Raw genomic sequence first — 72,089 nt, 5'->3', positions numbered from 1 at the left:
GAATATATCTTGTCAGCCCAATTCATGGACATAATGTCAGAGGCTGATTTCTCTTTTCAACTCTCTAAATTATAGAAGCTTAAGTAAGACTTCTAGGTAGTCTTGGCTAATTCAGTTGCTGATATGTGAAGGAGATTACCTGGAAACTCTAGAGAAATTGGCTACATTTCAGTTTCATAAAAAAATCAAAAGATCCACCACCTAAGCCAATCCTTGTGCTCTTTACTGAATTACTTAGAAGAGTTTTAGAAAAACTTAGTCATACCACATTTTACGAACTAGAAGAAAAAAGCAAATGCAAGCAAAAAAAAAAAAAAAAAAAATGAACGGTAAAAAATAAGTTCCCTCTCATGTGAGTAAATCCTATTCCTGCGTCTGCTACAACTCAACCTCACTGCAAGGTGAAACAATCAGAAAAATATAGAGGAAAATAGGAAAAAAACAAGAAATCCTGAAAGTAGCTAAAGAGGAAAATCCCATTAGACTGGTGCATAAGAAACCACTAGCCCTTGTTTTCCTATCAAAATAAAATGCAGAATTTTTAGGGGGTCTTATTTCAATACCCTCCAGAAAAATATCTACCAAGAAAGATGGGTTTGAATTTATTTGCAATTCAAACCAAGCAACATAATATATTTTTGCAACAAGTTCAATCTTTTCCCTAGTATTTTTCCTTTTGAACAAACATGACATCAGCAAGCACTTGAAGAAGGCACCTGAAAGTGATGACAGAGACATTATGACAGCACGGACCACATTTTGTCATTTTCACTTTCCCTTCACACGTCAGGTGGAGGAGGGAAGAAGTGATTACTCTTTGATGACAGTGTAAGCAGCAGGATATCCCTAGTGCCACAGTCTAATTGGATACGATCAACTTAATCAAGAGGACCTCAAATCTTCTGCATAGATAACTGTGGCTAAAAGGATCACATCCCCTTTGTTTGTCGTCTTAGGGATTGAAAGGCAACTAGCAGCATTATCATCCGAACTAAATGGTTGAGAAGTGAAGCAAAAATGTAAGAAAGAATAGTTCACCGTTTAAGTGGTTGCTTGCAGTGTGAGGCTCGCAATCAATGTCAAATAATCCGAGGATGTTCTTTTGACAAACCAAAAGTCAATGCAACGAGCATAACCCTCATGTTTAGTTGCCATTGTTGAGTTTGGAACCTAAATAAGAGCGCCAACGATAAGCCAGAGGAAGTTGACGTTGATGTCAAGTCTAAAAGACCTTTAACACTAATAATCTAGCAAAGTCACATTCCTTATATCTAAAATTTTCGTACATTGTACTCATAAGCCATAACTGAGTTAATCTCAGAATCAGATCCAGCATTGATTTGATCGCGCAACTAGCATTGAGAACCTGTTTTTAGCAAGTAAACCAGCTAACAAACACAATTTCTAGTTTTTTACCAAAATTATATAGCTCAACAGTATGGGACCAAAACATTCCTATAGCAATGTCACACAGAAATATGTTAATGCACGACACAAATAATTGAGCAAGCAGCAAGATGGTTATGGAAATGAGTGATAATTGATCTTTTACGCTACTACTACACTGGTAGGTTAAACTTGGTAGTGATATGACAAATAGCAACATGCAGAAACTCTCACCTTTCAGATTTATGGGTAGCTCAACTTTTTGCCAGATTCATAAGGAAATAATGTAGCCTGAATTCAGCATAAGACATTAACACTAAATGCATTATAACGTGGTTATGATAGTCTCCCAGAATATTCAGCATACCAGAAGAATATTCAGTGTCCATCAAGTTTTTAACAAGATAATATAAATCTATCATCACAAATGTTCCACTTAAACTGGTGGGTTTATGGTACTCTGAACTAATGTTGAGTTCCTCGCCAGAGAGGCACTACACTAATTATGCTAACAAGGAGATATATATGACACCCCTAGCACTCACATTAGAGCTACGAATTCACAGGAAAATATAACAAATACATACCATCTTTAGGAGCAGCTATTTAGGACAACCTGACACAGACTGGATATTCTTCAACTAGGTGAACGACAAGCATGCAGGATGAGAAAACAAGCCTGAAGTTACAGAGACACAAGCGTTGGTTAGAATGAGATTAAGATATGTTGATATATAAAAAAATAGCTTCTTTTCAAGGATAGTTGGTAATTCAATATAGTGTCATAACCTGGACAAAATGGAGTTTTGGGATCAACTACCCAACCATCAATAAATGAAAATGAATCTGCGTATTTTACTTCAACAAGAAAATGCAGTTTGCCCGTCAAGGACATGTTCATGAATACAGAATGGAGAAACACCTCTCAATGTCACTGGTAAAGAAATACACTCCAATGTCCCTTTCATTTGGGATAAACTCCTGGAAAAAATTGATCAATTTTTTGTGGGGAAGCGATTGAAAATGAAATACTTTAGGCATTTGCTTTGAAAATTCATAGATCCTTTGATGAACTCGGACAGGAGTATGAGCTTGAATTTGATATTTAGCAGACCATGTCTATCATCACCCTGGATGCTGAAGCTTTCCCTAACAAGTGGAAAGGAAAAAGTCATTATGCATGGAAAGTTTCTCTGTACCATAAGATTGTAAAGAATGCAAAGCATAACAATTTCTTTGCAAACTTCAAACATGACCGGACAATGTGGGGGATGTCTCTATGTGACTCATCTCTCACATTTTTTCCTGCTAGCACAAGTTCTAAAGATGACTTAAACTTAAATGATGTTCACATGCATGCATAAAATGAATCTAAAATTTTGCAACCAACTGAATACGAAATACTTAATAGAACCAAATAAAACTGAGTACAACTAAAAAGCAAAATCGAACTGAATACTGAATTTATATAAAAGTTAAAAGTGAAACCAAATGTTTTCACTCAGTTTCAATACATACCAAATTTGGTATGGCTCTTTGATTTGTTACATTGTGAACTAATTATAAGGTCAAGCAGCATTTTTTGGGTAGACTTATCTGAGAATGTGGAGCATCCCTCATTATATTTTCATTAGTATCTTTTTAAGATGCAGACTGTAAGTTCTCCAATCTCAAACTTGGAAAACATTTACTCATCCATAAACCCATGAGAAGAATTATAGTTCCCTCAGATCCATTGTTTAGAAAACTCAATCACAATTTCTCATATAGTGATTATCTACAAATCTGCAAGAAAATATAGCCTATGCAGCTCTTTCACTTTCTACATTATATAAATTACAAGAACTCTCTATTTAGCAGGGGCTAATTGCATTTTACCCCAAAATGAAAACATTAATAGGCACAAAACCTTTTTAAACAAAACAAAAAAATGGCACCACAACCCCTAAACTTTTGAAAAGAAAGCTCACTATTACCCACACACAGAGTTGTGTTGCCCTTTATTTTCTTTAAAAGGCGTTTCTTGCCTGTTAGTATTTTCACAAGGATGCCTGTTGCTCTGAACCCAAATAGCAGAAACAAAAATAGGGAAAATTTTGCCACACAGGCTTTAGCACACTTCTGCATTATCCAAGAAAAATGAGAACTTACATGCTGAGTGGCTTGCTTCTTTAGCAACATAAGAGTGCATCCGGCTCAAATAATGTTACCAATAATCCCCACAAGAACAATATCCATCTCTAAAGTGGTGGAATCGGTTGATATCTCTAATAATGATTTCTCTTGATTCGATCTTGCAAATGTACTTGAATGCTGAATGGCAATCCAAACAAATACGAAGGTTCTTTTTCACCCTAATAGGAGCTCCTGGTGGAGTAGCAATCAGTCCAAAAGCCACTGCAAGTTTTTCACTGTGATATGAGAGAAGCAGCTCCTTTTCTTGCTTTCCAACATCATGCAGGTCAACCTCTAATTTAGGGACATACCCAGCCTTGGCCATTTGTTCACCTAACTCCTTGAGTTTTGCATATATCTCTTCACTTCTAGAATGGCTTCTGTCTCCGACTGTGAATGTGTATATGCTATCTTTTACCTCCATCCAGCTCATCCCTGGTTCCTTTTTCACTTTACTGTCTTTCATCAATCTTCGCACCTTTGCGACATTTTCCCATAATCCTGCTGAAGCATAAATATTTGCCAGAAGAACATGGGTACCAGATTTTTCTGGTTCAAGAGTATATAGCATCTCAGCAGCAAGTTGGCCTAGTTCTACATCCTTGTGAATTTTGGCGGCTCCAAGAAGTGCCCCCCAAACTGTGGAATTAGCTTGAAATGGCATATTATTTACTAGATGCATTGCCTTATCCAATTTCCCAGCTCGACCAAGGACATCAATCATGCAAGCATAGTGCTCCTGCGTCGGTTCAATGTCAAACTGCTCTTTCATTGTCTCAAAATACCATTCAGCTTCATTAACAAGACCAGCATGATTGCATGCACTAAGGACACTGACTAATGTTACATGATTGGGAGAAATACCATCTTTCAACATCTGATCGAACAAATGGAGGGCCTGTTTACCATGACCATGCTGTGCAAGTCCACCAATCATAGCAGACCATGAGACAACAGTTTTGTCATAAACCTCAGAGAAAGCACGACTAGTGTCCTCTATGCTTCCACATTTGGCATACATGTTGACAAGTGAATTCCCAGCAAAAACATCTGACATGAACCCTAGTTTCAAGACATGAACATGGATTTGCTTCCCCTGTTCATAAGCTGATAAATTTGCACAAGCATTAAGAAGAGAACTGCAAACAAAAGAATCTGGATTAAGATCCATGTCTAGTAGCTTCAGATAGAGCTTCAATGCTTCTTCACCTTGTCCGTATTGAGCATAAGCTGTCATTATTGATGTATAAGTTGGTAAGTCATCAATTGGGCATTCTTCAAATACTTGAGCTGCTTCGTGAACCTGCCTACATTTTCCATATGAATCAACAAGACTGTTTAAAATGAAATTATCAGCTTGGTAACCTGACTTCACGATAAGTGCATGAATCTGTTTGCAGATAGTAATAGCGGCCAAATCAGCAATTGCATTAAGGACTGCTAGTAAAGTTGTCTGGTCAAATTCCATTCTTTTCTTGTACATCTCCACAAATAGGGTTATGGCTTCTCTATCCTCACCATTCTGTGTGTGGCCAGAAATCATGGCATTCAAAGCAACCAAGTCCTTTTCTGGCATCAAACGATAAACTGTTACGGCATCTTTCAACAAACGACATTTGCAATACATGTCAATGAGGCCAACACTGACAAAGGGGTCCTTCATTATCTCCATCTTTATCAATTTGGCATGCAACTGCTTACCCAATTCTTGGACACATAATGCAGCACAAGCTTTAAGAGCACTTGATAAGGTGAACATATTAGGACAAATCCCAGATCTCTTCATATGATCTAACAATTTCAAGGCCATCTGATGATAATCATGAGATACGCAACCAGCAATGACAGCATTCCAAGAAACAATATCAGGTTCTGGAATATTATCAAAAACAGTTAGAGAATCTCCAAGATCTCCCACTTTTGCATACATGTCAACTAGTGCATTCAATGAGAATGGGTCACCCTCATATCCAAGCTTTATCAGATAGCCATGGACCTTCTTTCCCTGACCAATATCTCCTAGGCCTGTCGCAGCATTCAAAATAGTCGACAAACTAAACTCATCAGGACTAATTCCACTAGAAATCATTTCCTGAAATAACCCCAATGCTTCCCCGAAATAATCACTTTGCGTATAACATGATAATAAAGCATTCCAAGAAACCACATTCCTTTCTGGGATATCCTCAAACAACCTCCTCGAGTCTACAAAATAACCACATTTTGCATACATAACCACCAATGTATTTGCAACAAAAACATCAGACTCAAATCCAGTTACCACTATAATCCCATGAACTTGTGCCCCTAGCATAAAATTCTTTGTACTCGAGCAGGCCTTGAGCACACTAGGGAAGGTAAACTCATTACACTTAACACCCAATACATGCATCTCCCGAAAAGACAAAAGAGCCTCCTCCCCAAGTCCATTCTGAGCATACCCAGATATCAAAGAGGACCAAGAAACCAAATCCGGTTCATGACTTTCTTCAAGCAGCTTGCGGGCATCAGAAAAAACTTTACACTTGGAATAGAAATTTATCAAATGGTTCCTATGCTTCGGGTCATGGGACAATCGAAGTTTGATTAGATGGGCATGGATTTGTAGGCCTTGGTTTATGGATTTGGTTTGGGATAGCTGTGACAAGAGCTTTGAGTAGGAAATATAAGTTGAGGCAAACTTCGAGACTGCCGGAAAAAGCATATACTCCAGCTGAGGAAAAGAATAGAAACATAAAGGCGACCAGTGTCTTTCACATTAAAGTTCCCAATATCAAATAAAAAACCAAAACCATTCAGTACATAATTGAGTGCATCACTAGAAATAGACATTAAGACTCTGTACTCTATACTGTTAGTAGACCTTAGGCAAACTTAGTGGGTGCAATTCATGTTAAGTCAAGCTTCTTCAATTCACGAGATATAGGTTGCCTTTTTGGCTCCTTCATATCAAGTTCAAGAATGAGAAGTATTCAACTGCATTTCCAGCACAATTTTGCAACTTGATATGCCCAAAACACATGTCAACATCCATTTACACAAACAGAAGTATGAAAAAAAAAGAAAAGGAAGAGGATGCATATGTAATAAAATGAACCCAAAAATTAAAAGAGAGAGAGAGAGAGAAATGAACTTCCCACCTACTTAAGGGTCATAGTGCAGAATGAGTTCACAAAAACAACAAAATTTAGGGGCATAAACCAGAAATGAATACATGTAAACAACAAACTCAGGAGTGAGAAAGTCCAACAGGGAAAAAAAGAAAACAAAAACAAAAACAAAAAGCAGAGATTGCAAAGAGTTAGATGTATCTCTTGACATAGATACTAAAACATCAATAAAAGTGCATCTAATCAGAAACCCATTAAAGAAATTGAAACTTGAATACAAAAAAAGAAAAAGTCAAGAAGCAAAAAGCAGGAAGATTACGGATGAGGCGGCGGCGACCGAGCAGTCGGGTTTTGCGGAGATGGGAGAGACAGTTGAGGACATTTGAAGATTAGTTCCAAAGTTTCACTATCCTGAGGTACCTACCTATATAAATATTAAAATAGTATGAAATTTTTTGAGATGAACAAGGACTTTGTGGAGCTATTAAGTAAAACTATGAATCGTTTGGTCAAATTTTTCTAATATGGTGACTCTAGCAATTTTTCATTTTATTTGGGAATGAATGCATAAACCCTCCAGTATTTATGCAATATTGCAAAAAAAAAAAAAAAAAAAGAAATAGCATAAAATTCTCCTTGTATTATTTTTAACTCAACTTAGAAATTCCTACCCTGAATTCTACGAAGTTATTGCACGTAGCATTGTGCGAAAATGATTAATTTTCAATTGTTTTCCACAACTATTTGATTTGCTAAGATGGCTATTTTGACCTTTTTTTATAATATTTTGAACTTTTAAAAGATAAATCTATTTTGTTTTTTCCTTCCTCCTTTTTCTATTTTCTACTTTCTTTTTCCCTCCCCTTCCCCTCTTCTCCTCCAGTGACCGCTACCTCCAAAAATAGGGTCATCATCGACCCCTGCTGCAGGCAACAACCATTGCCCCTGAAAGAAGGCAACACCTGTCGCCAGGAGGAAGAGATCATTGCCCGACAAATAGAAAAAAAGGGTGACGGTCGGTTTGCCACCCCCAAAAAATAGAGCTCAGGTCTTCGCCCAAAAAAAGGGACGGTCCCCAATAGACACAGAAAAAAGATAAGAGATATAATGATATATATATATATGTGTGTTTGGAGTGTTTTAAATATTTGGTTTTTTGTTTTGTATCACTATAAGGTAAATAAGACACACTTAATAGTATTTTTTGGAAAAATATAGACAAATACTCAAAATATCTTTTGTTGTCTTTCAAATAATTTAAAAAAATGAAAACAAACAAAGCCATTTGGTCAAACAGAAATCAGTTCTGAGCTGAGTGCCTCTGCACTTCTATCAGTAGAAGAATTCATACTGCTTTTAACCAATTTCATTTCCTGCATGGCTAAATATGGATGTCATCAGATCAAAAAACATGAGAGACAACTATAAACTAGAAAGAGATGATCTCACAATAACATTTAACTACGAAAGTTAAAAGCACACTCACAAAAATAAATAAATAAATAAAATAGGAGCTTTTTAAAACACATTTTAAATGGACTTAAGATACAGAAGTCTTCTGAAAAATATTGAATGTTTGGCGATTAACGTTAAATTAACTTTACAATAAAGTACATCTATAAAAAGTCCATTTTCAGGAAATGAAAATTAATAACTTTTTCATACGTTTATCTTATTAATGTCAAAGGACTTCTAAAATACATATAGGAAGAATGCATCTTTTAGACAGACTTTATTTTAAAAGTGTTCCAAGGCAACACTTGGTATCTATCATATGTCAATATCTCAATTCTCAGTTGTGCAACTCAGTATACTAAAAGGCAAAATTTTAAAAACAAAAATAATGAAAGCAAATGTCTTTACTAGTAATCTTGCTCCATCCAAATATCATCCCAACACGCATTTAACAACAATGAACATCCAAACCACTGAACATGTAAATACTGTCAAAAACCATCTTTCAGTTATTGAATGCTGTTCAAGAAAACTAAAATGAACAAGAAAACCAATTGAATATCTTATCCACTGGAAATTAATTACTGATATTAAGTACAAAGTGTAGATGCATTTAGGACACATAGTTTGTGCATGTAATAATGGTGTCTAGGCCGCATATGATGGTAGGACCAGGATAAGTGTAATTACATTACTAGAAGAGATAATCGGCCGTATTTCAGTTAATCCAGTCAGAAAAAGAACAATAAATTCTACAAATCTATCAGAGTGAATCCATGAGTGACAACAATTTTACATAAAAGAAAGAAGGTAACATCAAGCAAGAAAGCAACAAATACTCAGGGTTCTGTTTCACCATCAGGAGAAATCCACATCGCAGAAAGGAAAAATATGTACAAATTGACAAAGAGCGGGTACAACCAGAAACTCCAACACCATGAAGAAAAATAAGAATTCACAAGATCCCCGAACACTAATATAAACAAACATAAACTTCAAATTTCTCCAAAAGGAAATAATCAAAAAGCCACAAGAAATAACTCAATCTTGACGCACATAAAGTACAACTTCACATACCCAATGACCAAACGTGCACACTTTGAAATCACTTGCACAACTATCACAAGACCCAGTCGAAATGCTTATACACTTATTGAAAAGAGAAATAAGAATGGTTGTTGTGTGAGAAGAATGAGTTAAAAGTACCTAAATAAGGATGATAGCTCCGATGGCAGCGACAACTGAGCTTAGAAGTGTGCCGGAGGCGACAATAGAGCTCTGAGCTCGACGGAGCTTGGAGAGGCGCCGACGAGGGGTCAAGTTTCGGATAGTTAGGGCGAATATTTTAAAAATGCAAAAATAATTTTTTAAAATGAAAAGTATATATATCAGCACCAATTTTTACCGGCAAAATTTTATTTAAAAAAAAATTAATGACAAATATCATTTTTGAAAAATTATATTTTTGGTCCCTATATAAAGGATCTCTTTTGATCATAGATTTGAATAGGGTAAAACCCTATCCTGATAGCCTTATGATTTATTGTATTATATTGGACAACAAATTAAAGTAAGATCAGACAAAAGAATATAGCAATATCAAGGAAAACATGTTAATATTTTCTTGTTTTTTGGGCAAAAATTCAAATATTACTATGTTAAAAATTTATCAATTTCTTCATGTCACGATTCATAGATTAATTTGACCGAACCCGATTCCAAATTTATAAATTAACACTAATGAAAAAATCAGGAAATGAGAACGTCTTTATAATGGGTTGAAAAGGATTGAATTCAAATGTATTGGTCATATACAGATTGAGTTGGAAACAAGTTGTTTGAGTGGGTTCAACATAATAAGATATTCTTTTTTGTGATAGAATTTTGAACCATCTTCAAATCTCGTCTACTAATTTTTAGCAAGTAGTGTTGTTACGACATCAAATATAATAATGAATTTCTATCCTTTTTATAATTATTTCTCTCAATATTGCACCGATTTCTTTTTTAATTTATTGAAATCTCGATTAGATGCCGTCAATTTGATTTTATAGAATGATCACTCTTAAAAAGCAATAAGTTACAAGTTACCATAATTACAGGTCTATCACACTCTTTATTTATTTATTTATTTAAGTAGAATGAAAATATATTATCTAGAATATTATATTTATATAGTTTTTAAAAAAATAAAAAACATATTCAAGAGCGATACACAGATATCAAAGTCAATTATGAGAATGATTTAGAATTTCGAGCCATAGACTTCAACTGGGAGATAGTTTGATAGAAAGCCTATACAATTGAAGGTTCATATCGTTTTCACCTATTAATTAATATCGTAGACCCGTTGCTAGACGACCATCTATGGTGATGAGTACCCTTGAATTGATGAGTCAATCAAATAGTGATTAATTGAATATAATTTGATTAACTTAGAGCAAATTAGTTGTGGAATTAAATAGTATATAAGCAAGTCCAACACTAGTTGAAGGTGAACCAATCAAACCCAAAAACATAATACGAACAATATTGAAAAATTAATTGGAAAATTAATTTTTAAATTAATTCTAGAAGAGAGAGGGGATTAGTTTAAAGGAGTTTAACATAATCACTTAAATAATTGATTTATTATTGTGATCCTATTTAATCAAAAACGAAAGATGTTAATTAATTGAATTAATAAATATTCAAATTTTAGATTAATTAACATTAGAACCACAAATTGATGTGGACTTAAAATTGATTGATTGAATTAATTAATTACTCATTTAAAATTAAAATGTATTTAATTCAAATTATTATAAAAATCAAGGAACCACAAGGTCCTATCACATAATGAAGTATTTGAGTAGAGCTTGTCTAAGGCATGATGAATGTTTAGCCAGCCAAGATTCATTCTATAGAGAGAATGGTTGGCAATTAACAAGCCTTTGGCAAGATGCGTGTCGTCGTTTCTCTCCCCCATTCTCTTATTTCTCTTTTCCTTTTCAAGAATATTTTTCTTTTTGCATTCTACTTAAAAATTTGAAATAGATTCAAAAATTTACTAAAGAACACTTTCCACTCCAAAAGTGTTTTTCTAGTTCCACTCTTTTGAATTTCTAATAAGACTTAAAGCAACATAAACTGGTGTTATGTATAAAAGTGCTATAAAGAATATTTGTTTTACTCTTGTGTGGATATAACACCCAAGTATATTTGGAGGTGAGCTTTGTGAAACCATTCCAAAGAAGCATTTCACTATTTGACGTACATCAATTAATTTATTGTGCAAATACACGAATATCCCAGTTAACTTAAAATTTCATCCCTTTTATATTTTGTTTTATCACCTCCTTTACTTATTTATATCCCGAAACTATTTCAATTCCTTCACAATAGTCAACACTTGCTACTTCGAACGCTCGACTTGCAAAACGAACACAATGAAATTCTTGGTACACAAAATTATTCATATGCTTCTTGTGTTTTTCTTTCCTTCCTATCCTGTTCCAGTATTCTTCAATCCAGCGCAAGACTCCACCCCATGCAAAGGTGTAAAACATTCGTTTTGCAAACTATAACTAAACACCACAACCAAATCTTCAGCCGTTATCAACTCTTTGTGACCAATATGGAAAACTACATGCTCTAACAGGATTCCTACCGAACAAATTTTACAACATGATGAAGCTTATGGCACACATATATATACACATTAAACATAATGTTAGCAAACATGCTCAGAACAATGCACATCATGAGCAGGAGCTTAATCGGTAACTTCTGTAACTTGGAGTGTACGTGCAGCTTTCAGCATACTTAACCAAGTAAGCAGGTTGAGGCAGCCGTGTTGTCAGACCTAACGATACAAACACCTTGTCAGAAAGAAAATAAACGTCTTGAGTCGATAAATATATAGTACAAGGGTGGGCTACAAACCGAGTTCATATGCTTTAGCAGCTACATTTGCAGCAATATGAGCAGAGATCTTTCTTGTATTGAACAAAGGAGGATAAATCATTCCCTTATGACAGAGTTCGTCTATTAATTGACCAGTCAAAGCTTCCACTGTTGTGCAGAAAACAGTCATTATTAGTACTAAAATGAGGGTATGTCAATCTAGGGAAAACAGGTCGTGTTTTTCCACATATTTATTTATTAGATTTTCGTTTTCCCAAGTTGGTTGGAACTTATTATGGATTTTCGGTCTTAGAGTGGATATTACAAGAAATAAGGAGATAGGAAGGAGAGTTCAATCTTCATCTTTCTGAGAAGCAAACTTATTTAGTCATTAGTGCCTCATTTGCCTAAGATATTCATCAGATCATCAACAGGTTAGCCCGCTCTATGTCATGTTGATTATTCCTCCTTCCATAGCCGCTAGAAGTTAGAGGACGAAAAAGAGAAAATCAGGAGTAGAGATGTACTTCTCCAGCACCAAAGAACAAGAAGCTGTGGTCAGCCAAGGTACCGCCAAGCAGCGTAAGCGATGCAACAAGCCCAGCAAGCACGATAGATGCTGTCCCCTGCATAAGAAGGATCGATAGTTACAGCATAGGCAGAATCATGAAACAATATCAGCGTCAACTTACACATTACCTGTATATCATCGTTAAAGACCAAATGGGTAGTGCCATATCTGGCCGGCAGCTCAAACACATTATGGTTAGCGAAATCCTCAAACTGAAATCTCAGCATTTATCTATCACGAAAGATGGGTTTGGATTTATTTGCAATTCAAACCAAGGAACATAATATATTTTTTCAGCAAGTTCAATCTTTTCCCTAGTATTTTTCCTTTTGAACAAACAGGACATTGGCAAGCACTTGAAGAAGGCACCTGGAAGAGAGGACGGAAACATATAACAGCACGGACCACATTTTGTCATTTTCACTTTCACTTCACTCGTCAGGTGGAGGAGGGAAGAAGTGATTACTCTTTGATGACAGTTTAAGCAGAAGGATATCCCTAGTGCCACAGTCTAATAGGATACAACCAACTTAATTAGGAGGATCTCAAAAGCTTCTGCACAGATAACCGTGGCTAGAAGGATCATATCCCCTTTGTTTGTCGTCTAAGGGATTGAAAGGTTATCATCCGAACTAAATGGTTGAGAAGTGAAGCAAAAATGTAAGGAAGAATAGTTCATCATTTAAGTGGTAGCTTGAAGTGTGAGGCCCCCAATCAATGTCAAATAATGCGAGGATGTTCTTTTGACAAACCAAAAGTCACTGCAACGAGCATAACCCTCATGTTTAGTTGCCATTGTTGAGTTTGGAACCTAAATAAGAGCGCCAACGATAAGCCAGAGGAAGTTGACGGTGATGTCAAGTCTCAAGGACCTTTAACACTAATAATCTAGCAAAGTCACATTCCTTATATCTAAAAGTTTGTACATTGTACTCATAAGCCATAACTGAGTTATCTGAGAATCAGATCCAGCATTGATTTGATCGCATAACTAGCATTTAACCCACTTTTAGCAAGTGAACTAACAACAATTTCTAGTTTTTTACCAAAATTGTATAGCTCAACAGTAGAGGACCAAAACATTCCTATAGCAACACACAGAAATATGTTAATGCACCACACAAATAATTGAGCAAGCAGCAAGATTGTTATGGAAATGAGTGATAATTCTCCTAAGCTTCTATACCAGTAGATTAAACTTAATAGTGATACGGAAAATAGTAACATGCAGAAACTGTCACCTTACAGTTTTATTGGTAGCTCAACTTTTTGCCTGGTTCATAAGGAAATAATATATTATTCATAATTAGTTATAAAAATATAGCCTTTGCAGCTCCGTCACTTTCTACATTATAGAAATTACAAGAACTCTCTAATTAGCAGGGGCTAATTGCATTTTACCCCACACTGAAAACATTAATAGACATCAAAACCTTTTTAACCAAAACAAAACAAAAAAATGGTACCACAACCCCTAAGCTTTTGGAGAAAGCTCACTATCACCCACATGAGAGAGTCGGTTGCCCTTTCTTTTCTTTAAAAGGCGTTTCTTGTCTGTTAGAATTTTCACAAGGACGCCTGTTGCACTGAACACAAATAGAAGAAAAAGAAATAGAGAAAATTTTGTCACACAGGCCTTTAGCACACTACCACATTATCCAAGAAAATTCTATCACACAGGCCTTTAGCACTTACATTCTGAGTGGCTTGCTTCTTTAGCAACATAAGAATGTATCAGGCTCAAATAATGTTACCAATAATCCCCACAAGAGCAAGATCCATCTCTAAAGTGGTCGAATCTGTTGATATCTCTTGATTAGATCTTGCAAATGTACTTGAATGCTGAATGGCAATCCAAACAAATATGAAGGTTCTTTTTCACCCTAATAGGAGCTCCTGGTGGAGTAGCAATCAGTCCAAAAGCCACTGCGAGTTTTTCACTGTGATATGAAAGAAGCAGCTCCTTTTCTTGCTTTTCAACATCATGATAATCATGAGATACACAACCAGCAATGGCAGCATTCCAAGAAGCAATATCAGGTTCTGGAATATTATCAAAAACAGTTAGAGAATCTCCAAGATCTCCCACTTTTGCATACATGTCAACTAGTGCATTCAATGAGAACGGATCATGCTCATAAGGCGACCAGTGTCTTTCACATTAAAGTTCCCAATATCAAATAAAAAACCAAAATCATTCACTAGATAATTGAGTGCATCACTAGAAATAGACATTAAGACTCTGTACTCTATGACCTTCGGCAAACTTAGTGGGTGCAATTCATGTTAAGTCAAGCTTCTTCAATTCACGAGATATAGGTTGCCTTTTTGGCTCCTTCATATCAAGTTCAAGAATGAGAAGTATTCAACTACATTTCCAGCACAACTTTGCAACTCGATATGCCCAAAACACATGTCAACATCCATTTACACAAACAGAAGTATGAAAAAAAAGAAAAGGAAGAGGATGCATATGTAATAAAATGGACCCAAAAATTAAAAGAGAGAGCGAGAGAAATGAACTTCCCACTGACTTAAGGGTCATAGTGCAGAATGAGTTCACAAAAACAACAAAATTTAGGGGCATAAACCAAATGAATACATGTAAACAACAAACTCAGGAGTGAGAAAGTCCAACAGGGAAAAAAAGAAAACAAAAACAAAAACAAAAAGCAGAGATTGCAAAGAGTTAGATGTATCTCTTGATATAGATACTAAAACATCAATAAAAGTGCATCTAATCAGAAACCCATTAAAGAAATTGAAACTTGAATACAAAAAAAGAAAAAGTCAAGAAGCAAAAAGCAGGAAGATTACAGATGAGGCGGCAGCGACCGAGGCGGCGATGCTGGTGGGCAGTCGGGTTTTGCGGAGATGGGAGAGACAGTTGAGGACATTTGAAGATTAGTTCCAAAGTTTCACTATCGTGAGGTAGCTACCTATATAAATATTAAAATAGTATGAATTTTTTTGAGATGAACAAGGACTTTGTTCCTATGCAGGTCATGGGAAAATCATTCTACGGTTTGACTTCTTCCACAACATCTCCAAGCAACGCGATCGGCCTCGACTGCCGACACGACACTGCCGTTATCGGCAAATCACAGCTCAAGATCGTCGAAAGCCGTCGTCTTTGAAAATTGGAGACTGCGACGACCAAGAAGGTGAGGAGGCTGATGCCGCGTATAAATGAAGTGGCCGGAGACTCTTCAAATGCCTTTGACGTGGTTAGTGACTCACGAAATCTGGCCGGAGATTCTTCAAAATGACTCAGCCAATATTTCGGAAGATTCGGTTTACATCCGGCAGCCATTGTAAGCGATGACTCAGGGAACAACGTGCCCTGTGACTCATAGGGAGTTGTCACGTAGTAAATGAATGGTTCTAATGACGTCGGTGTCGCTGACGAGGTTAACGACTCAGCACGCAGCAATGACGTGTTCGATGACTAAGCAAATATGGATGGCGTGTAAGAAGAAACCACCAATGAGCAACAGGTGACATGTGCGATAACTCAATAATCAGGATGACGTGCCCGGGCGACTCAGCATGCGGGATGACATGCCCGGATGACTCAGCAATTGGGATGACGTGCCAGGGTGACTCAGCTAGACCAATGACGTGTACGTGTGGCTCAGCAAGCTGGATGAAGTGTCACGGTGACTCAGCAATGAGGATGACGTGTCACGGTGACTCAGCAATGAGGATGACGTGGTGAGTCAGCTTCTTCAATGACGTGTCAAGACGACTCCGCAACAAGGGATGACATGTCCTGACAACTCAGCGACCTGGATGACGTGCGACGATGACTCAGCAGCGGCAGATGACGTGGTACGATGACTCTGCAGCGGGAAATGACATGGTACGATGAGTCAGCTGAAAGGGTGACGTGTCATGGTAACTCAGTATCCTGGATGACGTGTGATGATGACTCAGCAACGAATCAGATGAGTGTGCGGATGACTCAGCGAATCAGATGACGTGTGCTGATGACTCAGCATAGTCGATGATGTGTCGTGATGAGTCAGCTACGGATGACGTGTCGTTATGAGTCAGCCTTTGGATGACGTGTGCTGATGAGTCAGCATGACAGATGACGTGTGCTGATGAGTCAGCATAATCGATGATGTGTCGTGATGAGTCAGATTACGGATGACGTGTCGTTATGAGTCAGCCTTTGGATGACGTGTGCTGATGAGTCAGCATAATCGATGATGTGTCGTGATGAGTCAGCATACGGATGACGTGTCGTGATGAGTCAGCGTATGGATGACGTGATGATGAGTCAGCATGACAGATGTCGTGTGCTGATGAGTCAGCATGACTGATGATGTGTCGTGATGAGTCAGCGTGTGGATGACGTGTGCTGATGAGTCAGCATGACTGATGACGTGTCGTGATTCGTCAGCGTGCGGATGACGTGGCTTGATGAGTCAGCATGACAGATGACGTGTGCTGATGAGTCAGCACCACGGATGACGTGTCGTGATGAGTCAGCGTGACTGATGGTGTGTCGTGATGAGTCAGCATAACAGATGATGTGTCATGATGACTCAGCTTATGGATGACGTGTGCTGATGAGTCAGCAGGACAGATGTCGTGTCGTGATGACTCAGCCTATTGATGACGTGTGCTGAGAGGCATCACGACTGATGATGTGTGCTGATGACTCAGCACAGCGGATGACGTGTCGTGACGAGTCAGCATGACAGATGACGTGTCTTGATGTGTCAGCATGGCAGATGACGTGTCTTGGTTAGTCAGCATCCTGGATGACGTGCACTAATGACTCAGCAACACAGATGCCGTGTGGTGATGAGTCAGCAGAAAAAGATGACGTGTCGTGATGCGTGAGCATCGTGGGTCACGTGCAATGATGACTCAACACGGAGGGTGACGTGTCTTGGTGAGTCAGCATAGCAGAATGACGTGTTATGGTGCAATTGTTAATGACGTGGCGTGGTGACATTGGGTATAGAATACGTGTCTTGTTGAGTCAGCAACTGATAATAACGTGTCGTGGTGAGTCAGCAACAGATGCTAACGTGTCGTGGTGAGCCAGCAAGTGAAGATGAAGTGTACCAGTGAGTCCACAGGAGGATGACGTTTGCCGGTGAGTCAGCAAAGGTGGATGACGTGCCAGGGGAGTCAGCAAAGTGGGATAACGTGTACCGGTGAGTAAGCAAAGGGGGATGACGTGTCACTGTCTGTCAGTAAAACGTGGCGGATGACTTATCACCGTGGGGAGAGGTGCCTAATGCCTCATCAGATTGGAGTTATGTGTCGCCTGACTCATCAACAGTAGGTGACGTGTATGCTGAATCATCAATTGCTGGCTCAACAGTTCCTGATGACATGTGCGCTGACTCAGTTAGCTGGGATGACGTGTAGGGCAAAGTCAGCATATTGCGTTGTCCTTTGTGTTGACTCAGAATATTATGATGACGTGCCGCAATGACTCATAATACGACGTTTACGTGTGGGGCTGACTCAACACTATGACGTGTTAGGTGATTCAGTAGAAACGACGGCGTGCAAGGTGACTCAACACGTTCCACCGGGAGAAATCAACTGGTTACCGACTCCGCTCCTCTCCGCCGGCGCAAAGAATCCATTTCTTCTTCATCTGCTGTATTTCAATCACTTTACTTTTACATCGGTTGCTCCACCCAATAATTGCAGCCCAATTTCCCCAACTTCCAAACCCTAATTCTCAATTCTCTGTCTCTCAAACAATCGTTAAAGAATAATCATAATCATGTTGTTCCTCCCATCCAAACTCTAGAGTTCCACAGCCTCACCGTTATAGACGAGGGTGGCTGCGTCGGCGAAATCATGGAGCTGCGTCGGCGCCATCCAGAAATCATGGAGCTGCGCGATCGCCTCGACTGGTTGCAAGTTGTTCCTGGCCACGATCCCATGCTTATTCGAGACACAACAAAGCTCAAGATCTACGAACCCCGCCGGCAACAAAAGTTGGAGACTCCGAATGTTGTCCTCTATCCATTTGATCGTCTTTTCATGAGATTTGTATATTGAAGGTACTATGTACTCTTGCTTCATATTCGAATAGAAGAAAAGCCCATTAATCTGAAAAAGAAAAAAAGGGGCTCTTGGCGAGGTGTGTCTTCATTTCTCTCTCCACTTACTCATCTTATTTTTCAACAGTATTTTTCCTCTTGCAACCTTGTTGAGAAATGCAAGGTTCACTGAAGAACACTTTCTACTTCAGCTTTTTTATATTTCTAACAAAGCCTAAAGCGACACAAATTGAAATTTTGTATAGAATTACTACAAAGAACATCTGTTATGCTCCTGTGTGGACATAATGAGGAGCCTACTTGGAAGAGAGCGTTGTGAAGCTACTCACCAAAGAAGCACTACACTATTTAACTTGCGTCAATTAGCTTATCGTGCAAATGCACAAATAACCCGATGAACGTTAGATCTCACCCCTTTTGTATTTTATTTTGTCACTTTCATCACTTATTCATGTCACGATGTTGTACCGGTTCCTTCATAATGATCAACACTTGCTACTCAGAACGCTTGAATGGCATGTCAAATGAACACAATGGAATTTTTAGTACACAAAATTATTCATATGTTTCTTTTGTTTTTCTGTCCTTCCTATCCTCTTCCAGTATTCTTCAATCCAGCACAAGCCTCCACTCTGTCCTAAAGTGTGAAACACATTAGTTTAGCGAACGATAACTAAACACCACAACCAAATTCTTCACCTATTATCAACTATCTGCAACCACTATGGAAAACTACATGCTCTAACAGTACATCGTGTCCTGCCGATCAAATTTTATAACATGGCGAAGCTTATGGTACATATAGACGCATGAAACTTAATGTTAGCAAACATGCTCAAAACAACACACATCGTAAGCCAGAGCTTCATCGGTAACTTCTGTAACTTGGAGTGTACATGCAGCTTTCAGCATACTTAACCAAGTCAGCAGGTCGAGGCAGCCGTGTTGCCAGACCTAACGATACAAACACCTAGTCAAAAAGAAAATATACGTCCTGAGTCAATTAATATGCAGTAAAAGAGTGGGCTACAAACCGAGTTCATATGCTTTAGCAGCTACATTTGCAGCAATGTGAGCTGAGATCTTTCTTATATTGGAAAAAGGAGGATAAATCATTCCCTTATCACAGTGTTCGTCTCTTACTTGACCAGCCAAAGCTTCCGCTGTTGTGCAGAAAATAGTGATGGTTAGTACTAAAATGGGGGTATGCAATCAAAAGAACTATTAAAGCAGCTTTGATATAGGGTTTAATGCATCATGGTTCCCTGCAAAAGAAAGACTAACACAAGCTCTCAACTTTCAGAAAAAAAGGCAACACGACCTGTTCCCTGCTTGGGTGGTAGGAAGCTTCTTGTTCAAAAGTTCAAGGGTCTGCTATTTCTCTTAATTTTTCGGTTGAGGAGGTTTGTGCCTATTATTATTTGCATAGAAGGATAAAATGCAATTTACCCTAGGAGAAAACTAACGATGAGGAATGTCTTTAGCTAAATGGTGGCCTTTATTAGATACATTATTTTCTGTTGTATACTTACAAGCTGCTAGAAGCATATCATCATGCACACGAATAGCACCGGAAATGACCAGCCCGAAACCTAGCCCTGGGAATATGTATGCATTGTTGGCCTGATTCCACACATTCAGGAGAAGCTTAATGAATACAGTTTGATGATTTAACAAGGTGTCGCATGGGGAAAAAATCAAGTGGAAAGTAGGAACCTGGCCTGGTACAAAGCGCTTTCCGTTGAATTCCACAGGATTGAATGGACTTCCACTTGCAAAAATAGCACGGCCCTTCAGCAAAACAAGGATAACGGTCGAGTTGATTTAACTAAAATATGCAAGGGTAATAGATTTACCTAAAAACTAAAAGACATCAGCATAACATATGTAATTTAACATTCTTTCTGCTCATCTGACCTCAGTCCAAGTATAAGCTTCTTCAGCAGTGCACTCAGATTGTGAGGTTGGATTGGAGAGAGCCATAATAAGAGGTTTCTGCAGCATTAACTCTTGATGAGACTTGTTTTATGTTCAGTTATTGGGTGGGGAGAGAACAGAGAGAATACCTGATTGAAGGAGGCTATTGCCTCAACCACCTCCTTTGTGAATGTTTTTCCAACACCAGATGTTCCAATCAGAGCTGTTGGCTTGATAGCCTAGTAAAGTTTGAAATAATTAAGATAAGTATATTAGAACTAAGTTTCTGCAGTGAAAAAACCAGGCTAAATTCATCTGACCTTGACCGCATCTAAAAGATTGTGAACAGGCACATGCTCATGAGCCCAAGGTTTCTTGAAGTGTTGAAGAGATTCCTTACGGGAATTTACGATCAAACCCTGCAAATCATACAGACATGTCATTGAATTGGAAGACACCAACTAGATTCCTGCTCTACACACACGATCACACTGATATACACGTGTGTGTGCATATATAAGCGCTTACCTTTGAGTCCACCAGCCAAATCATTTTACGTGTTTCTTCCAGAGGAATTTTACTCTATGCAATAGAAAGACATCATGGTCAGAGAATTGTGTATGCAAAGAATGCAATTTCTCATTCATCAAGCATATCTCACCTGCTTTGACATTTCAATTGCTATTAGCTCGGCTATACCAGTCCCCGCCTGCAATTACAAGAGTACTCCAAGTAAGAAGGCGAAACACAGAGTCTAGCAGAGACAACAAACGATTGGAAGGGACAAGGTGAAGGTAACAGAGAGAAGCTAAATGTCAAATAATTAGCCCCTTTCAACATTGTTCTAGTTTGTTTGTAATATCTATCTTTGCTGTCTTCATTTTTCTCCCTCATATAGGGGAAATAGGTCATGTTTTTTCGCACATATTTATGTTTTAGATTTTCGTCCCAAGTTGGTTGGGACATATGATGGATTCTTGGTCTAAGAGTAGATATTACAAGAAATAAGGAGACAGGAGGTAGTGTTTGATCTTCATCTTTCTGAGAAGCAAATGGCACTTATTAGTGCATCATTTGCCTAAGACATTAGATCATCAACAGGTTAGCCTGGTCTCTGTCATGCTGATTATTCCTCCTTCCGTAGAGGCTAAAAGTTAGAGGACAAACAAGAGAAAATCAGCAGTAGAGATGTACTTCTCCAGCACCAAAGAACAAGAATCTGTGATCAGCCAAGGTACCGCCAAGCAGCTTAAGTGATGCAACAAGCCCAGCAAGCACGACAGATGCTGTCCCCTGCATAAGAAGGATCCAGAGTTGCAGCATAGGCAGAATTCATGAAACAGAATCAATGACGACTTACACATTACCTGTATATCATCGTTAAAGACCAAATGGGTAGTGCCATATCTGGCCAGCAGCTCAAAAGCATTATGGTTAGCGAAATCCTCAAACTGCAGTCTCAGTTTAATTTCACTAACTGTTAGAATACTATGCGTCTGAATAGTTAGAGCAGTAGGTAATAGGAATCACTAACCTGTATGAGAACTTTCTCACCGTAATTTTGCTTCACAGCAGTCATGAACTCATGTAAGAAGTCATAATATTCCTGAAACACAATATAAAATCAGCTTGTCGTTTTAATAAAAATTAGGAGGAAGTTGCATATGATGGATCAGATGCGAGCACACAGAGGCGACATATAACCTTTCCAGTCACCCGTTTTTGTTTAAGCCCGATGTAAAACTCATCATTCAGTAGCTGCTCATTGTTTGTTCCCACATCTATTGTTATCGGCAAACACTACAAAGGTAAGTCAAAAACTCGTTTTAGAAGGATAATGCACCAATAATGGTTTCCAAGTGGTTTTTAGACATCTTATGTCTGTTATCATAAGTATATGCTTACCCCCGAAGGCCTCACTCCTCCTAAGGCAGTGTACAAAGCCAATTTCCCGACCGGTATCCCCATGCCCTGAAACATTATACCACAGTGATAGCCAAGAGTAGAAATTTAAACTCTAGTTAGTACAGTGATGCACTTAGTTAGAACAGCTTCTAAAGAAATAGGAGCGAAACACAAGTGCAAGGACGGCACCTGGCAGCCAAGATCCCCAAGTCCCAATATCCGCTCACCATCGGTCACAACAATGACTTGAATTGTCCTCTGAGGCCAGTTCCTCAAAACCTCGAGAATTTTTCCCCTGCGTGAATAGAACGCAAACTGCCAGTTTAAACTTGTTCACGTGGTAGGCTCAGAGTATAGTGCAGCTAAACAAAACAAAAAACGTACTTTTCTTTTAAACTTATATATAAACCCTGAGGACGTCGAAAGATGCTTCCATATTTTTGGCAAGCTTCACCGACAGTCGGAGTGTAGACAACCGGGAGGAGCTCCTCCACATTATCAATAAGAAGCTTGTAAAACAACCTTTCATTTCTCTCCTGTAAACCAAGAAAGACAGAAATCTGAAATGACAAACAAAAAGAATACACAAAATGAATCCACTTATTATGCATTATCTACTATCCAATAAAAGTCTCCAACTTCTCCCCAGCTATCTTAAGCAAACAAACATTGAACAACGGAGGGACGCAGAAAACACAACAGTTGGGAATCACAAGCAGCTGTCATTCAGCATCAACGCGAAGGAAAATTCTGCAAGTTTTAGAGGTACCTCGAGTTCCATAATAGCCATGTATTTGTGCAGAGGAAGGTCATATTGCCGAAGACTGTGCATTAACTTTTTCTCCTGATATAGTCGGATCATGATCAAAATAAGCTGCCGGATAGGTGAACTGAATAAAAGTAGAGGACATTCGAACCATTGATATAATGAGTCAAGTACCTGAAGCTCCTGGGATATAATAGCTGGAGGAAGAAGGCCACGCAAGTAATGAGCATCTCTCTCTTTCTCATTAAAAGCAAGTCCTTTGTTGTGATGAGGATCTCTCAGCAAACTATACCCGCTATTTCACACAATGGGCGAAATATAAATATCCTACCTCACAAAACACTTTAAAAATCTACTATTTTTAAAGAAGTGGCAACTCTTGATAAATGGGAGAAACCAAAATGACATCATAAACCTTGCGATCTTGAGGCGCAAATGGAAGAACAACAGAAACTAAACACAAAAATTTGTTCGTATAAACAAAAGAAACCAGCAAACATTTCTCATATGCAATTCATCTCAAGATCACATTCATAGAACTTAACTCAGAAACAGTGCATTAGCAATTCAACAATCAGAAATTTAAATCAAAGCTTCACTTTTTGCTCAATTGGTATGAAAATAAACCAAAACAACTGTGCAATCCAGAGACAGAGCCAAGGGGACTAGCCAGGCCTGCCCCACAAGTCATATATTCTTAAATATTTTTATGTAAATTAAACTAAATTCAGATTTTTCACTCCTTCAAGTTAGGTAATTACTCAGAAGTACAAGTTAAAATGATCTATTTAGCTAGCCAGATTAGGAATCAAGCTCTTTTCTCTACACTGCACCATCAACATCATAATCAAACCACCACAAATGATGAAAAAACATTCATTTATGTTGAGAATTTCCCACAAAGCAGAAAGAGAACCAGCAAAATTGCCAGAAAAGAAAGAGAAGCAGCAGGCAATTTCCACGAAAACGACGTTCTGAGGGGAAAACAAATTCAGGGGAGCGCAAGATATGATACCTAGCAACGGAGACAGTCCAGGGAGTGACGAGCTGATCCTCCGTTGCACAATCCTCGCCATAGACATCTTCAACTCCTCCCCCTACCGTCCATCTTGGGCTCAGGTCCAGCACTGACTCCCCTCCCCTGTGCGCCTTCAATACACTCTCCATTCTTTCTCCCTCTCACATGCATGCACTTTACTAGGTGTCTGCTTCTGGGGTTGGTGATCTGCAGTACAAGTAGCTATTCTTGCATATATAGTTGTACAAGTTTTTGAGGTTAAGGCACAGAAAAGGTGAGGAGTCATGATATACACATGGCGGGCTCTCCTTACATGCTTAGACAGTGAACATGCGAGTACAGTACACGCTCACACTCACCACATCGTTATCTCAATTACATCTACTTCGCTTTCTTTCTAACTTATTTTTCTTTCTTTCATTTTTGTTTTTTCTTTTACAGTTAATATCACCACAGTAAGTCCGAGTCAAACCGCCCACACGCGAACTAAATCTTTAATCAGAAAATTGTCACCATTTAAGCAAAAAAATGCGCTTTTAGAATCTGGCCGTTTGATGGGGGTGAAATCAATTTAAAAGGGCAAAACGATGTCGTCGCGAATCAATTAGAGCAGGCGGTAAATTGGGGAAGAAAACGACGTCAGCTTTGAGGCCGACAAAGGGGACACGTGGCTGAAGGAGAATTTTTTACAGAAGGCGGCGCCTGCAGCTGAAGGCTTTCCTTTTTTGGAAGAACCAATTTGCAAGCTCGATGAAGCCCAAGATTTAAGTTTTATTTTGATAGGGAATTGTGATTCTCTTTTCAGATTTTTGTCCAAATTTTCAAACAATTGTATTTATGGGTTCTGTAAGACAATTTTGCGCTCAATGAAGAATGATCTAATTTTCTGAAATTTCCTCTCAACCCCCCTTCTCTTTGTTTCTCCCACCTTCCAATCATTGCTCGAATCAAATTTGAGAAACTTTAAACAATTGTTTTTCCAATTTAAGGAATCGAGTTTTTCCATTTAATGAACATTAGATAAGGAGTCGAGTTTTTCCATTTAATGAACAAATTGTGCAGAAAACCAACATATAAGAATTCTAAGTATCTGAACAAAGAAACTTCATACCTCCCGAGCTCGAGATCACGCCAGAAATACAGAACTCCCTTGAACATTGCTGCTTACCAACAAGGAGGAACCGTTTAAGAGCTTCCATCCGAACAAGGATGTAGTCGATGTCAAGACATGACACTACACCTCGGCAAGCAAGCAGTGCTCTGGCCCCATATGTCGGCCGTGTCTCCGCGCTGATTTCATACTAAAATCACTGTCCTTGCGCAGTGTCATCATATATTCTGCCGAATTGAAATTTAAGGACATCGTTCACTACGTCAGCAGCAGACAGCAGTATGGCAAGCTACCACAAAGATTAGTTTCCTCGAAAGCTTCAGTAAAGTTTCACTGCGAACACCTTAGCAGTGTCAACCAATGTTATGTGTTGGTTTATAAATTTTATTCTTTTGTATAATATATCTAACGTAAATAATTATTTATTATATGTACCAAAGAACAAAGTACCATAATTACTAATAATAACAAATATATATATATATTTCAAATTGAACTTTTAAGGCTATTTTCATCTCTAACACCTATTTTGCTTTGTTGGAGTTGATTAGATTCGGATAAATTAACTTGTGATTAAAATTAGAATTAGTAGGAAGTAAGGCGAATACCACCACCACCTTGGCTTGGATAGGAATCATGCCACAATCGGATGCTATGACGGGCTGCATCTTATCACGCGCTCCATCAAAATGAAATAACCAAAATATTGTACTTGATTGATAGGGACATCGGACAGACCAATACTCCCAAGTAAAGGATGCCAAAATACATGTTTCTAAACATGTAAAGCTCGAATCAGTTCATAGTTAATGTAACTATAAATACTCAAGTCACCCGAAGTGATAGCTAGGCAACAGAGAATGACATATGATACACAGAGAACACATAGGCATGCATACAGACTGTACAACAAAGATGAGGATAAGGCTGCATTTCAGTACAAGCACAGCCATGCTTGCCACTATTTCAACAGCTCGCGAAGAACAGACGGTAAAATTGCAATCGGCTCCTCCTTTGGACCAGCTAATTTCCAGGCACACAGATCACACAGTGCAGACCCTGCTACTTTCCATGCAAAACTGCATCTCGTCACACCATGACGCATTGCATAGTCGTACACCACATGATATATAGCGACAGATTCCTCATAGATCTCTTCAGTATTCTTTGCACTTTCTTCCATACAAGGAGCTTCATACAACAACTGCATTTTCACAGGTCGTTAACATGACAGCTCCATTTTTTCATGAAAACTACACTCAAGGAGCAAAGTTTAATACCTGCTTGTACTTGTGGATAACATCACGTGCAGCCAGATCCTTAGATTCGTCGCTGGATTTCATGGCACTTGTCATTTCTTCTCGGTAATCTTTATACCTAGCCTTCCACTTGAGGTATAGCTCAGGGATCGGATCGTCAAGGAACGGCAATTTCCAGATTTCTGGAGAAGGTGCAGAGTAGTCAAGTTAGCACTGTCATCAGCTAGAATTATTGACTTGAAGTTGCACCAGTATTGATGAATGACTTGCATAAATTGTTGATTGCAATTCAAGTTACCTTTTCCGGGCACAGCATCGTTTTTAAACGCCTGTACTTTATCATATATTCGGCCCAATATAGAGGATGAGTTGTAGCTAAACTCAGCCCCCCTTTCCATGTGATGCGGATACATCTCCGCTCGCAACTCGTTAGGAACTTTAACCTGAATTGTGAGTACCAGAACATGTAAGTAGTATGCTGGTAATATCTTCCATATTACCAGCATATGAATGTGATTATTTTATTTATAATAGCAATTCTAGCCATAAAACATGACAATCGGGCAAGTAACTAAACTGGTCGTGTATAATATTCGACTGCAAAATGAATATATGTTCATCAAAATTCTATCATATTCAAAGGATTGATGATGAAATGAATTTTTAAACAAAATATAAGTTAAAACTACTTACAATCAATAATAATTTTCTAATGATACATGGTTGTAGAATGTATATAATAAGGTAACTGCGTATGTGGATTTTAGTAAGAAGGAACAAATTTTCTTTAAACCTTCTAACTTTTGTTTAAGTCAAGACACATTTTGCCAGCCCAAATTAGTTAATACATGCCCTTACTTAATTTTAATAGTATAGTATAGATGGTGAACGGCAGAAATGGGTCATTTTAAAAGATCAGAGCTCACATAAAAATATTGAAAACAAGCAAAAGTAACCTTTTTCCCACTTTTTGGGGCATCTAGTGCGTCATAGTAGATGTCAATCAACTGAATGATCTTTTTCTTCAAAGAAAGCTTCTCAGAGGCACAATCATCACCTAACGTCAAGAGCCGATCCATAAATGTGAGCCAGCTATCTGCTGCTGTCGCCATGCTGAAGCTGCCAGAGTGATAAAATGCGAGCAAAAACAACTTAAGGAAAACAAAAAGAGGAAAGAAAAGAGAGCCAGAATTAGGCACATCATGTACCATTGAACTTTGACTAGTCTGCATGAAAACTGATAAATCCAACCAAATCATGGAATCATTGCAGAAAAAGCTCTAAACAAACCTATTGAATCTATGTTTTGATACAGATCAAAGGTTGCAGAAGTTTTCATAGCTATTTCTGGAAAAGCAACAACTTGCATTTGACAGTGTAATAGACATGAATATAATAAAAAAGGCACTTGCTGAAGACTCCAAAGGAGACAGTCTCATTACATGTTTGCAAGGACAAATCCCCATGTTTTACTCCTCTTGAGCGGTCACTAGTCCTAACAGTATTGTTCCCTAGAAGAAAAGTTGCCTCTTTTGTAATAAAATTCATAAATAAATGGGAAAGTAACATCACGAGAAGTTCGAGAATAACGTAGCAAATAAAATACACAAGGTATTTAATACAGATGAAAAGAATTAAGGTGAATTTTACTTTTATCTGAAGGATGATTTTGTTAAAGTTAAACACACGAAATAGTCGTTTGTTGCCATTTAGATTCAGAAAGCAGATTATATTGTAGAATGCTTCAGCAAATGATATATGCTCCGATCAGAATTTAGACCAGTTTATGGATCATTTTATTAGAAGCACAAGTTGTCCAAGAGTGCACACGGAGTACCTATCATATAGAATTTATTTACCAAACATACATCATCCAAGATACTTTAGTTCATAACCAAAAGTGAATACCTTGGTTCCCGAGCTTCTTGGAATAATTGAAAAAGTTCATGTTCCAACTCCATATCTGAAAACTCACGTGGATTTCTTATCTTCGAATCAGCAGGTGTTGAGTAGAAGCGTTTCCATGGTTCACTTGCTTTAAAATATTTTAATAGCTGAAATGTATGAGAAGCATTCGACCTTTAAACAAAAGATGTATATATATACATATATATATATATATATATAAGGAAGCATTAGAATGCAATTCCTGAGCAATCATCTCTTTGTTGAATCGAGTTCAGCAATTTCTTCCCGTAATCATTTCTTACATGTTCAAAAATTCACACGGGATATGAATGACCACTGAAATTGTAAATCAAACAAGAAATGAAGCTGTTTTACCAGGTACTGTACACAGCTCTATACCAAATGGACAAACAACATGATTTCTTGCATTCTTCCTCTTCAATTTTTTCATCCTATTGGTCTTAGTCCATGGTGTGGCGTGTACTTGTCCATCTTGATTAGACGACTTGGCTTAGGTATTGTCCACTTTATTTGGATAATCAAGGAAAAGAAGCCTTGCTAGGAAAAAGAGAACTTTGAGATTTATCTCCATGTGATGTGGGATGATAGTACACATTGAATGACATAAACCCCTAGACGAGCGACTTGGAAAGCACAATAAGATAGAGAGATTTGATGAAAACGTAACAAGTAGCAATTATCTGCAAGCTAAATAAATTTTCTCAATCATCTTGACTACTCTAACTGAAGATGTTTATTAGGAACTAGAAATGAACCAAATGTGACAAAGATTCTATGTTTTTTTCAGAAGTATAGTTCTCCATTAAATCATAAAAACAAAGAACAAAAGAAAAAAGTAAACCAAGGGATGCCACATAGAAATCACGTAGAGAAACTCAGTGTGCCAGGGAACTTAAACATTAGATCAAAATAGATGCGATGGTTCTGTCACTACTGAAGATACACTTCAAGTCTCTCAATATTTAGAAAACATATAGATAGACCCCACATCAGCCAACTCGTACACAATCAAGTTTTTCCCCCACTTTTTTTCTTTTTATAAATAAAAGAAGATCAGAATAAATTTGCATTTGGATTTACTCCCATCTGAAGCTCTTTGGAAACAAGGGACAGTTAGGATTTTACCCTGAATTTCTCCAGTAGATGAAATTTAAGGTGTGAGAAAATACGGCCCAAAAGCAACATAATGGAGCACAAAACACTTACACAACTACATAAGTATATAAACAAACAGTTTCCACAGTTAATCTCTGATCCGAGAGATGCTAACCTCAGGGTTTCTTGAAACCCAATACATGTCTCCATCAAAATCACCAGTTGCCATTTCGTAAGCTGCAGACCTTTTCCCTTTGGTTGAAAAGAAAATGCCATATTTGGCATTGCCAACCACCTCTTCCAACTCCTCCTTGTATACAGCCTCCATAACATGAACATCCCCAAAATGCATGCCAGGATTCCGATACACTAATACCTTCCCTGAAATTTGACCATTGTCACTGCATATTCAGCAAGATATCGTCAGCAAGACACATGTTTCTTATTTCGAAGAGAACTCATTAAATATTTTGATGGCAGTTGAGGATTGGAAAAAATGAAATCATAAACAAGGAAGTTTAATATGTTGATATTTTGAAGTGTTTGCAGTGGAAATACAAATACACAATAGTTCATGTACATTGCAAAGGATTTGATATACAGGTGACAGACAGAAGTACTCTACATTCTCAAAGATCTTTTATGAAAAGAAAATAAAAAATCCCAGGGAAGAAGTGAAATTGCTCAAGCCTGCCAGTTTTGCCTATATTTGGGCCATCTAAATTACACTTTTAGCTCCATAAGATAGGAGGTTAAACACTATTAGTCCTCTGCTTTATGAGATTTTCAAAATTGTTCCAAAATCAGAAAAACTCGACATGAATGTGGAAGAAGTAATTTGATGCATGACTAAATCATAACACCATAACTTTGTTACAAAAAATTTTAACATGTAACGCCATGCACTATGATAAGTAGACCATCCTTGGATAGAAGCTGAGATGCCAAAGTAACAAGAGAAGGACTTTCACATACAGGATAACACAGACTTCATGGTTCTTTAATACACCAGTAGGGTCTGCTGTCCCCATCAGGTAAAAGCTTTCACTGACTGGTATCTTCCCTTGTTTAAGTTTGATTTTCTCGCCACTTTCCAGACTTGACAGACAATGCTGGAGATATGGTTCACTAAGTGGTATTCCAGAAGAAATCATTCTTCGTGCCACAACTCCAACTTCTAGTCCATCATAATTGGAAGCAACTGCAAGAAGAATATGTTTCCAAGAAAAGATAAAATCAAACTTATGCTGAGATAAAAATCAAGTGGGAGTAGGCCGATATTCCTGGCCGGAAAGTTTCTAGGAACCAGTTAAGGAAACATTAACTTTTTCTGAAAATTCAATGCCCCGAGAGGAGGGAGACTGATATTACCATAAGAACTTGTACTAGGAAAAAGAAAGGAACCTCTTGGAGTACACATGTACTGGAAACCAGAAATCAGTAGAAAATAAAATAAAAAGGATAAATTGCATTTTTTCATCCGAACTATGTGTGTTTTTATACTTAGACATCTAAACTTTTTTTACGTCAATTTACCATCTTTAGTTTGAGAAATTTTTGCTAAATAAGGCTATAATCCAACGGATTTTTCTGTCGGAAAAACATCACATGCACTGCACATGACATATTTAAGGGCAATGTATGGGTAAAATATCACATGTACTGCACATGTGATGCTTCTCCAACAAAAACATCATCCGGAAAACGGTTACATATTTTAAAGTGTAAATTTAGCAAATTTGATATAGTAACTTGACACACAAAAAAGCTTAGATAGCAAAGTGTAAATACGGGCATAGTTCAGATGGTAAAATGCAATTTTTTTTAAAAAAAAAGCCACATACTATGAAGAGTTGCTCTTAGAAATACCTCTTAGTGCTGCACGTGTATCAGAGTACACATTTCGAGTCTCTTCCAAAGCATTTGTAAGCAAGTTGCAAAAGAATTCTTGAGGAACACCCCCATAGCTCAAAAGAGCAATTAAGTATTTTGAAAGAGCATTTCTGCCTGGCCTACGACTGAAAGATGAAACCATATTGCACTAATTGATATGTGATTCTTGTCATATCATAAAATGGAACTCTTGCCTTCCAGTTTTCATATTTTGGCATGGCAAGTATTACTACGAGATAGACTTTATTGGCGGTGTTAACTGAATCATATCCTTACAAAGCAGTAATGGAAGGAATAAGAAGAAGAGCTTCCTGGTTAATCATTAAAGTAAATCTGAGATGGTTATTGGCTAGTAGACTTGCAAAACAAACTCAGATCAGCAAAGTGAACAGCATGATTGGATGCATATCTTCGAGAGATGATAAAAATAGAGAGAAAAAAAAAAAGTCAGTATGTGTTCCAAGACCTTGCCCAGATATGCTAATTTAGTGCATTTCACCTCTAGAGGTTTGTCGTATATTCAAGTAAAGACTACCTTCTCTATCCATACAGTCAAATGCGAAAGGTTGAGACTCCAAAGCATTACCAAAAATGCCGCTATGTAACTCTTGAAACTCTTCACTTAGGCAACTTAAACACTCACAAAGCAAACTACTGTTGCTCAATCCAGCATAGAAGCAAAATAAAGGGTTGTGGCTCACACAACCAATGAGATGATGTGCTCAAATATTTATTTGGAGAATTCAAATTCTCACATGATGAGCTGTTACAGTGATTATTGATAATCAGATAGTTATTCATATTGCAAGCAATCTAATTTTTCATGAAAGGACTAAACATAGTGAAATTGATTCTCATTTCATCCATGAAGTCGTTGAGCGGAAAATTTGTACTCCATTTACCTATAATATCGGTTTTAAATATTCATTAACTTTAGGCCTTTTAAATACTTTATTCAAATATTATTTTTATTCGTCATATTATAATATCTTAAAAGCTTATCAAATCATTTTTCTTTTTTTTTTCCCAAGGGGACAGGGTTGGGGGGGCGATACACTATTCACCCCTAAACTATAGCCCATGTAACGACTACCCCACTGAACTCATCACCTATACACTGACCACACCACCTCTCGAGATTCCATCAAAGAATTGCTCACATGAACACCTTTAAGGTCTCAAATATGTCTTCTAGCCAATCACTCTTAAAAATTTGCATGTACGAGGAACCAAAAGAATTCACACAACATGGACAGTTTCAAATCGTCCAGGAACATAACTTTTTTGTTGTCAAAATATGAATTCGTTAATTTACTTTTCGTGTACACGAGTGCACTTGAAACTTTTTTTTATGTACTCTTTATCTTTAGTTTCTGTAGAAACAAAGGAGATCCAAATTCTTTCAAACAGCATAAACATGCCAAATCATTTGAAATTGGACAATAATAACGGAGATTCTTGATAGAAAGAATGAAAAGATAAACAGTTTGAAGGCTATCAATCAGTGCCAACAGTGACCAAGAATGTAAATGAATTTCATAAATTGGAAAGGACAAAGTAGGTCAAATAACATGTTTCAGATTAGCAACGCCATCATTTGGTTTACATCATTTTCATTACAAAATGTCACGATTTTAGTTGGAGAAAAACATATTGCAAATTAATGTAAACAATAGCAATAGCAGAGTAACCTTCTAGATTACAATTTTAAGGGAATAAAATGATGTAAAATAATGTTAAAACTGCCAATAATCAGCTAAAAAATTACCACAAAAATAAACAGGGAAACGGTATATTTGGAATTCAAAATTAGATGACTTGTGCTGGTGGTTACAAAAATTGTTATCATGCAAAAATCACCAACAGCAATATGTCTCCCACTTTGAATTATTTTCTTAAAGAAAATGTTTTACCATTTGTTTTACGTATGCTAAATCATAAACTATAGTAGGATTTAATTAATAAGTCTATCAATTTACATTTTTATCCTTAACAACAATGATATTATAAGAATAATTTAGTTAAGTCAAAAAAGAAAAAACTTTTACATGGATTCATACTTTTATATAGTATTAGATTAGATATCAGGTTAGATTAGACAATATATTTTGATAGTCATACTTTTGTAATAAATTAATAGTAATAAAGGACATTATTTGGAGTATGAGATTTTTGTTAGAGAAAACAGAAGCTAAAATCAAAACATAATAATAACTTAAGTCATGTTCGAAAAGGATGTAATATATTTTTATTATTTTTATTGTAAGTAATACTTTTTACAAACACACATACTCTTTGTGAATAATGATCCTGTTATATTTAGGGCGCAAGTGGGGAATCCATTGAATTTGTTTTATTATTAAACCCTAATTCATTTTGCCACATCTCAATCACACATTTCGAATGAGTATGATAACAATATAATTTATATTGCAAATTTACCTTTTCATCTCGGATTTTGCATTACACAAAGACAAGATACTTTTCGATAAAAAACCAGAAAACAACAAACGCATTGGCATATGAATGTCAATGATAAAAAAGACAGCATTGCGATATTATCTTGCAGCATCTATAATAATAGCAACCAAGAAATGCATTCTAAATGGACCAAAATGATTTATCATGGAACATACCTAGTGGCGACAATCTCCAGTGATTTAAAAGTTTCTCCCAATGGCAACTTCTGGTCCCTCTCAACCTTAATCATGGAAGGTCTAATCTGGATTGTTCCTGGCTCAAGCTACAACAGTTTGCAATTAAGAAAGTAATGAAACACAAGAGCAAGAAACAAAAACTGAAGTTCTCACCACTAAGAACTTCAGCCTTTTAACTGAAACTACTGGATGATCATCCTAGGACAAATACTACTTATATGACTTTCACATGAATAAAGAATGACGGAGAAACAAAAATAAAGTATACATGAACAAGTTGGTAGTTGAACACTTGAAAGTAATTTTTCTTTTGTAATTAAAACTTTTTGGTCAAGCTAATAAAAATTTATCAAGAAACTGATGCATATATGTCTATATATATTTGTTAGTGAAAATGTTATTTACCTAGGACTACCACAAAATAATTGTCAGATATTATGATAAAGAAACAGTTAAAACGTAGATATGACTGCATTCCTTGACATAAAAGTTTATATTACATGTTGGCAACAATAAACAAAAGAAGAAAAAAAGAGTAATTTACTTCTTCAACCAAGGGCGTATAATATATAAAAGGGATAGTTACAATGCTCTCCTCTGAGGTTTGGTGTAATTTTACATAGGCCCCCTGTGGTTTGAGAAAAGTACCCCTGATATTTGTTTTCGTCCAACAAATAAATCCAAATGTCAGTAAAATTCACAAAATTTGCTTATATTAACAAAAAAGTTGAGCAAAATCAACAAATTTCGTAAATTTTAACTAATAGATGTATGTTTTGAACGAAAACAAACATTTTGATCACGAGCTCTAATTTCCTAAATCACAGAGGGTTTACGTGTAAATATACCAAATCTTAGGACAGGGAGGTCTAACTTCCCTATATAAAGAAAAAAAAAAGTAGGACATAGAGCAGAGAATTTGTTAGATGCGAGAATTGCCTCCAAACCTATCGGCCGAAACTTTACCTTGGGCTATGGCAACTTTCCAAATGGCAAGATGTTTGGTGGTTGCATATGAATTTTCTACCCAAAACTTATTAGACATCCACTATTTATAATGTTATTCCAAGGATGGACTATCAAAATGTGTCGACAACGTAAAATCTTCAGCATTTACCCAAATAATCATTATCTTCAAGGTAGTTTCACTTAACTAAGAAGAGCCAACAATAAAGATTATGTAATGGCTAAAAGAGTGTATTGATACATCATTATCCACCTTAGGGGAAGCATAGATATTTCCCTTGTTAAGGGCATTACTAATGCACAATGAAGCCAAGATTTTAAAGTTGGAATAAGATTACATTGATTTTCACTAGGGCAGATTTGAGATATCCACACATTGATGGGGACCGATGGGTGCTCCAGTAGCCAATTAAATAAATGTGCTTCTACTACCCATTTTGATTTATTTGCATGGAGATTAGCTCAGTTCGAAGTACATTTACAAGAGTCCTGACTGAGGGCATGAGTAATGCACACAAACCAGTAATGTCGAAAAATGGCACATAAACTCAACCAATATTGAGCAAGGTCCTGATACAAGGAGAATCTTCTGGGCAATAAACTCGAGAATAATTCAATTTTGGATCTCTATGCCAGATGTATTATTCTTGTGAACCAATACATTAGATTCATAAACTTGGCATACAAAATACACGCAATAAATCTTGGCCATACCTTTCGATTAATGAGAAGAGTTCCCTTGACAGCACAACCATCATAGAACAAACGGCACTGGATTAGCAAAGGCTGAAAGAGTGGAACAAAGAAGAAGATTCTTGGGTAAGAATTTAAGAATCGTGAAGTTAAGAATTTGTACTGTCAAGCAGAGAAAAGAAATTACCGGCTCCTTATTCCTAGCTTCTGCTCCTCTTTTTTGACAGGCTGTGTCTTCAATGTTGACAATCTCTTCGTATTTCTAAAGATAGAAAAGCAAATGAGTTAACAATAGACAAACCCTTAGATAGTGGAATCTTTTGATAATTTTCACGAAAAACAGCAAAAATTGCACTCTTATATGAGCCAAACTCTTCAAGATATAATCTAAAAGGTCAAAGAAGATGGCAGCATTTATTTGTAAACCGATAACATGAGTAAGGCAAACAAGCTTATATGTAATCCATGCAAAGTTGTATTACATTCTTATGGTCTTAGCTTTCGAGATAAAGTTGGAAAAAAAATTGGTACTATTTGCAAAGAAATAAAAATGCCTCAGTGTTGAACAAGTTTCTCTATCATTCGAAATAGAAACAACCTTTATGTGTCCTTAATGTACTATAGATTACCCACAATACATATGATCTAAGGCCATTAAACATACTACATATTATGAGTAGCTTTTGAAGAGAAATAACCTACCAGCACTCTAAGAACCTATGTACTCTTTCAGATTCAGTACAAAATCTCCAAATAATTTGAAGAGGTGAAACAGACACATAAACCTTTAAGATGGGCGTCGATGGAAGTTTCTAGAAGCGGCCAGGAATCCAAGAGCTATTCTACTTCTGGTTGTAGGAGGGAGTGCCAGTGATTATGATGCTTGTCAGTGTAGGTGATCAAAGCAAATATATGAAATTAAGAGACATGAAGACCTTTTCCCAGAACTTCCTATAACATGTTCAAAGATTAACAAGCAACATTCTTATAGCATACCATTCGACTTGAGGGGTGAAACATCAAAACATCCTGTACTTTATTAAACGTCTAAATAATGTATCATAATAATGAAAACTGAAGACTTTATCAAGCACCTCTTCACTAATCTAATTATTTGTTTGAGCATCTCAAACCAAGTACGTAATTAGAGTGGGGTTAGAAGTAATACTTTGCCTAATTTTTTCCGATAACTCCTTTCAACAAGTGAGAAATTGAAATTGCAAATGTACAACTTTTTCAACTTGAATAAAGAAAAGAGAATTGGGACACCCTGGGAGCAAAGTGGCTTGGCCTGAATTTCAACCATCATAGTAACTTGTTTGACGCCTGCAAGTCATTTGAGTCTAAGGATGGCCATCTATCATTCTCAGCCTTATCATGATCTGTAGCACACTTGACACAGAACTTAAGAGTGAATGCATCAAAGTGTGCACCGCCACGGCACTATAAGATACACACTTTGTGGTTATCAATGTACAAGAGCCAAGCTGCACCAGGTGTCTCGATGAGGCAACTTACCTCCATGCCCAAGGTCAATGTTGAAACCATCAATGCATGTCTAGTGGCAAGTAGACTCTTATGCTTTCATCTATCGAGGATCATTTGCATGCATATGAAGCATTCCGCTGCCTGGCCAGTCACAATAATCACTTCCGGCTCATCAGCCATCATGGTGCCCTTTGTTCTATCCACATGGTGCATTCTTCTTGCACCAAAATATTCTTAGAGGTTCTGGTCAGTGAAGAAATGGATGAAACTATACCATGTCACAAACTCCACATCTGTGCTTCTTACGTGCTTTCTGCCCACAGGATTTTCTGTAGGATCTACATGCTCGGATGCTCAGATTTTTTGTCTCAACCTTAAAATCTTGAGCAAATACCAAAGAGAAGAGTCGCCTTTTGCTTAATGTGCACAAACGCCAAGATCTTAGAATTTACAGAGAAGTGACTGTTTTATATATTTTTTATCTTTTATCTATTCATTGACAAATGTTGCCCACACTTTGTATATGTGATTAGTACCTAATATACTCTTTATGATGTATTGTTAGAGAAGGCTCTTTATAGAGAGGTCCAATGTAATTGTCACAACCGAGTCTGAGAATCATGATAAGTTACTCTGTGTTCACCATTACATTATACATTACAAGTAAATAATAATTACCATGAATTTGTCCATCTTTAGCTCATTCAACATGATTCTCCTTTAGACATTCATCATCACTATCAACTAATATGATACTAGTATAATTTCATGTTCATATAATTCTTTGGGGTTTTGCAAATAGGGAGTAAGGAAACTCCATCAAATTCAGGTGAAAAGCGAAAAAACTAGCTCATATTAGCTCGATGTAAGCAAGGTATCACCATGAGCACATCTGAGTGTAAATCAAGTTAGATAGGCAAAGACCATGAAAAATCGGAAGTGAAATGTAACAAGCACACAAAGTTCCACACATCGCAAGTAAAAGACAAATTGGAAGTAAACATAACTTACAAAGGCAAATTATAAGAAAACTAAATTCCAGACCTCGAAACTATTATCTGTGATATCATTTGCCAAAGAAAAACTTCTTGGACACTTCATTGCCAAGTCCACGGAGATATATCCTGTTCCATCCGTATGTAAAATAGGTTTCCCATCTTCATCATGTATAATTGAGTCATTCTCATCCTAAAGCACAAAACAAGACAAATAGAAATTAACCACTGTGCATCCCCTGAATATCAAAAGAAAAATCAACTAGCATGGGAGAGCTCAAGATAGGGATACTTAAATGAAGTATACTATACTCGGAACGGGATATCTTCAATTCTTTGAATTGTAACAGCTTTAAAGTCAATATCAAGCTTTCTTGTCTTTGAAAGAATCAAGGAAAACCTGAGTGACATCAAAATGATTAAAAGACTAAAATTTTTTTCACAAAATGACCTTCCACGGACATCAACATCAAAGAGGAAAGCTATGCTGATACCAACCTGGCCATGTATTTTTCTATGGTTGAGACAGTATGTATATGCATGAAGAGGCGCCTTGCTTCACTAATTGTTTTTCTTGACAAAATATAACCTTCCTCATAACCGTGAGGGCATACAGAGTCAACACGTACATAATAGCCTTTAACAGCACTGTAAGTGGACTTTTTCTCCACCATTTGGATCTTCTTCACCTTTTTGCGCTCATCTTTGAACACTGTTCAATAGCCAAAATCAAGACTAACTGTTGCAATTTTAAGAATAAATGAACAAGCTAAACGTGCAAAAGGCATTTAGAATTACTGCAATTCCTAGTCCTTGAAGCCTCTAGGATAAAGATACATATGACACAATAAAATCGTATATTACTTCAGCCATTTCTAGTCTACGAGTACATCAGCAGTTTAAAAAGGGGTCTAAGTTTTTATCAATATGACCAGATTGCTTATATCAATGGACTTGTTTATGAACATGCTTAGAAAAATAGTCAAACTCGCCAAGCATTCGAGCTTAGAGCATGGACGTGTTTAAAGTCCAAGAAAAAGATGCATGCTCTAAAATAAAACAAATAAATTTCTTCATAAATGATGAAACTGATGTGTACAAAAAGAGAATACAAAAGAAATGGACAAACAAAGAGTTGAAAACATATGTCTTGTCAATGAATTTGCATATTGCTTAGGAAAGTGGATCAATTTCAGAAGAAACCTCCTTAGGAAAATCAATTCACTGAAACATCATTCAGGTACCTTTCAAAAGAAAACACTTTTTAAGTGCATGTGTATAAATACCAAATGTTTGGCATATAGATTCTCAGCTCAAATTAATGTTTCTTATTAGGTACTGAGTGCTATGTGACCAAACATGGTTAGAGAACTTAGAGTCACAGTTCGACTCTAACAATATATCTCACAAATATAATTAATAATCAATAGAATGTTAACAAACACATTTTAAGATATATTTCATCTATAAAATATTTCCAGTACAGATGAGCATTAAATGGTTAAATGAAATAAAATAATGATTATTTGTTCCGATATAAAATGTTCAAGTGCATTCATATAAAATGCAAATCTTATTTATACAGAATATTGATGACAGTTGCATAGAAACTTACTTTAGAAAGATTTGAAAGGAGCTTTCTTCCATTCTTCATAAAAAATTAATGAATTATGTCCATTATTCACTATACTATTCATTACAAAACCAAATTTCTTTACAATTAAGAGAAAATGAGGCATGGTATTTTTCGATCATAAAAGTAGTGGCACTATGATCTAATCCTTCTACATAATATTCTAGAACATAAGAGATTCATCAAGATTAAATTGTGCAAAATCATATTTCTCTATATTAATTATTTGGTACAATTTAACCACCCTGAAAAAACCAAAAAACAAACAGAACCCCTAAAGAAGATGATGCAACATTTATCTTTCAAAGCAATTGATATTAGAATTTATCCCCTCCAATATAATGTGCACACCCATCAATACCCTTAACATAAATTCTATTTTATTCATTTTTTTGTTTTTTCTTCCTCTATCATTGTTTTGTACTTCTTCTTCATTCTTCATCAACTTTTTCCCTAAATAATGCTTAGGTGGAGGTGAGTTTTTGTGACTGCATCATTTTCTATTTGATTATGTATTTAGATCTACAAAAGATGTATAAATAATTCAATATCTTCACAAGATCATGTTGGTGAGGAGCATTAGCAATGAAGATCAATTTTTTACATAAACAAAGGTAAGTTTTAAAAATCTTACGCGTTTTGGTTTTGAAATTTATTTCATTCGCCTTTCGAATAGTATGCAAGTCGTGAATTATCAGACATCTCACTCTAAACTTCCAAAACCAATTACACTTTTGTTTTTAGGCAATTAGGATACAATAACACAAATTGTCGTACTACAAATTCTAACAAGATTAAAGATAGATAAGGCAAGCACATCGTCAGATTAAAGACACTCAAACATTAGGGTCACTTGGGATTTAAAGATTGGTAGCAAATTAACTCTACGAACTAAAAGCTTGCAAATAGGCAAAATCACATCCATAGACAATATCACAACCTAAATCACATAAAGTGGAGTGGGAGTGTGAGCCAAAAAAATAAAGTTTTAAAAACATACATTTAAAAATTATTTATCTTAATGAGAGCTTGGCACTGAGTGGATTGTTTATGTATTCCCCTAAGAAAGTTTTGCTCATTTAAGCTATAAGGAAATGAAAGTATAAAGAAATCCACACTAAAGGAAAATAAACAGAATAATCACCAAAAAATCGATAGCGCCTCAGACCAACAAGAATTCCTTCTTCAACAACACTACTGCCCATGGTATTTGAGTCATCCTCTAAAAACTTGACTATCAATATGCTATCATCCCCCAATGACCTCTGTAAGTGAGTTCTGAAACTATTCAAATAGGGACCCTGTATTATCCAAAAGATACATTATGGTAATAAGGATAACGAACAATATACAAAGTGAAATACAACAAAACCAAGAACGGCTGAAATAATTACTATTTCTATATTTTCTTGTGTTCTTTTCCTTTGACCTAACTAACCTTATAATATATTAGTTTTAAGTGCAGGAATGTAACATAGTGTACCTACTAACGCCTATTAATTAGTTTTTATATTAATACTTGCTATAATTACTTATCATATTTATATTTATTGTTCATATTAATTACTCTTCATATTTATTAATTCCTAGTATTACATTTTATATTATATTCGCAAGGTAATATACTCAAGGAAAAACCTTTATAGTAGAATATGAAATAATTTGAAAAAATCAAATAAATTAAAAAGACACACCAATATCGTTCTTCTCTATATTTGTTACATGCATATGTCTATCATTACTATTATAAATGCACAAACATGTCATTGAACTTTTAATATCCCAATAATAATATTATTTTAAATGGTTTTATGTAAGTCACTATTATCATTCTTTCTAAATTTTAATTTTTATTATATATTATGCTATTTGTATTACTTCTGTTAATTACTTTTTATATTTATTACTTCTTGCTAAATACTTTTTACATTATATTCGCCATACAATATACTTAAAAGTACTCTTTTAGAAGATAGAAGAATATGAAATAATTAAACATGTTAGAGAAACTGAAAGGCTGCACAGATTTTTTGATCTTTATCTTTATTATATTTCTATCTCCATCTTATTCCCACAATAAAGCATAAATATATCCTTGAATTTTCACTGACCCTACAATAATGTTATTCTAAATGGTTTTATGTAAGTCAATATTGTTATTGTTTTTAAATTTAACGTTGATTGTATTATGTTATTTGTATTATTTTAAATAATTTGTCTTGTGATAAGAATTTACAAGTTTATTAGATTATATAATTTTCTTATAAAATGACAAAATACCTAACACATTTTTTACATATATGCATATGTTCTAAACTGTATATACTGAATCAATATATATTATGAATATTATATATGTTATACATACATATAATTTGTAGTATCTACATCCATTCTATGTAAATAAAATATATAAATATATATATGTATATACATAGTCATAGAATAATGAGTGTGTTTAAAATACTTTATGTTTCTTAACTTCTTCACAAGGTAAAAAAGAAAATTAGATTATGCGATATGAGCATTAACTTCATATCAATTGATCTTGTTTTGGACTCTAAAATGGTTTTTAAAAAGGATATTATTTTTAAATTTAAGTAAGACTTGCTGAAAAACTTATTTTAAGAAAACTTACTTTAGTGAAAAACTTTAAGTTAGATGTATACTTACAAGGTGGAAAAACCAATATACTTTTATGTTCACTTTTTCATTTTGTTTTGTACCATGCACTACTTAAATGACTCACTGAATATAACCATGATAATATTAAACTTTCAATAGGATAAATACCAAAATAACAATTTAATTTGTTAACAAAAAAATAACATTAAAATTTTATTTTGTTGTGTTCTATGTTCTACTTAAATGACTGATTAAATATATACGTAATAACATCAAACTTTTAGAAGGATAAATTTCAAAATAATAATATAATTTGTTAACCAAAAAGTGAGATTAAAATCGAAATATGAAAATTAACAAAAGTTCCACAAATTTTAACAAGATCTTAACTTATATTCTAAGATGTTGAATAGTGTAATATTATAAACTTGAAAAAGTAATTTGACATTACATTGAAAAAATAACTCTGAATAGTGTAATATTATAAACTTGAAAAAATAATTTGACATTATTATATTGGAAAAATAACTCTATATGTTTTATGATGAGTATTTTAAACAATAATACATATTTTTGTAGAAGATTTGCCCCATCATAAAAAACTCAAATAAAGGCGTGCTTTCAATTTGATATTTTTTATTAGTGTATCTCATTTTACTTGATGAATAAAAAACTAAATATTATCTTTAAAAAACTCAAAAACACAATAACATGTTTACATGCATTATTCTTCTCAAATTGTCAATGATAAATTTAAAACTATAAATAATTTCCTTTAGGCAATTATAAATACATATTTATAGCTAAAAGACTATATAAAAATTATTAGTTAAAAAATTAACTACTAAAGGACAATTGACAAGTTAGGTCAAGTAACTATTTTGACAAAACTAGTTGAAATGTCACATGAATTTATATGTCGGGTTAATTATATTTTGCTATTCAAACTATAATCGTTTTTATATTATGCTATTTAAACCTTTTTCGTGTCAATTTACCATCTCAACTTTACAAAATTTTGCACTTTGTCATTCATAATTATTTTTTAACCAAGTTTTTTATCGAAAAAACATCACATGCAATGCACATATGAAATTTAAAGGTTATATGATGTGATATTTTTCGCTTATGTGCAGCATGTGATATATGACAAAGTGCAAATTTCACAAACTTTCAAAAGAAATTCGATGCCAAAGTATAAAAACCAGTACAGTTCGAATGGAAAAATGTAATTTACCCTTTATATGTCAATGGTACTTTATGTACCTATATATGTAATAAGATTTTGCATATAAATATATGAACTAAAGTTGTAAAACCAAAAGTACAACATTTGATATCGAATAAGTATATTTCAGTACATAAATTTTTAAATCATAATTATACTTCTAAAAAAGTTATATAATTAACTTATGTATCACAAGAATAAATATTCTAATAGAATATCTATGAAGTATGCATTAGAAGAATAAATAATCCTACAGAATATCTATAAAAAATGCATTAACCTAAGTAACTAGGTATTAGTGAGATTTTATTGTCATTCATATTTACAATAATTAAGATACTTTTTAAATTCTTGAATTATATTCAAGATTAATTTTTATGAACTTAATCTTTTCCACAAATTATTTGCAACATGCGTACATTTTAAAAGTTAATACAAGATATAGTCATGCAGAGTTGTTAATCACTTTGAGAAGAAGTAAGTGAACACATAAAATACACAAAAAGTGAGAATAACCTTGAAATAATAACTTCCATCTCGGCATACATGGCAGTAATAGTGATGGGTTTTTTGTGAATCCCAATCAAGATACTGCAAGAAGAAAGCACAAAAAGGTCATGTAAACTGGATACTCAACAAGAGCTTCTACAACACAGTGATCAAGGCTGCAAATATTGAGAGCTCACACATTGAATTGTAGTTCAGTTTTATATTCTTTCATTTCAAGAATAAAATCTAGCCCTTCAGTCAACATATGAGTAATGATGCTCCTTATTGAACAGTCAATATGAAATAGATCTCTTTCCTGAAGTACAAGTCTTTTGGAAACATTAACTGTAGACAACTTTCTATGGCACAATGTAACGAGTGCACAAGATTATCATCTTTGAACTATCTCCTAAAACTCAGAAACAAATTCAAAGGCTGAAGCATTCAAATGAGCGCATAAAGATTGTACCTTATATGGGCTCAACAAAAGAGTATGACTGTAACAAGTACAATAGAAAGAGCATTTATTAGATGTATAACTAACCTGGCTACGGTCCGATTCCTCACAGAATTTCTTCCCATATGAGTTCCAAATTTTGGCCTCAAAATCGTTCATAGGAAGATCCTTCATACTATATATTTCATTGGCACCGTCTAGGTTTACCACAGCTTCCAGTTTTTGCCTATGCGTTGAATTGCTTTTAATTGGATATCAGATCAATTTTTTTATTATCAGAAAAATACATGGAACAACAGTCGAACAATAAGTAAACTTAACCTCCCAATATAGCTTAGAACCAAAAATAATTTCCTGAACTGGAGCTGGCTCAGGATCATCAACTGCTGACTGATTGTGACAGAATCTGTCATCTCCCTAAGTTCATCAGGGAGTGGTGATTGACATCTAGCACCAGGACAACTCTTCTCTAGAGTTTCATTTTCAAAAGATAGATTGCACCTGATATTTTGAGGGCCTGTCTTATTCAAATTTGATGGGATAGAGTCCACTGAGAAACTTGATACAGGTGACCGCAACCTTTCATAGTCTGACCACAATACAAATGACTATATAAACAACGCAACAAGGAAGTTAGAAGAAAAACAACAGGTGCCAGAGGAGTAAATTCAGCAGTTTGTATCTCACAATAGCAAGAAAAACAAGAAATTTAAAACTGCAGCTAAAAGTATTTGACCAGTGACCAACAAACAAAAACTTGCACTGGTAGAGATGACCTCCATATGCCGTCCTTAGGTAAAGTACACCTTACTCTCTTTCCCATCCAAAATGTGCAAGAAATCATAAATCATCCCTTTCAGAATTTAATCAAATGTTAAAAGGCGTTGAGAAGAATAATGTTCAGTTTCAACATAAAGCTAGATCCACACAGCTTACCAATATCTTTTTTGTTAGTTTTGACTTCAAGCTGTAATTTGAAATTTATACTTCTCACATTTCGGACAACTGAATGTATAACGAACTCATGTAGAATAAGAACATCAGTATAGGTAACATCTCTTACAACCAAACCACAGTATTGTTCCGGTACTCACATGTTTATCAAGGACAATATCAGTTGCTAGTTGCTAGTATGTGTCAGGGTGGTGTACTTGCAAAGTGAATTTTAGAATTGACGTGGCTGAAACTGTCCAAAAATGGACATGCAACATTTTTTCCACTTTATGTGCAAGTAGAGGTACTTACATATTTTTATATAAAGCATGTATACACATGTGTATGACTAATGAGCACGAATTGGGAGGGCAAGAAGAGCAAGCAGAGTTATGTGGTGCTTTGCCGGGATAACAAGGAGATTGAGGTGTTGGGTTGCTAGTGTTGCGGTGGCAGCAGAAAGGGCAAAATAAATGTAAAAAAAGAGGAAAATAAAAGAATTGTGAAAGTAAAAGATAAAACAAAACTAATTTTTAAATGTTAGAAGAGAAAAAAAAATTACATGTCTTCAATATGTACATTAACATCCATTATAATATCACATATACTCCCTATATGGTTAGGGTAGAATAGTCATTTCAATATTTGAGTTTACTTTTATCTCTGTTCCTTAAAAGACCAAAAGGGTAATAATGACATTTCCACATCACCGTCTAAGAAACTACCCCATCCAAACAACCCACTCCTAGAAAAAATATCAAATCCTGTAGCTAATAAAATCAAAAAATTATGAAAAACTTTAAATGTTAATTTGTTAAACAATTTAAATTATCGAAAAGAATCCAATGTCAACTTTAGATATGCAAATCCAAAAAATAAATTGAAGAAGGGTAAATTTGGAATAAATTACTACAATAAAGTCCTTCAAAATTGAATTGAATTTATACACAAAAAATAAGAGCAGCTAAAAAATCCTTTAAGTTGCTTGGCGCGCTATTTAAAGCTTTTTTGGAAAAAATCAAGAGTTGATACTTCTTTAAGCTTGTAAAAACACTCGTATACATTATTTTGAAAATAATTTTTACAAGCTGGCACTAGCATGAAAATGTATTGACATCACTACATTTGCCAATTTACCAAGAAAATAGGGTTAATTGCAATTTACCGACAATCCAGCCCACTTCACATCTTGAAATCCAGCACTTTTTGTGATATTTTAAAATTTGTAGACTTATATTGGCAGCTCATGACAACAGCTAAATCAGATTATATAATGATTAGATTTAAATAATAAGAAAATTTATTTTTTAATGTCATCCATCCATTTTTCATCAAATTTTCGTCAATGTTTCTCTTTTTCCTTGGCCACTTATTAAGGAATTAAGATTTTACTGAAAGAAAAAGGAAAATGAATAGAGGTTAGATTAATTGGGGTTTAAGGCGGGCTTTAACGGCCTTGGTGGGTTCCAAGCGGACCTTGTCCAGCAAAGGAAATACTATATATTGCTGAATTGACAGAGAAACCCAGCAATATCCAGGCTAGTTTGGCAAAGTAAACAACCTTTACATCTAGTTTGGCAAAGTAAACATCACATTCACACCCAGAAATTTCAAAATACAGTGCAAATGCTAGAATCTTCCCCGAGGACAAAGTTAAAAGCTTACTTCATTTTTTTGCTATTTTGTCCAAGATCATAACAAAGTTTGATAGCTAACCAATAATTTTCAAGAGAATTTAGCAGTAATTTCTACAGTTCATAGTCACCACCTTGGCACCAACCCAAACGACAGTATCTGAAAGAAAACCAAATACAATATACAGAACAGAGAGCGGAAAAAAGAAATGCAAAGAAGAAGAAAGATAAGAAATTTACTTACACGGTGTGTGGGGAGATTTGTTGGGAGAAGTAGAGCACTGATGAGGAGAACCATAAGCACTGAGCACAGCGGCAGCCTGATTTGGGAAGTCTTTCTTGACCAAAAAGGCGACGTATCCGCCGAAGCTCCGAATGGTTTTAGAGGATAAAACGGTTGTGAGCACCTCCAGTGCCGCTTGCTCTCCGATCTCCGCCAGCATATTTCTGGCATACTTCTTCAGCGGTGGCTGGTTTTTTTCCAGGCAAATTCTTTGAATGATCATTTCCACCGGTTCTGGTAGACGAACTTCTTGATCAGGCGAGGAAGCGTCCATCTTCGTTTTCTTCTTGTTGATTTGAAACTTTTTCTTGTGGGAGTTTGAAAGCGTTAGTGAGAGAGATGGAGAGAGAGAGTGATGTGAAAAGGCGAAGCAGGTTTTAATTGGTGACAAAAATCAAGTGGGGTACATCGTACGGGATTTCCCGCTTTTCTGCTTGTGATGGAATGTTACGAAAATTGGCTTACAGCTTTTACTGTTGCCTACACTGCTTACTGCTATTTGGACAGAGATGATGAAAATTTATAAATTAATGTTGTTCGAACCATTTGTTATGAAATAAATTTTAATTTTTACTTAAACTAAGATTGGATTTTATTTTGTCGGCTTAGTGTGAACCTATACTTAAAAAATAGGATAACTGCGTCCATCTTTCTAAAATCTGATATAATTATACATACCTTCTCATTATTTGAAAAATTAAATGTACTTCCTGATTTTATATAGCCATCATACAACAAACCCATTTTATTTGCTTTCGTTAAATTTTTATTAATTTTTATTGTGAAATGATAAAATATATTTTTAAATTATTAATTATAGTTTTACATTTTTTTTTAATTTTTTAAAGATATTTTTATAACAAATTTTCCCTGTGAACCTTAATGTAAGTTATTCTTTATCAGATTGTGTGTAATTGTTGATATTTACTGTTGGATTAAATTGTAATACTCTCTGATTAATTTGAAATGAAAAATTACTGTAAGTGTACAAAATTCTGTTAAATATGCATAAGTAACAAAATGAATATTACAAAATAGAGCAATTCATATGCAGACAAAATATCCCAACAGTCATAAACTACATACTTTACACATTGGTCTCAATACATATATCATTACTTTCAAAACATCAATTTACATTACTTAAAAACTTCGTTTTATTTCGAGAATTGTATTAAATGATGATAAAATTATATAAAAATGATACATCAATTTTTCTCGCTGGATTTAAAAAAAAAACCTTCAAGCATCAATTTCACAAAAACCTCCCAAACTATATATAGAAATTTCAAATTAAAATTAGAATTTTCTGAAAATAAAAACCCTAAAATACACATCAGTGTTGTCTTTTTTGGACGACTAGACCAAATTAAGGGTTCATGCATGCCTTTTTCTTCAGTAAAATAAGTAGGATTTCCGATATTCAATTGTTAAACTCCGTTTCTACTTCGAAAAATCAAGAAATAAGACGAAAGATCCTTTACCTCAATGCTGTTTTGGGGCTTCAATTTGAGAGAGTAGTCTTGCACTTCAAAAAAGTATTACAAAGTTAGTCCCAAATGTTGCAATTTTTTTTTTTTTTTTGTGCGACTAATTTTGTAATATTTTTCTAAAGTGCAAAATTTATATTAACCATTTCAGAAGTATAGTATTAATATTACAAACTACCATATACTTTGGAACCAAAATTACAATTTTCTCCATGTGTTTATTTTGCAGATCTGTTGTGCGTTTATTTGCCGAATTAACTTATTTCCTATTATTGTTTTGTTATGATAGTGACAATTATTTGAGCTTGACAACATTGTACACAGAAGTAGTTGACTTGAATTCCGATAATTCTCTTGAACATTATCAACCAATATCCATCATTGACAGTAGCTGTTCGCGCATTCTTTATTGTTACTATGAGGTCCTGAAGATTTTACTCATTTGTGTTAATTAAGTGGTGTGTAGACTTTTGCCATGCACTGTCGGACTAATAGATAGCAGCAAGGACGAAGATGAAGAAAGAAGTAATATTTGTCGATCAAGATCCAAATACTAATTCCCATCATCTACCAGATAGGATGGGGGAAAAGAGTCTTATCAATTGTTCCAAACAACAGAGACCATGAACACAAAGAATTAGAAAAAGACGAAGAGGTTAGTGAATTGGAGAGGGTGACGGTAAGAGAATATAGGGAGGATGAGAGGCGGCACAACGGTCCTTAATGCCGGTGAGTGCCGTTAGAGTGGAGGCTATCAAACAAATTTACTTTAAATAAAACGGCTTCAAGGGCAGCCTCGTTCCAAATGCAAGTTGAGGATTTTTTCTGCCAATTTTTGTAAGCAACCCTTAAAGCATATTTTGCAATGGTTATAAATTGACAAAAAACCAAAAGAGAACAGAGCACCTGCAAACTGAACTGGCTTGACCGCGTTGTTCAGTCAAGACAGATACTTCACCTACAACCAAGGAAAGCTGCTCAGGAACTTTGTACGAGAAGTAATTTTATCAAATTGAAAACACAAGAAATCATTTCTCCCTTACAAATATTATAATTCGAGAAGAATTATTAAACAAGTAAAAGCTATTTTATTTGTTTAGTTGGATTCTAGGCCTTAAATGATGTATTTTTGAGTTTTTCCAATATTAAACACAAACCCCAAACTAGGGACACACTATATTAGTTTTATTATCCAGCCTACATCTACCATAAAAATGGAAGTCCAAACGAACAATTAAAGGCTACACTTTTGAGAGTTTACATATACAGATAGTTCTGCTAAATGTGCAAAGAATATCACTCCAGTCAGCGTCCATTCGTAAAACCAAAGATGTTAGTCATTTACATCTCAACCACGGCACTGAGAGTTAGTCGAGCCCAGGCATGAATCTTGTTAGACTTGGGAACCAGTGGGAGTGACCTTGAGAAAAACTCATTCAGCAATCAGCGTACCAGACACATACTGAGAAAGTGAGTTCTCGTGACAAATTTGATATGAAACCACCCAGTCATCCCTCCCGACATTTTTTATATGCTCTAAAGTATTAACTGGAAGCAGGTTCCAACTATGCTGCTCAAGGTAGCGTTTTGTTCAATAATCCCATAGAAGCTGCAACTTCTCTGGACGTGTAAGTATCAGCTTGCTCCTGCGTGTTGTACAAAACACATGCTCAGTGAAATGTGACAACAATATCTTTCACGTCTCTATCTTTAACCTAAAGTTCCTACTAAGATAACTGGAAATGTAACACTTCAAATATATAGTCATAATGCTGTATGGGCATATCCACAGGAATGCTGCAATATTGGTGGAAGCTACTATATTGATGTATATATGGGGCATAATAAAGAAAAGCTGCCGATGAAATTGGCCTGAGTAGAAGTGGCAAAGAAGCCGCAGTGGAACTTCAAAATGCTATGCCAAAAAGGTTATAAAATCAAACAGTGAAAAGGACAGGGATGAAGCCTCATGAAAACAATTCAATTTGTTTTCCGTTGATCCTATTCTGTTAAATTCATCCAGCGACAGATGTTTGTTGAGATCACAATCTTCCAACATCAGACTACACAAGTTACAGCATACTACTCTTCTCAAATTTGTTATCCCGTAAAATTTCTACCATCATGCTTTCTTCCTGTTTATTGACAAATTGATTAAATAAGCAACCAGATATGCGTACCTGAAGGCGATGCAAGAGGTACATCAAGAAGAAATGCACAAACACCTGTCAACATTAGCAGAGAGTATTATTAAACAAGTAACATTTAGCTTCTTTGAACTATGTTATATGGACTTTGCAAGTTTCGAGTGTATGTGTGAGGAAGAGTATTTTTGCTTAGTGAGAAAATTCCATTTTTTAGGCCTCATAACAATGCTAAACAGGTTTTTTTTTTGAAAGAAAAGAACAATGCTACACAGATGGTATGGTCAATTACTGAACATGGACATCTGTTGATGGTCTTCTATTATCTGCTAAAGAACTTTCTTGAACAATCAACCCAAATCTACCCACATGCCATACTAAAATACCTTAAGTTAATCAACATTCTCTAAGTTTTATCCTGAGAAGTTTCAGTGCAAATATCAGAAATTTTAGTGGGAGGCACGGGCATCCCCAATCAGCAGAACAGAATTAGTGACCAAACGTTGGCGAGAAATCACTTAGCCACATAGAAAGCTGGGTTCTTACGGTAGGTGGTCTTGTACAAAGAGCATTCTGATCATCCTACAGAGCCAAGCCAATCAGAACAAGAAATAAATTGTTTCCACGCTTCTATCATCTAATCTGTTTTGACATGTAAAGTCTGAAGCATATATGGATCAAGCGCCATCAGTATTCTGTAGTGCACAGATTCAAGACTGGAAGAAATGTGAATCTGAAACGACTATAGAATGTTTAAATATTAACAGGTTAAGGGAGGATTTCAACACAGATTGTGTGAACAGGGAGAAGAATTAGAGAGCAATCTAAGTGGAACTTAAGTAAATAGGGTCCATGTAACAGGTGAAACTCATTCTCTTAATAGAAGATGGTTACACAGCTGAAGATCCGGTCTTTTAAACTGTTTTCCAGGCAGAACAGGCAGACAATTTAGCTAAAACTGGCAAGTAATCCATTATTTTCTTTAATTTCTTTCGTTTTCACCAACACTTTGGCCTCACTTTTCTTGCATTGGGAATCCACATTGTATCCCACAGGATGATTACCAGTGTGATATGATCTCCAGTTACATGACAACAAAAAGGATAAATGCAAAGCATGCCAACAAGTTTAAAAGTAGACAACAATATCAAATAAATCAAACTCCAACTTAATGATTAAATGTTCTAACCAGATAGCAAAGCAGGCTAATTCGGGCAGTAGGATACCGCCACAAGAATCTTGTGGCCCTGACAGCTCCAGTATCTAAAAGCTTTGCTGCCTTTTGTAACTGCAATTTGCCAGTAAATTGAGAGGGGCAATACATAATCTCAATAGACAAGGAATGAGCAATAAAGAAACAAGACATATCAAGCATACCTGTAAGCTTGCCCCTGCCATGTGGCGATGATGCAATGGGAGAGGCCTGAAAGTCAGAATGAGATTTAAGAATTTATATCTACTCAAGTCTCTCCTAATAAGGTCAGTTGGCAGGAATTTAGTGGAGGATTATAAGAGTGTATTCATTACAGAATCTCTTCAAGGCATCTTCAAAATGCAAATCAGGGTCATAGATGTAATTGTGCTCAAATTTCATCAAGATTTTATCACCCAGATTTGAGAACATCTATACACATTTTCTACTTCGTAATTCATTCTAATAAGTTGAAATGAAAAAGAAATAGATCAATGCTCAGATTAAAGTTCATAAGCTTCAGTCAAACAAACGATATCTTAGGAAGGAGATACAATGCAAAAGCATTTAAAGATGAGAGAGGTCCATTACAGTAGGAAAGTGACTCAGTTCTTGCCATACATGTTTGCAGTAAAGGAGACTTATGTACAGCTTAGAAGCCATAAGACATGATAAACAATGACAGTTGCTTTTAAACAAAAAAGAAAGGCTAAACATATATGCCTTGAAAATGCTATTCAAAGTTTGACTTAAAGGATAGACTATTCGTTTGACTGACAAATTAAAATCAAAAGGGCCAATTTCCCAGACTCTATGGGCAACAGATTGGTCTTAAGAGACTTTTAAGTAAATGTTTGAGTCCAGTAGGGGAAAAGCAAATAAAAAAGTGAAAAAAATCCAAGTTACAGCGTATGACCGCCAACAGCAACATTTTAAAATATTTTATGATGTATATAACTAGATGAAGCAAACATACTCAAGTGCTTTCATGTCAGTGTCCTCTTCCCAAGAGGATGACGCTCGACGAGAAACTCTATTCCTTTCAGCTTCTAACTGTTTTAAAAGATAATTTGATAAAAGTGAGACTAGGGAAATAAAAAAGGAGAGTAAAGGGTATGCAAGAATGACAAAAATGCAACATAACCAAGTTCAGACCTGTGCTTCTTGAAGCCTCTTTACTTCCTTTTCCAACTGAAACTCAGCTGCAGCCTTCTCACTGGCCATAGTTTCCAGTTGTGTTTGCTTGTAATACTGGAGAGCAATTGCAATAGTTGGGCATCCAAACAAGTTATGGTGGTGCTGAGATAGCAAGTGACGAGTGCAAAATGACTTACCAATAAATCAGTTAGCTCGCGATAGCGTTTCTCCAGCTCCATATGTTCCTGCTCAAAGACATATATGAAGTCACACTTGAATAACTGAGTGACATGCTCAATATATGAGAAAATATGGACGAACTTATGGCCTAATATTATGGATAAAAATATTAAGAATTGATCAGTAGAAACAACTTTGAAATGTAAATCCCTTATAATTTTCTGTTACCACAATCTTATGACAATAGAATGCAGAAAATTTTCTGTCTGCATAACTCAGCAGGTGACCTGGTGATGCATCATGAACAATACTAGATCAATTGGAAATCTAATTCCTAAATCACACGACTTTGAAGCAAGGTTGTTTTAGGCTTTAGCAAGCAGTAATATTAAATGTAGCACAGGCTTGATTTTCAATACCATGGCATCCTATTAGACCTGAAACAGCACCTCTCCAGGCTGATATGATTTAAAGTCATCAATTATGAGCATGCACTCAAGTGCATTTCACAAAACCATGCTAGTGAACAATGACAATAAGCAAAGAATCAAAGGCCTGGTAAGTTTCACATATATGTACTTCTCATTCACCATTCAACCTCTAATAGGACTGCTGGATCAGGGGATCAACATGATAAGTAGGAAATAAATTATGAATCAGAAATCTACGGACCAAGTCCATAAGCAGCTAAACTGAACAACATCATAAGAGAAGTAGTCAAAACTCAAAAGACCAGCACTCACTAGCTTTTCCTATAGGGAAAAGTGCATTTCTATTGTATTATATGGCAAGTTCTCAGCTGCAGATGTTCTATTTTAGGTAGGTTCTGTTTTATACATAACATTTAACACAAGTACTTAATTGTAATGCACGTAATCAGTATTACCAAGCAAAGAAAGAGTGTTAACCCTCAAAAAATCATTTCATGTTACATGGCCTACTAAATTTGATCCAAAGCCTAAAATATGTAAACAACTTCATTCCAGAAGAATCCAGACATGCTGAGAGAAAGAAAGAGTTACCTGGCGTGAGTAATGCTCAGCATCCCTCTTCATGGCAGCCATTTCAACCCTCATCTTTTGAACTTCAGCCTGCAAGATACATGGGAAAAAAGACCTTGAGAAATTAGTACGGATTTCTGCACGGAGATTCCAAGTTAACCTAGTCGTATATTGAACATATGTCCTATAAGCAAGAAGACGCAACTTGCCTCCATTGAAGAAAGTTTGCTCTCTGCTTCTCTCTGACCTAAACGTGCGCGCTCGACTTCCTCTTGCCATGCCTGCACCTTCATGTTTAGAAAATAAAATCAATCACAAGCTACAGGAGATATCATGTTTGCAGATACAAGAACTAACTCATATCAGGTTTTTGTTCTGGAGTTGAATGTTAAGGACAGGAGAATTGCAAAACTAAATGTTACAAAAATGAAGAAATCTATACTAATTTCTGATATGCTAGAACCAGGAAGATGGCCAGATATATCTGGTGAACAAAATGTTTCAAGAAAAGTTAAAGGCCACAGCGTAGTTAAGGTCTTAAGACAACTTCTTTGACAGATGATGCTAGCATTATTTCAAATTCACTTTTCCAACCACATTCCAGAGAAGTTATAAGGTAGCTCCCCAAAGCAAATGTCAATTGGACTATTCAGCATAGGTCTTCTTCCTTCCACTCTAGTCTGTCAAATTCATGTTTACATATTATTATCAGAGAGGGTTACATCCTTTATCATTAGTTTACATGATCTTAGGTTGTCTTTCTCCTTCCATTTACCACTGATATTTCCATAAGTTTTCCTAGAAACTGCAACTAACAGCCTCCAGCATAGAAGTCTAACAGTCTGATATAAGATGTCCCTCCAATTTTTCTCTGATAGGTGCTACCTTAACTGACTCAAAGGTAAAACTGATTTCTACTTTATCCTTTCTCTTTTTACAACATATTGGTCCTAATATTGTGACCTCAGAGATATTCAAACGATATAGATATTTTTCTAAGTAATTATTTGTGACATAGAAGATCCAAGACAATTTTATTTTAGAGTTTATCTAGAATCCAACAAACTCCTTCATTTTCCTGAACCAGCTAAATACTTTGAATACCATCTGCTATCCTACTCAATAAATCATGCAACTGATAAATAAAGGTCAATTTTGGTTATGGGTATCTCCTGATCTCCAATATAAAATTCCCTCCGGCAACTTTTTTGCCACACTCTCTCATTTCTAACTCACAACAATTCCCTTTCTGGTTTCGTCCAATTAAGATTTATCAATAAGATAAACCATACACCATTTGGCATACAGATGATCTCATAGAAGAAAGAATAGCAATCAAATTATCATGATGTAGGACTACAATGGGATGTTCTGTTTTTCTTTTTCTTTTTTTTTTGGATAAATGAGATCTCTGTTCATTACTACGAAATGCAACAACGCACTTATATTAAAATATGATAGCGATTTTTTGACTTTCTGAACCTGAATAGCTTGATTTGCATCTTCAGGGGACTTCTTTTGTCCACGGCGAATACGAGCTTCCATATCTTGCAGTTCTTGATTGAGAGACGAACATTCAGCCTAGCATCATGTATTAGGGATTAGATGAAGTTTTATCTGCGGATCTGATTCAATTTCCTCCATTTTGAAGAGGGGTCAGAATAAGGCTGGGGACAGGGAGATAAATTCATAAAGATAACAAAGGAATGTCATTACCTCAAGAAGGGCTACCTTCTGCTCAAGATCTGCTGCCTTTGAAGCCCTATCATCTGCAGTTCTCTGATGGAATAATCAATGATTGTACTTGTGAACATTGAGGAATAGAATAAAGAATATCAATTATGAGGGAGATTATCAGATACAGAAATACCAATACATAATCTTCCCTGAATTAAAAAATTAGTTCAATCCTTGTGCAAGAGAAAAGCAAAGCAAATACAATTAGGATACTGTATAGCAAAATAATGAGAAAGTTTTAAGAATAGTTTCCAGTAACAACGTTCTATTTAACCACAAAATTTCACTTCAACTCAAACTTGATCAGTTAATGGATTTCATGTGCACCAATTATGCCAAAATTCTTCCTTTCAACTGTCAGTGAAGAAATTAATTCTAAGATGAATTCAGAAACACATATTGTTAGGACGTCCAAAACTTTTTCATTCAATTCTCGGGGATGAAATTAATTTTTAATGATGAATCCAGAAACACGATGCCAGGATGCATCAAGAATTGCCAGAAAGAGAGTGCAGAATGGAAAACCTCTTTCAGGAACAGAAAGTTACCTCCCAAGTCCAAAGAAGATTTCCTTGACGAGCTAAGAAAACTTTTCCAAGAAAAATAGACCACTCAGACTAAAGCATGACCAAGGAGAGAACTAAATTTTGAGTACAAGGCTATTAAATTTAACAGAAAATTGTAAATGAGTAGATCATATCGCAAAGCCAATGCTGCCAGTATTTACAAAAAATTCTTTTGGCGAGAGCCAATACATTAATACAGCCTATTTGCCAGCACAGCTTGAATGCTTGGACACCATTGTATATCAGCTATAGTCAAATTACTGTGGTCTATAGACTTTGCATATAGATGGAACTTGAACCCCGGTCGCAGGGAAATAATCTTAGGTACTAATCATATCAACACACAGAAAGATTTACAAAGAACAAAAAGGAAGAGACAACCTAAATCATTACAGATGATGTATAAGAAAAAATTTTGTCATGCGCCCTTGCATTACCTGAATTCTGGCTAATGCTGTGGATGCCTCAATAGCTCTCTGTTCCAATTCTACTTCCCTTTCCCTTGCTGCCTGTTAGATTGAGAAGTTCATTATACTGCATGACAGAAGGCTTCAACAGCAAAACCACATATTCTTCAGAAACAACTTAAAAATAATAACAAAATACTATCTACACGCACGAAAACAGACAGAACATACAGAACTCAGGAGAAAGAGAGAGAGAGGGTAGAGAGGATAACTATAGACAAACCAGCTTTGTAGCATTATGTGCAGAGCGCTCTTCCTCAGCTCTTCGCTCAGCAGCAGCCAGTTCCTCCCTTAGGGCCTAGGATTAGACCAGTCTCATCTATTTACAGCTTCACTACAACCATGTTCCTTACACTTGAGGGAAGAAAGTGAACTTACTTGCATCATCCTTGTTTCTGTCAGTTCTCTATTTCTCATTATAGACTCCATATTTGCCTGATAAGAATATTAAACAGGATAAGAATGAGAATAAAATGATTGAAGTGATAATCAATTATCACACAAATAGGCAAAGAACAAAGAGAGGTAAAAAGAAATTGGCAACTTCCATGAAGAAGATGAATTACACAATTCTGAGAGGATTATAGCATTCAACTCTGTGCAACATTTGGCTCTAGAGTACAACAATGATGCAACAATGCTCAAATGCCACTTTTTCGTTCCTTTTTTCTTTTGATCCCCACATTGCCCCCCCCCCCCCCCCCCGAACGCCAAACAAAGCTAATGTCATCTCTTTGGCTTGGAGCCCAAACTAGATAAAGACTGAATACGTTTGCGGAAAAAGTGATATACAGTGAAAATAAGCATCTCTTGTAGATAGTAAATGACCTGCAGTGATGCCAAATTCCCTTCAGACAAAGCAGCTTGCTTCTTCAGCGCATCAACAGAACTGACAAGTGACTCAATTTCAGCATTCTTTGCTGATAATGCCTCTACCATATTTGCCTCCACTCTGCTCACCTCTCCTTTAGATGCAGAGAGATCTTTCTGGAGCTGCTTTATGTGAGCCTCATATGATTTAGTTAATTCCCTCTGTTACAGCAGAGTGTAGCCACATACAAGGTCATATTTTAAAGTGACAAGGACTTAAATTGAACTCGTAGTCCATGTGAAATAGGAGCTTGTCATTCACCTCTGCCACGAGAAGCTCTTCCAACTGAGCATTCTCAGATTTGTACTCTTGCAGGCGTGTTGAAAGTCCGGCACAAACCTGAGCATGATAAACATTAAGCGATAACAAACATAAAGAAAAACGTCTGCACATTAGATATGACAAAAAGTTGTTCTTTTGCCTTCCAAAATGACACCAAAAATCTGCTGAGCAGTTGCTTACCATAAGACATATGATCTCTATTACGACTAATGCTAAGACAAATAGTTAAAACATGGCAGCACCACAATCACGCATCAGTGCTCTGTTAACTGATGGCATTAAGAGAACAAGGACCAGCCAAGCTTCCTTGTCATACTACAGGCAAAGACACTTTGAGCTAAAGAGCTTCCAGATGCAATTTGGATATATTTAATTTTAGCTTAAAATGTGAAAATGTCAGGTATAAGCCAAAAAAACTGATTTTTCTTGTTTAATCTTATAAAGGTAAGAGGTAAACATAATGCTCCTGTTAATGGTGGTACCCCTGTTTGGTCTATAAGTTCTTAGGTATTGTTCATGGCGTATACCTAGCAAGTCTTGCAAGTCACTGTTTTAAGCATTATGGCCAATGCCTTGAGTGCTTGGATAAGATCAACAAATGAAAAGTCAAACTTTGGTACACACAGAAAGCATTTCTTACAGTAAACTGCTCTCTGAGAAAAATGGTAGGTATGTTACAAGGATTGGGACGTGGTATTTGGTAATCTTTTAGGCTTCTTTCACAGGCATCTATTATGTCTCTTCTAACTTGTCACTTACACAGAAACCATCCAGTGGTCTTCCGCAAGACTTACGGGGAAAACAATGCTGCTTTTCCACCTACTTATATGCTCCAGTTAAGTAAGTTATCTCCATGATTCTCTTCTCTCTTTGTCCTACATAAATAGAGTTTGTGCAGTAGCAATCTCTATTATATGAACATCTCAGAAATAAATTAGTAAAAAACTCGTTTGGCCAGATCCTTCCCCTACTCATTTCCTAGAAAAAATCAGACAGATGTGTCACAGAGATATAAAATCCTCTATCTCAGCCTTCTTGAACCATAATCTTTCTCCAATTATCATCCAATTGTAGTGAAAACAAAGATCTGCATTGCATGAGTTTCCTTGAAAATTTTGAGACCGCACACTCTCAGTGATTTCAATACAAGCAACAGTTACAAGTGGTGAACATTAAATTCACAAAGAAAAGACTCCAGATTCCAGACATCCTTCCAGTCTGCAAGTCTTCAAGTAAAGTAGGCAACGCTCTTCATTTACAGGATATATTTTTGCATGGAGAAGATTTGTGGCAACAGCTGTGACATTGAACAATTTGTGGACCACACCACTCTTGCATTCCCTTAGACATGCATGTTTGTTTATGTTTTTATTTCCAGTTTTCAATTGCTAAAGTGAAAACAAGTTTATTTATTGCATATTCTCATTGGAATTATATTGATTTATCACCACATTTCAATATAAACCACAATCTCATTAACTAATCCAAACCTATTCTCATTTCAAATGTAAATCTATACAAAATTAAAAATACATATTTTCCACGAAAACCAAAAATTGAAAATGAAAACACAAATTCTTACTTTCCTTTTTCTATAAATTGCAGAATAAAAATCCTCTTTAGAAGAAAATAGCGAGCAGGCTTATTATTTCCAATTAATTAAGGCTTGTTTAGGATTAGGTAGGCTTCCTACTATTTCGATTAGGTATATACTCCATCTCAACTTTAGGATTTGAACTATTGAACTCCATTCATTTAAAGCATCAACAAGTAACTCCGAATGACTTTGTATTAGGTTGGAAGTGAAAACAAGCACATCCTGATAGCAAATTACATATGTTTGTGCACAAGTATAGTATTTCTTACCCGGGCTAGACGAGCTTCTTTTGACTGCCCTGTTGAGATTGCACTTTTAAGTAATCCTTGAGCCTGTTGAACTAAAATATTTTAGTATATGCAAAAGCTATTCTCATCATTAAAGATCATAAATTAAGAAACAGAACTAAAAATTTTCACAATTATAAATACATTACCTCATCTAGTTGCTCCTGTACTTTCACCGCAGACGTAACAGATGTTTGTTCCTTATGCTGCTTATTTTGGATACCAGGTTCAATAACTAATTCCAGATCCTTTGACTGGGAATCAGCTTTGGTTGCCGCATCTTCATGTGGAGTTTGAGATTCTGAAAGTTCAGCACTTTTCAAAGGACCTGCCTCTTCTGACATCATATTCTGATTGGAGTCAGCTGGAGAATTGCCATTGACAACGTCAACATCTTTGGCAGAAGTTGATGGATTTCCAACAGGGGTATCTGCAAGTTCTGCCATCCTGACATCATCATTTAAATTTGAGGCCATAGCTTCAGCCTTAGAAGTTTCTACATCCAGATGATCGCCAACTGGCTTGGCCTCATCGTTAGATAATGTTCCAGATATAGAATTCTCTGTTGTGGACCCATCTCTATCAGCCTTGTGTTGCTCATCAATGTCAACGTTGCCACTAGTACCTGGATTATTTTCACCACTTTCAATCAGAGATATGGGTACATTCCCATCAGGTTCTGCTTGTGATAGCGATGTTTCAGTGATAGTTTGTTCTCTTTCATCCACGGCAGAAGGAACTTCATCCGGTAGGAGTTTCTTCTGGAGCCACAAGAAATTTCCGTATTATAATCATATAACAACCTTAGATTCTAAATGTGATTGCATAGATCTATACACCAACAAAGACCTAAGGAAACAAATAAGTACCTTTGATCTTGGTCTACTCTTCTTTGCATGAGATCCTCGTCTATTAGAACCTTTATAATTTTGGAAGTACCAAAAAGAAACATTTAGTTAAACAGGAGAACCATTAGTTCCAACTCAATAATTAAATCCACATTCAACAATCTGGGGTTGGCTAGACAAGTTCATTTTCTGCTCTCCACTGTTTCCTATGCTAGCCTTAAGAAGGCAATTGTAGTGATGCATAGATCCCTGGAGGCATTATGAGGCAAGCCTTTATGTTTGCTTGTAACAAGACCACCTTGATATGGCTTAAGCCTCAGACACACCTCTGAACAGAGGGACTCAATGCCAAAATGAGGGAAGGCAAAAATTTTAACTTATGCTGCTAATGAAGCAACCCAGGTGCTTCTCACCAGCTCTTGTAATCCAAATTAATAAAATCCCATACAATAAGTCCAAATTTTTCCTGCAGTGAGCTTTAACCATATGATCTTGGACTAAACCAGAGTTAATGGGCCAATCTATTTGAACAGAGAATCTTGTTCTCAATCATTTTTCAAATCTCATTAGCCTGGGTTGGATCAATTTAGCGTCTTTGAAGGCTCATAAGCTTCCTCTTCTTCATCTCTACAAAGGTTTCACTGGTTACTGCTCCATCTTTTGGTAACTACAATAAATAAAAAGTGGACTAATTTGCAATCTTCTCAAGTCTAAGTAGCCAATTCTCTGAATCTATTCCTTTGCTTTTGGACCACTCAGTTAAATAGCTTTAACTCTGAACTCTGTGCTAAACTGGCTTGCTTATTTGGGAAAGAAAATAATTTTCTCAGAGGTCACAAAATCAACATAACATATGCAAATGAGGTAACACCTGTGTTTTTTTGTTAGCTGATAAAAGTACTGCCACTCAAACCTGGATAAGGTTGTTATGCCACTATCCATTTGACAATCATATATACAACTCATCACTAACTTAAGACAAAGGTACAAGTTCAGCAGTGCTGGGGTGACAGCTGCTGCGTGCCCTATATCTCAAAATCCATGTATAAGAAAGCTTCTAATAGAGCATAAGCTAAAGATATTTTATATGAGTTCAAAATTTGAAGTCTCTTATCTAGAAACTAGGTGAATTGTAATTGTGCATGAAGTCCAAATTATCAGTTTCTAATATGAACTAAAAACTTCAATTTACATATGATATTTGTAATGTGAATTCAACAAGAAGTTATTTCTATGAAAAAAGACTTGTTTAATGCATTTTCCTTCTTAGCAAGGCACTATCCTCTGAAAGTAAGAGATCCATTTCATAGTGGCATGCAAGCGAAGTAAATGAAAGAAGGAAAAAGTGAAGCAGGCCAGGAGCCATGCATGGTAAGTCTGTTGGGGAAGTTCAGAGATGAAAATGAACAAGAGAATTCCTCATTGCAAGAAGCATTCGTTCCATATTAGAGATCAAAAGGAAGGTGGCCATGGGAACAGCTCTCTTTATGTATTCAGTGTTCCTCAACCTTAAAACTTAGGGTAATTGCCAAAGGTTGAAGAGTTATGGGCCATCTAAGTGCTAAGGACCTCTATACCAGTTATCATTATTAGATGGAAGAGGTCCCTCGTCCTGGCCGCCTTTAACTCTTGGAGCATTATCGTTACAATAATCTAACAATTCCCCAAGTATTATAGCGGGTCGAGAGCAGGGTCCAGGGTCCATTGAAGAATCAACCAAGGCCTTACCACGTTGTACACTAGAAAGTCCGCACTTTAAATAAGTGCTTGTGAATTCAGCTTCATGGGTTCCCTGGTTGCCGCAATTTGGAGAGGTTCGCAATTTAAGTGAGGTCAATAACCATTGACAGGTATATAGTACAAAAATGTGTCAAAGGTGCCTTGCATCTCCTTCTCACAGGGGATGCTCAACAAAGACTGACTCAGTCCGTGGTCAGTTCCGAAAGTCTAAGGTCCCAGAAGAGGACAAAATGTTGTAAACAGGAATTAATTGCTTAAGATGGCAATGACTTGTCGAATTCAAGAATACAGACTATTAAAAGTGTAGTTTAACTTGAGTATCCATAAATGGGTCACCATTTTCAGTTGATTAATTAGGGCAGGAAGAAGATAAAAGGAATCAAAATTCTTGGACATATACCTGGGGTGGGAACAGGCAGCTCGTCTGATTTCTCACCAACCACAAGCTTTGCCCTTCGATCCACTACTTCAAATAAATCTGGTAAAACGCAAGCACAAATTACAAAAATGTAGAACAGATTTCAACTAACTTTCCTTCAGGAACTAGTCTTTCCCTTTACTGTTTTCCTTGAAAGACTAAAAAACACAAATGATTCACATTCTGTTCGGTCCAAAACAAAAACGGTATAATCACAGCACATGAACGCTTCAGATTACAAAATTTTCTCCAAAAATACTGTCAATGCTCAGCATATGTGTTGGCAAAGAACATATGCGTCCGGTTCTAAACTAAGTTAGTAACAAAAGCAAACCGAATATTGGGGTTAAATTAGCTCAGATTGACGAGAAACGGACAATTCAGATCAGGCTGTGATCCCATCAATGACGCAAATCGTCAGTACATAAAATATCAAACTTCAATTAAGATTCAGAAACACGACGCAGAACGAGCTGTAACAACCGTACCTTCAGCCGCTTTCAGCCATGAAGCCATCGAATCAACTCAATTACTGCAAACAAAACTCTCTATACTCTTTGAATCATCAAATGGGGCTAATTCAAGATACCAGTATTTCAACTGGACTAATCTCTCAGTGAGATATTGGAGATCGATTAAATATAGTGAAATAATTTCAAGGTAGATCGCTTGTGTCAGTTGTTTGTTACAGGGGCTGTGTGCATTTCAAGCAATGTTGCGTACTCCGTTGCGATGTCGTATGGACAATCGGCCGATTAGCAGTTGGGCGGGTTACGTTGATGGGCCTAATACAATGGGCCTCTTTTGGCACTCTATGTCATTGTTGGGCCTTCTTTTCCAATTACAAACGTACAATTTAAGCCCATTAAGACAATTTCCAGCATCTATAACTTTAAATAATTGAAAAGCATTATTTCGGTATTTTTAATTTTGGGTAAATTACATTAAAATCCTCTAAAATTAGGTCAAAAATACATAAATAATCTCTATCTTTTATAAAATTACAGCTACACCCTCTAAGATTATAATTGTAATTATAACTACACCCCCTATTGAAATGCAAAACTTACATAAATACCTCCTGAAAAATATTACACTAACACCCTTCAGGGGGTGTAATTGTAATTTTATAAAAGATATGAGGGTGTTTGTATAATTTAACCTAACCTGAGAGGTTGTCAATGTAATATACCCTTTTATTTTTTTAGTCTGTCATTTCTTAATCTATATCTATACTTTATTATAATTGAATAACACTTATTTGGTGTTTATTTTATTTTTATTTTTAAATTATTTACAGTTTTTTTCTTGTTTCAACCTCTAGTTTTCCCTCTCTTTCTCTCCTCCCCATTGTCTCTCAATAACTTTCCACAACTTTTATTATTTTATTATTTTTTGTTTCTTTAATTAACAATTATATTGTTTAAGTTTTAAATTAATTATATGCATATAGAGTGTGCTAAAAACTACTAATTTTTATATAATTGTAAAGTATCATTTTGATGTCTTCTATAATTTTTTAATTTATCATTTATAATTATTTTATTTAATTATTTCATTTATCTTTCTCCTTCGTCTCAACTGCTCATTCTCTCTCCTCTCAGCTTGATTTTTTTGTTTATTTACTATATATGTATATATATATATATATATCCAACTAAAGTTGTTCGTGTAGTTACATGAAAATCATAACTATAAATGCACCCTCAAGGCATTACACTCCAGAACATACGTGAAAAAACTGAAAACCATCTTGAAAGGGGGGTAACAAAGGGTTTTCACTATAATTTTTTACTTATATTAACTTTTTGAGTAAAAAATGTCTCACAGAAGATGTCAACGTAATGCCAATGACAATTTTAATAGGTGTATGCATAATTATAAAAATAAAAGTATTTATGTAATTTTACTATAAATTAGGGTATGTTATTGTAATTTACCCTATTAAAAATTGAGACAATGAATAACAAGTGAAGATATAATGGTTAATATACTAATTTAATAGAGGTTTTTTTTTTTTTTCAAGAACTAATTTAAAAAACAAGAGGGCTTTATGCAAATTCACTTATCTTATTCCAGGAGGCAATTTTGTTTAACACACCCAAAAAATAAAATAAAATAAAATCTCATGTATCAATATGAGATTTTAATTTTGTTTAGTGATCATCACTTTTTCACTCAATTTTTTATATTTTTCCTAAATATTAGGTTAATTACACTTAAACCCTTCCAATAAATGTAAAATTATATTTTTTTTCTTAAAAGTATTTTAAAATTACACTTATACCCTCTCCAAAATTCTCCATTACACTTGACCTCTTCCATTAATAAGGGTTTGGACAGAAAATACCGACGTCAACAAAAATTTCTAATCTTACATCTCATTTGACATTCTCACGTAATATTTTTATAGTTATAAGGGAGTCAATATTATATAAGGGTGTACTTGTAATAAAATATTATTCTTGAAATATGGTCATTGGCTATTAGGTATCGTTTATGAATAAAAAATTAATCATTTATTTGTATTTTTTTTTTTACTTTCTATATATGGGTGGAGTGAACACGTTTTTTGTTTCACACATGAAAAAAGAATTTCTCACGTATCATTCTCCCACTTTCCCGCTCAAGCTTTTATATCTTTTCCTAAGAGGGTGTTTGACTAAGTTTATAAGTTTATCAAAATATCTTAAAAGATATTCGAGAGCTTATAAGCTTTAGAAAATTATTTCATAATTTTTCTCTTAAAAAAGCTTATAAGACCTCAAAATAAAATATTTTGGATCTTTTTCAAAATATCTTATAAGCTCTATAAAATTAATATTCCTTTAATCTTGTAGTTACTAATCCCCTTTTGGAATGAAAATTTTTGGGGCAGTAAAATTTTGGGTAAACTTTATTTCGTCCCCTTGTATTTTTGTAAGATAGTTAAATATTTTTCGTGTATTTGAATAATAGATTAAAAATCTCTCTGTGTTTTAATAAATAGAACACAAAACCCCTATTTTATTATAAACTAACAAAAAATGAGGTGCACGTGCCTGAGGTGTGTTTGGGCATGACTTTTTTTTGCACGTTTTGACCTTTTTTATTCTTGATTGACTGAAATGCCCCTATATTGTATCTCAAATTACCAAGGTAAATTTAACTTTTTTAAGCATTTTTTAAAATTTTTTCTCTCTTAAAAATATAAATACTTTTGTTTTAAATATATTTATATTAAATATAAAATACCAAAAAATTAGAAAAATTACACTACAAAGATTAATATACTAAGTGTTATTTCAAATTTAGATATGTACATGAATATAAACGTTAAGCAATTATATCATTGTAATTTATAAATTAATTTAAATTATTATTTAGGTTAGATACTTTTATTAATTATATTATTTAAAAGAAATCCAATACATATAAGACAAAATAGATAATTAAATATCTAATAACTATTATAATTATCTAAAATTATTTTTAATTAACTAAAACATATATTTAATGACTATAATTAAGTTAATTAAAACAATTTTTTTAAGAAAAAATTGGGGGCGGTTGCTACCGCCGCCACACCCGCTTTTGTCTGGGCGACGACGATGTCACCTGAACAGCAGTCCCCTCTTTCTTCTATCTAGTGACGTCAAATGAGGGTTTTTCGTCTATTTTTTAAATAGACAAAGATTTTTAATCAAAAATTCAAAATGTAGAAAGATTTTTTGTGCTATTTAATATAAATTTTTTGGTAACAAGGAGTCATTTTAAATTCCAGTTGGATGGGGCAATTGAAGTCAGACTTTTAAAACATAGAGGAGGGGCGAAATTAATGCGGTGATATCAACTGGCGACGAGGTGGCATTCAAGTCACTTTGCCGCATTGTGGTCCAGACGTCATAACCGCTTGGTAGGAGGGTGTGGCAGTGCCACGAACCTCCAAATTAAGCTTTGCACGCCTACTTCTTTTATTTGAGGTGTTACGACAAGTTAATTATACATATCAATTGATAGGACTCCGGCACACTAGATGTGCATGTCATAAACGGCGCCAAAATATATAAAATTATGAGTGAAAGATAATGGAGAAATATAGATTGTGTTTGGATTTGTATTTTAGTTGTTTTATTTTGTATTTTGAAAATAGAGAGAGAAAAATAGAGATAAGTACGTGTGTATTGAAAATAGATGATATATTTGAATTTATAATTATACCCTTTTCGTTAGAATTTAGATAAAAATTATTAATGTCAATTAAAAAATTTACACAAAATATTATTTTCGATTCCTCATTCAGCAGCATCCCTTATAATTCATTAACAAAGATATCTTGGTATAACTATAAGGCTGAGGATAAATATGATATACATAAAACTTAAAGCGTGTATCGTAATAAAATATTATTATCGAATTATTGTCATTGGAAAAAAATAGTCGTTGATGAATTAATGAAAAACAATTGTCATATTGCTTAGAAATTGTGAAAAAAATATTTGTACAGAATGTTGAATTAAGCATAAAACTAAATAAATATAATAATACATTTAAATAAATCGTATCACTAAGAGTTTCAAAAAAGAAGTCTAAATTTCACTAATGTATATAGCATTCATGATAATAACATGTTATTGAATAATATCACCAATAATATCCTAATACAACTAATCATCGTATAGGTAATATCATTCAATATTATTGGCAATACTTATGTGCTCCGAGAATAATATGAATTGATAGATATAGGATGCTAAAAAGATCTAAAAATTTAATAAAATTACAAAATCAAGTGCAATTAGCATAAAATACTACTCATTAGTGGGGAAAAAAATATAATTTTCATCCTATAACTTAGGGAATGATATTTTTTTATCCTGTAGCATTGATTTTCTCGTAATTTGTCCTACAACTCTAAGATTTTGACAATTGTAGGTCTTTTTATTAGACCAATTTAATTGGGTTATGTGTATGTCACGTGCAATTTTAAATTATCAAATTTTTGTGAAAATAAATTCGTGTAGGACAAAAAATGTCATTTTCCTAACTTACAGGACTTAAATTGCATTTCCTAGCAAAACATTTAATAAAAATTTCATATGTAGCATCGATTGAATTATTATTGATTTGTTGCAAGTCAAACAAATCTTTCGTCATCCTTATAAGGGTAGTTTGGTCAGCAAAATACATGTTTGACTTACAATAAGTTTGTAAGTCAATCGACGATAAAAAAGAAATTTTATTATGCCATTTTACAAATATCGGTGCATTCTGCAAATTTAACTAACAGATGGATCTATTTATTGGATTAAAACATATATATGAAATATTAGGTGTAATTTCTCAAACATCAAAAGGAATTACATATAAATGCATTGAAACTCGGGGAGAATGGTAAATTATCCTTGAAAAAAAAAGAAATTCATGAACAAAAACTTGTATAATATCACATAATTAATTTAGATGGAATCCAAAATATTCATGGCTCATGTGACTTGATTGATAGCCATAGAAATACCCATTAATGGGCCTACATGCAATATATAATACGAAAAATTCTTCCCCAAATCAGACCTGATCGAATCAAATCAATCACAATCTAAGTATGATACACTTATATTGTGATTGGTGACTTTTTTCTATATATCAATTAGACAACAAATATATTATACGTACCATATAATTAGTTCAGATTTGATCGAACAGAATATATAATATTAGAAGATAAGTCAATTTATGAGAATTATTGAAAATACTGCAGACGCCGGCTCACATATTGATGTGGAACCAAATTAATGTGGAAGGGCACGAGCCTCGTAATTGGACACTAGATAGACAATATGACTTGCAACCAAAATTCCAAAACATTTGGGCACCACAAGCCATCAAGCGTTGGTGGATAAGTGTTTGATATTAGTGGGAGAAGAAGAGGAATGTCAAAGTGAAAAACCCTCCTTTTAAATGCTTGAGAGAGACTCTTCTTTATTCATGAGCAACTATGGCCACAACTTCTCAACCCTACTCTTTATTAGGGTTTTGGTTGTCGCGGCGAAATTGCATTTTTCGTCCCACGAGATAGGAGGTCTACGTTTTTGGTCTTTCGCTTTACGTAAAATCGAATATTTTTTTATATATGTAGTCCCACATCTTAATTTTCGTTAAAAAAATAGACGGTAAGATCATGCACCTAGCCGTTACTTTTTAAGAAAATAAAAAGAAAATGAAATATTGGTACAGAAAATGTAGATCTCCATATCCTATTTGGATGGAAAATATTGGGGCAGAATTAAATTTTTGGTCCCATTGAATAAAAGGATCTATATATTTAGTTCCAAAATTAGATTGTTTCGACATATGTAGTCTCCAAACCCGTTTTTTATCGAAAAATAATGACAACATGTAGAACAAGTGATTTAGTTGTCTATTTTGTTACGGGAGTTGGACTGTGAGATTAAATGTATTTAAAAAAATTTAACTTTATGAATATTTTAAATTTCGTGTAAAGCAAAGATCAAAAAATATTGACTCCTATCATGTAGGATTAAAAATGCAATTTTGTGGGTTGTTATGTGTTCTCCTGTAATGCAGGTGTGATGCTCCACATATCAAGAGTTGTTTGTGTGAGTTTCATTCACTTGAGTATAAATTATTCAACTGGTATGAGAAAATCAATTTGGGGATATTATTAGTATAACGATAAAATTAGTGTTGCGGTGTCATAATCGTCATTTGTTAGAGAAAAATGCATTTTCTTTTTATATGGTATAGAAGATTATATATGATAATGCTTACGTTTTATATTATGACATCATTATCTAAGAATAATTACATTTACACCTTCGAACCTATAGTTTATTTAAATACATTGTCACTATTATTAAAAATTATACAAATACCAAAAAGAAAAGTCAACATCATTTACACAAATCATCTTTACTTTTTGAAAATTAACACATACACCTGCCAGAAACGACGATATTCACTAGTAAAAAAATTACTATTGGCTACAATTTTAATAGCAATGGATTAAAAATAATGGTAAATAATTTTTATAGACCGCATTTAGATAAAATCGATGCAAAAATATAGATTTTTCACCAAGAAAAAATTATTTGCCATGACTTTTAGCCATTCTCGCAGATACATTCGCGGAAGAAAGAAAACAAATGTGAGCCTAACTACCTAAGCTGACTAAATAAACCAATAAAAACACAACACGCTTAACAAAAATGGACTATAAACACACGACTTTAAATATCAACACCAATTGCTGCACAAGACTGCAAGACTTACCCCAATAATTAATTTTGATAGAATAATAAACCATCCTATTCCATGACTAAGAATTATGTCTTTTTTATTTGTCGGAAAATAAACATGATTTAGACAATATGCGTTTAAAAAACTTAGGGAAAATCAATAATATCTTACTTTGATTGATCCATCAATATATTTTATTTGTTTCCAGGCCACTTTTTGTCCGAGCTCAATTAAATAACTCACTAGAAAAAAATAAAGTATGTCTTTTTGTTATGATTAACATGATTTTAAAAAAAATGGGTAATATTAAATTAGTTATGACTGTGCAACGACTATTAGTTGTTGATTTTGCAAAAAGGGATCAAAATATTAGTTACAATAAAAACTTATAACAGATGTTTTGGTAATAAGTAAAATTATGGTAAATGTCGATTAATCGTGATCAAAATTTATGTTTTTTATCAATTTTATTTAATTATAGTAAATAATATAATTTTGACCATTGTCCTTGTATGGGAATTGCAACAAAGCAATCCCTTCAATTAAATCTTGCCACTTGAAAAGAGGAAAAATTATAACATTTCTTACTAAATACGATAGTAATTGCATGCTAATGTTTGAAAACATTGACCATAATATAATTAAGGGTATAAATGTATTTTTGGTTATGTAATTTTAAGTTATTTGAAATATTCATTCTTTAATTTTATAGGGTAGTATTTTGGTCCTATATCTTTTTATTGTTGAGATTTTAGTTATATTTGCACTAGATTTCACCCTTATAGCAAGTGGAGGTGAGCTCCGGCCAAAAAAATGAATGAAATCATGAAAATAAAAAAAAATACAGGACCAAAATGTTATCCTAAAAAATTAAAGAACGAAAATACTAAATAACCTAAATTACGGAACCAAAAATGCATTTAATCCTATAATTAAGCAAGTCTTTTAAGGAAGTGTTTTCACGAGCATCAGGAAAGCACTTTTCAGCTTCTGGCTTCAAAAAAATAATTTTGAGATGTTTGGGATGGCAACTTCTGCTTTTGAAACTGTTAATAAAAAGCGTTTTTAGGTCAAAAGCTAGAAGCACTTTTGAAGTGTTTAGGATGTTAACTTCTGTTTCTGAAATTTACCGTTTTTTATTTATTTTAAAATTTTCACATTTAAAGTTGATATTGAAATTTTTAAATAATTTAACAATATTCAAATTTACACTTTCACATATTAAATATTTTAGTTTATTCGTAACTTTTTTTTAAAAAAAAGAAATGGGGAAAGTGCAATCAACCCTATAAATTA

The 72,089-nt window shown here is 35.0% G+C and overlaps 3 protein-coding genes and 1 pseudogene across 14 annotated transcripts in view; all 4 read right to left on the bottom strand.

The window, feature by feature from the left end:
• Nucleotides 1-9,494, bottom strand: part of LOC105162047 (putative pentatricopeptide repeat-containing protein At5g52630 pseudogene) — a 10,499-nt pseudogene extending 1,005 nt beyond the window's left edge. The window contains exons 1-5 of one of the 8 annotated variants that reach the window (XR_016065480.1): nucleotides 9,333-9,493; nucleotides 3,538-6,274; nucleotides 2,176-2,535; nucleotides 1,974-2,065; nucleotides 1-1,170 (exon numbers count right to left, since the gene is read on the bottom strand). The exon at nucleotides 1-1,170 is cut by the window's left edge and continues 1,005 nt beyond it. The product of XR_016065480.1 is annotated as a putative pentatricopeptide repeat-containing protein At5g52630 pseudogene, transcript variant X1 (transcript). Of the gene's footprint in view, nucleotides 1,171-1,973; nucleotides 2,066-2,175; nucleotides 2,536-3,537; nucleotides 6,275-9,332 lie in introns of all 8 variants that reach the window. The other 7 variants (XR_016065481.1, XR_016065482.1, XR_016065483.1 and 4 more) reach the window with 7 other exon arrangements.
• Nucleotides 9,495-19,256: 9,762 nt separating this feature from the next.
• LOC105162050 (NADP-dependent malic enzyme) lies at nucleotides 19,257-25,497 on the bottom strand. 2 transcript variants are annotated; one of them, XM_011079953.3, is made up of 20 exons: nucleotides 25,341-25,497; nucleotides 24,227-24,436; nucleotides 23,386-23,506; nucleotides 23,215-23,289; nucleotides 22,830-22,981; nucleotides 22,635-22,740; nucleotides 22,446-22,511; nucleotides 22,245-22,340; nucleotides 22,075-22,146; nucleotides 21,908-21,991; nucleotides 21,735-21,833; nucleotides 21,202-21,249; nucleotides 21,069-21,122; nucleotides 20,861-20,959; nucleotides 20,690-20,779; nucleotides 20,541-20,618; nucleotides 20,340-20,414; nucleotides 20,156-20,246; nucleotides 19,658-19,786; nucleotides 19,257-19,577 (listed from the first exon to the last, which is right to left on the bottom strand). In XM_011079953.3, exons 2-20 carry the CDS (start codon nucleotides 24,376-24,378, stop codon nucleotides 19,489-19,491), a joined length of 1,776 nt encoding a protein of 591 aa, XP_011078255.1. In that variant the 5' UTR covers nucleotides 24,379-24,436; nucleotides 25,341-25,497; the 3' UTR covers nucleotides 19,257-19,488. The 2 variants fall into 2 exon arrangements, with proteins under 2 accessions (XP_011078255.1, XP_088736626.1); XM_088880500.1 differs by lacking the exon at nucleotides 25,341-25,497 and having other exon boundaries at nucleotides 24,227-24,572.
• Nucleotides 25,498-26,030: 533 nt separating this feature from the next.
• Nucleotides 26,031-47,957, bottom strand: LOC105162051 (putative RNA-dependent RNA polymerase 5). Of its 2 annotated transcripts, none has more exons than XM_011079955.3 (19): nucleotides 47,559-47,957; nucleotides 45,069-45,336; nucleotides 44,835-44,973; nucleotides 44,318-44,392; nucleotides 41,093-41,249; nucleotides 38,814-39,027; nucleotides 38,628-38,715; nucleotides 38,365-38,508; nucleotides 36,020-36,094; nucleotides 35,854-35,925; nucleotides 34,153-34,259; nucleotides 31,493-31,641; nucleotides 30,599-30,824; nucleotides 29,799-30,024; nucleotides 28,508-28,653; nucleotides 27,556-27,718; nucleotides 26,898-27,042; nucleotides 26,621-26,781; nucleotides 26,031-26,544 (listed from the first exon to the last, which is right to left on the bottom strand). In XM_011079955.3, exons 1-19 carry the CDS (start codon nucleotides 47,869-47,871, stop codon nucleotides 26,302-26,304), a joined length of 3,111 nt encoding a protein of 1,036 aa, XP_011078257.1. In that variant the 5' UTR covers nucleotides 47,872-47,957; the 3' UTR covers nucleotides 26,031-26,301. The 2 variants fall into 2 exon arrangements, with proteins under 2 accessions (XP_011078257.1, XP_088736703.1); XM_088880577.1 differs by having other exon boundaries at nucleotides 45,069-45,355; nucleotides 47,559-47,930.
• Nucleotides 47,958-50,232: 2,275 nt separating this feature from the next.
• On the bottom strand, nucleotides 50,233-64,269 carry LOC105162052 (golgin Putative 1). Of its 2 annotated transcripts, none has more exons than XM_011079956.3 (21): nucleotides 64,043-64,269; nucleotides 63,537-63,614; nucleotides 61,418-61,467; nucleotides 60,698-61,309; nucleotides 60,531-60,593; nucleotides 58,644-58,721; nucleotides 58,340-58,543; nucleotides 57,890-57,946; nucleotides 57,735-57,809; nucleotides 57,482-57,553; nucleotides 56,458-56,520; nucleotides 56,224-56,322; nucleotides 54,951-55,028; nucleotides 54,763-54,831; nucleotides 53,758-53,805; nucleotides 53,579-53,674; nucleotides 53,400-53,476; nucleotides 52,609-52,654; nucleotides 52,421-52,519; nucleotides 51,268-51,312; nucleotides 50,233-50,733 (listed from the first exon to the last, which is right to left on the bottom strand). In XM_011079956.3, the coding sequence occupies exons 1-21, from the start codon at nucleotides 64,068-64,070 to the stop codon at nucleotides 50,662-50,664; spliced, it is 2,109 nt and encodes a 702-aa protein (XP_011078258.1). In that variant the 5' UTR covers nucleotides 64,071-64,269; the 3' UTR covers nucleotides 50,233-50,661. The 2 variants fall into 2 exon arrangements, with proteins under 2 accessions (XP_011078258.1, XP_011078259.1); XM_011079957.3 differs by having other exon boundaries at nucleotides 60,698-61,306.
• Nucleotides 64,270-72,089: the final 7,820 nt, after the last annotated feature.

Source organism: Sesamum indicum, linkage group LG5 (assembly GCF_026168435.1).
Source record: "Sesamum indicum cultivar Baizhima isolate 11 linkage group LG5, ASM2616843v1, whole genome shotgun sequence".
NCBI classification, from domain to species: domain Eukaryota; kingdom Viridiplantae; phylum Streptophyta; class Magnoliopsida; order Lamiales; family Pedaliaceae; genus Sesamum; species Sesamum indicum.
This window is presented reverse-complemented; position numbering and strand designations above follow the sequence as displayed.

Coding starts and splice junctions, on each gene's coding strand:
- LOC105162051 (XM_011079955.3), bottom strand. CDS start 47,871: ATGGACGCTTCCTCGCCTGATCAAGAAGTTCGTCTACCAGAACCGGTG. Junction 38,509..38,627: donor TTGAAGATATCCCGTTCCGA/GTATAGTATACT, acceptor TTTGTGCTTTAG/GATGAGAATGACTCAATTAT. Junction 36,095..38,364: donor TCACAGATAATAGTTTCGAG/GTCTGGAATTTA, acceptor TTCTATCTTTAG/AAATACGAAGAGATTGTCAA.
- LOC105162050 (XM_011079953.3), bottom strand. CDS start 24,378: ATGGAGAGTGTATTGAAGGCGCACAGGGGAGGGGAGTCAGTGCTGGAC. Junction 21,992..22,074: donor GTGAGAAAGTTCTCATACAG/GTTAGTGATTCC, acceptor CTGAGACTGCAG/TTTGAGGATTTCGCTAACCA. Junction 19,787..20,155: donor TGATATGCTTCTAGCAGCTT/GTAAGTATACAA, acceptor TCTGCACAACAG/CGGAAGCTTTGGCTGGTCAA.
- LOC105162052 (XM_011079956.3), bottom strand. CDS start 64,070: ATGGCTTCATGGCTGAAAGCGGCTGAAG. Junction 57,554..57,734: donor CACATAATGCTACAAAGCTG/GTTTGTCTATAG, acceptor TCAATCTAACAG/GCAGCAAGGGAAAGGGAAGT. Junction 54,832..54,950: donor GCAAACTTTCTTCAATGGAG/GCAAGTTGCGTC, acceptor TGTATCTTGCAG/GCTGAAGTTCAAAAGATGAG.